This window comes from Rhamphochromis sp. 'chilingali' (genome assembly GCF_963969265.1).
Source record: "Rhamphochromis sp. 'chilingali' genome assembly, chromosome: 7".
Taxonomy (NCBI): domain Eukaryota; kingdom Metazoa; phylum Chordata; class Actinopteri; order Cichliformes; family Cichlidae; genus Rhamphochromis; species Rhamphochromis sp. 'chilingali'.
In genome coordinates, this window is record NC_137934.1 from 23,780,328 (window position 1) to 23,852,416 (window position 72,089).

General features: G+C 42.7%; 1 protein-coding gene across 1 annotated transcript; it reads right to left on the reverse strand.

Moving 5' to 3' along the window:
- Positions 1–25,841: 25,841 nt before the first annotated feature.
- On the reverse strand, positions 25,842–35,000 carry LOC308400336 (uncharacterized protein; the record flags this gene model as incomplete). Its single annotated transcript, XM_080887983.1, has 7 exons — positions 25,842–26,053; positions 26,435–26,612; positions 26,776–26,936; positions 27,049–27,137; positions 27,453–27,564; positions 27,662–27,730; positions 34,913–35,000. 7 exons carry the CDS (start codon positions 34,998–35,000, stop codon positions 25,917–25,919), a joined length of 834 nt encoding a protein of 277 aa, XP_080744109.1. The 3' UTR covers positions 25,842–25,916.
- Between the last annotated feature and the right edge of the window lie 37,089 nt (positions 35,001–72,089).

Below are 72,089 nucleotides of genomic sequence, written 5' to 3' on the forward strand. Positions count from 1 at the left end.
AAGAAAGAAAAGTATTTCTTTGTGCCCACCTTTCCCTGTTAATGCCCTACCTGCCCCCTGGCAAAACTTTGCTAGACCCGCCCCTGCACAGTTACCAGCTGTCAGCTACATAGAAAAGGATCCTGGTGTTATTTATCTCTCAGAAACAGTTGATAACTTCAACTCATTCATGTCACCTAAAAGGTAAACCTGTTTCTCCATCACCTGTTCAGCTCTGATGATTCAGTAAGGACATCTCCTGGTTTCATCTTCATGTTTCCCTCTCACCACATATCTAAACAGACATCATGACCAGCAGCTTTACAGCTGTGGCTCCAGCAAACATCAGCTGATACTAGAAATTAATATTAAATACATTCTAACAACAGCTGATCAAGCTTAAACGTGCTGCTGTTGTTTAGCGCAATATCCGCTGGTTTCCTCTTTCTGGCGCAAAGTGGGCGATAAACAAACAAGAGAGAAAAGCCGATCAGCTGATCATTGATCAGTTTCATGATTGAAGTAGCAACAGGAGAGGGAGGGGGAGAGAATGAGAGAAGAGGCAGCTGTGCAGCATAAAGACAGAATAAATCCAGCTTTGTGTCTTTTTTCCATTCTAGCTAAAGTCCGGGACAAACTGCGTCTCTTCTCAGCTCAATATGAAACGCGTAATATTTTCTCTGAATGAGGGACCATTCCATTTTTTAAGGAGCCGTTGGCAACTCTACTAACCTTATGAATAAAATAAAGTTCACTATCAGTAACATCATAGCACCCACCCAGCTGTATAAAAACTCCGTCAAACTGGCTAGAACGCAGTATGAGTTATTGCAACTGACAGTAAAAAGTAAGCAACATGAAAATAAACTCCACCTAAACTTGGTTTATATCTGACCCAGATAGACTGCAGGTCATAACTTCTTACCTGAAGTTCAGTTCACCTGACACTCGGACTGGCGGCTGCTTCGGGTCTCTCCTCCTGCCTCCCCTTCCCTCATCCACCTGTTGCCTCTGTGGAAGCCCCGTCATAGCCACCACCAAACAACGGAGTTATTTCTACACATCGACCTGCATCTGGCCGATCCACCACCTCTCATTGTTCATGCCATTACAAAAAAAATAAAAAATAAGTCACTGGGGATATGCCCGGTATGCCCGATGGCCAGTCCAGCTATGTTAACCTGCAACCAAATCTGCAGCTCCATACAGCAATGTTACGACTTAGATTATATCTTATAACTCATAACTCTTATGTTAGCTGCCCTCAGTAGCATACTGTCTGAAATATTCCACAGCTGCAATAATTCTTTAAGTGTTATTTTTTTCCTTGGTATTCTAATTTCACCGAAGTTTACTAAACTCAACAAACTTAATATTACTTACCGGGACATTTATTCTGTCCTCATTTTCTTTCACCGAAAAATTGTTTCCTGCAGTGCCGTCTTTCGCGCTTGGCTCTCCTACCTTTGCTAACGTGATGCGCATAGCGCAGAAGCGATGCTGCATTCACTTACACTCGGATATCTGAGCGTCACCGTGAAAACATAATCGGACATTTGATATTTGATTGAATTTTATTGTTTTGCCTTTGGGGTGGCACCTGGGGTGGCCAGTCTGGTTTGGGGGGTGGCCTGTGCCCCCCCAGGCCACCCCGCTGGACACGCCATTGGACGGGAGGCAGGCAACAAAGCCCAAGAGCTCATTAACTTATGCTTGTTACAACACTTAAGCACACAGCAGCCATATTATTGGTCACATAATGTCATTAAAAATACTCCAAAAGCCTCCAACAGCACAAACAAGAGGTCCAGTTCAGGGTCTCTGGACCATGTAGCTAGCAGCTACAGCTGCCTGTGTCACCATCCACATGGTGGAGTCAAAGAGGGCACACTCCTTATAATGCAAACAATTTCTGCTGCGTTGGACACAAACGCAGATGAAGCTCTCATTCTCTTAAGGTTTGCTTTTCAAACCTTCAAGGTTTATTTAGGACTCTGGAGTTCATCAAATTCTCACAATGAATGAAGGCCAGTGAAGCAGCAAAGCGATAAAAGAGCCTCAAAGCATCATGAGAATGATTCCGAAGCAAACTCTAACAGAGATGATTCACATTTAAAGCTAAGAAGAGTCTGAGTAAATAACCCAACCTGTGGGAGCCAAGTTAATATAGTTCATATATTTTAGTATTTATATTTCGCTGTTGTTAAACTTGTTTGTGCAATTAATAATTTAAGAAGTAAATGCATGTTTATGGTGGAACTTAAATTATTTTATTGCTGTGTTGGCTTGGTTACGTAGTACCATGAATACACGTGTCTTAAAGGCTTTTGTTTATAGTTAAATCCGGGCATCATGGATGTATGCAAATGAGCGCATGCGGTGCGGGAGCGGGGAGAGAGAGAAAAGGAGTTAATACGGCATAAGCAATACGTGGCAGCCGGGGAGAACAGAGCCACACGGTTTTCCTAGCGTAGTAGGGTTTTTTTTGTTGAGGATAAGTTAAACCTGACTAGGGATGGGTATCGAAAACCGGTTCTTGTTGAGAACCGGTTCCCACTGTTTCAATTCCTTGGAATCGTTTTCCACTTTTAAAAACGATTCCCTTATCGATTCCAGTCGCCCCGAATGACGTCATCACGTTGAGTAGCGTCTTTTACCCAGTAGGAAACACAGCGCCTGAGCGGCACAAACGCTCAAAAGTTTGGTTACACTTTATGAGAAAGGATGACAACAGGGCAACGTGCAATACTTGCAAAGTAGAGATTTCATCAAAGGGAGGAAACACTACGAATATGCAAAAGCATTTGCTCAAAAAACACGCGATTGCTTTCAACGTATGTCGTGTTTTTGATCCGCTCCGGACTAGCGAAGCTCAACCCAGCAGCAGCGGTAGCGTTTCAACGTCCTCTCCCGTTAATACTGCAGGTAACTAATCAATTAGCATTGCATATTATGTTAGCGCGATTTACCTTATTACAAAACCTACTATTACTGTGCGTTGCATTTAGATAACCATGATGAGAGAGACAGAGTCTGGCTGGCTCAGATGCTGGCAGTTCTCGCTGCAGTCTACCGGTAGCGTCTCCTTTCAGGCCAGGATAGACGAATGTCACCCAGCAGTGTCTAAGTTTGTGGTCAAAGGCTTGCACCCATTTGCCACAGCAGATGCCCCCGATTTCACTTTGGTAAGTGAATGTGTTTAATTGTAGGCAGGGACATTACTGGATATTCTTGTGTAATTGCTACAGAATAATTTATGTTATACTTTGTTATTGCTACAGAAGAATATTTATTTTATTATTTTACATATACATTTTTTTTCCTGGGGACCCTGTGACACCCCATTGAAGAGCCGTAGGCTCGATCTCTTAAGATCTCACTGTTGGGTTTGTAAGGCCATGTTACTCCTAAATTTCTATCTTGTTCAAAGAGAAGATATAAAACACAGTTCTAAGCTAATCGACTTTAGTGTTCTCCTTTTTAAAAAAAAAGAATTGATAAGAGAATCGATAAGGAATTGAATCGTTAAACAGAATCGAAAATGGAATCGGAATCGTTAAAATCTTATCAATACCCATCCCTAAACCTGACTGCTCCTGTAAGATGACCAGCAAACTGTGGAATTATTTTTTTGTTACATCTTTTCACATCGGAGTCCCGTGGAGTTCTTTTTCCTCTTCAAACTAACGTACATGAGTGAAGCACGGGAAAACTGGTCTCACGGCTATCCGATTGTTCAGTCTGACGTCACTAGCCGTGTCTGGACCTAAACTCCACTGCAGGTCCATATATCAAACGATCACTATGGCATTACTGAGAGTTGAAAAACTGTCTAAAGTCTTTCATCTTTAATAAAATTATCAGTGTTCTGCTCTACCAGGTGTAACAATTGAGTTTAACATCCAGGCATCCATGAAAACGGAATTTATGACATTTAACCGAGTTAGAAGTTAGCAGGAAGTTAGCTCGCTAGCTTCTATCTAAATACAATATAGCATGTGCTGACTGCGGGGTTTTGGAAACAAATTAAAACGTACAGCTCTGTTATCACCAGTGTTGGGACTAACGCGTTATTAAGTAACGCGTTACAGTAACTACGTTATTATTGTGGTAACGAGCACGGTAACTAGTTATTATGCCAAAATCAGGAACGCGTTAGTCGTTACTGGGATTTAGATAGGGTCGTTACTCGTTACTTCGTGTGGTGGCTATCGCGGAGCTTCCACAGATTCAGTAACATTAGCAAGTGGTGGAGGCCAGCAGGTGGATGAAGGAAAGGGGACGCAGAAGGAAAAGAGACCCGAGGCGGCCACCGGTCCAAGTGTGAACTGAACTTCAGGTAAGAAGTTATGACCTGCAGTCTCTCTGGGTCAGATATAAACCAAGTTTAGGTGGAGTTTATTTTCGTTATTCTGACTTTTTCCGTACTGCGTGCTAGCTAGCATGACGGAGTTTCTATACAGCTGGGTGGTGCTATGAAGTTAATGATGTTGAACTTTATTTTGTTCATAAGTTATTAGAGTTGCCAACCGTCCCGTCTGGTATTCAGAGAAAATATTACGCGTTTCTTATAGTATGGGCTCAAAATGTGGTCATAAATATTTTGTACTTGTAAAAAAGATTTGTATGTGTAAAAAAGATTTGTATGTGTAAAAAAGATTTGTGTGTGCGTAAAAAAGATTTGTATGTGTAAAAAGAATTTGTGTGTGCGTAAAAAAGATTTGTATGTGTAAAAAAGATTTGTGTGTGCGTAAAAAAGATTTGTGTGTGCGTAAAAAAGATTTGTATGTGTAAAATGAATTTGTGTGTGCGTAAAAAAGATTTGTATGTGTAAAAAAGATTTGTGTGTGCGTAAAAAAGATTTGTGTGTGCGTAAAAAAGATTTGTATGCGTAAAAAAGATTTGTGTGTGCGTAAAAAAGATTTGTATGTGTAAGAAGAATTTGTGTGTGCGTAAAAAAAATTGTATGTGTAAAAAAGATTTGTGTGTGTGTAAAAAAGATTTGTGTGTGGACTTAGAAAAAAAAACCCTGCAAGTTACAAGTACGGATTTTGACCTTATTTTTCTTCCTTTCATCTGATTGGTCAATGTCATGTCAATCACAAATGTAACAATCCAATCAGAGTACAGATGGGTTTGGCTGTCGAGGGGCGCTTTTTTTGAACTGCAGGTCTTTGAAGGGAATAAATGCCCTTTTACATGCCAACCCAGCGTTTTCATTCATCACCACGAAGGAAAACAGTCTGTGGTCGTCCGAGTTTGGTGATTTTTGTGTCACAGGTCTACGTGTTTAATACAGGGACTTCCACAGCCTTTTCAACAGCGCTGCGGACCGCGGGGTGGGGGCGGGCAGTGTTTTGGAAATGACAGTCTTCATTACAAAGCTTTCTTCGTTATGAATTAGCATACATGTTTTTATTGAACATTTGAAGAACCAGCAAAAAAACAAACTCTTGTAGAGGACATAAAGTCAGAGATAGAAAAGACAAGGAGCAGGTGCATCTAGTACAGGTAGAGCTGCTGCAAAAACCCACAGAGCCCAGCAGCCAGCGTAACAAATTCTGGATCCTTTGCTTTTAGTTAGCAGTTAGCATTAGCAGCACATCCTGCGTCCGATGTGAAAGGACTTTTATGCTGCGCACTGTGACTCACAGCAATGGTCCCGGGTCAGCCCTGACGTTGTGTTAAACTAATCCTAAAGTAATAATGGTATTTCTAACCACTGATATACCACAACTTTTTCCTTTCAACAGCTACTGAAAGTTAGGGGACCGAGCTGCTATCGGATATTTATATAGCGATCCTCCAGCTTCAAACTGTATCACCCTTCAAGGACCTTTTTACACATACAAATTTTTTTTACACATACAAATCTTTTTTACAAGTACAAAATATTTATGACCACATTTTGAGCCCATATTATTGAGGTGAAAAGGAACAGTTTGTGCCGTAATTCAGCTACAATGAAAAAGGCACAAAGCTGGAGTTATTCTGTGTCTTTGCTGCACAGCTGCCTTTTCTTCTTTCATTCTCCCCCCTCCCTCTCCCGTTTCTACTTCAGTCATGAAAACTGATCAATGATCAGCTGATCGGCTCTCTTGTTTGTTTATCGCTCACTTTGCGCCGAAAGAGGAAACCAGCGGATGTCGCGGTAAACAACAGCAGCACGTTTAAGCTTGATCAGCTGTTGTTAGAATTTATTTAATATTGTGTGACATTTCAGACACTGAGATTCATCCTATAGCTGTCAGCGATCATGCTCCTGTATTTTTAACACTAATGCACAAGAATAATACTACGCCAAGTAAAAACTGGAGATTTAATATATCACTACTTAAAGATGAAGACTTTATTAAATACTTTAAAAAGGAATGGACTTCATATTTAGACTTTAATGACACTCCCGGAATATCTGCTTCTGTTCTATGGGAAGCAGGGAAAGCTGTGATGAGAGGTAAAATAATTTCTTTCTCATCACACAAAAAGAAAGAAGAAAACAAAAATATTCAGGAATTAGAAAAAAACATCAAATCACTAGAAGAAGCCTACGCGTCCCACCAAGATCAGGAAACATTGAACAAAATATGCAAAACAAAACTAGAATTAAATGAAACTATTAATAAAAAAACACAATTCCTTATACAAAGACTTCGCTTGCAGAATTTTGAACACAGTAACAAATCAGGTCGATTTCTAGCTAACCAGCTAAAAATAAATAAAGAAAAAACAACTATATGTGCTGCTAAAGATTTATCGGGGAACACAATATATGATCCTGGAAGAATAAACAACATTTTTAGGGATTTCTATGAAACTTTATACTCACCACAAATAAACCCATCTAAAAATGAAATTGATCTGTTTCTTGACAACGTAACTCTTCCAAAATTACTAGACAGTCAAGCAATGGAATTGGATTCGCCACTGACGCCAAGTGAACTCCAGGAAGCCCTGATAAGTATGCCCAATAATAAGGCTCCAGGTCCAGACGGCTTCCCTGCAGAATTCTACAAAGAATTCTGGACAATTTTGGCACCAGTATTCCACAGCATGTTGCAGGAAATCGAGGAAAAGGGCAGACTACCACCAAATATGAATTCTGCCAACATTAGTCTCCTGCTAAAACCAGGCAAAGACCCTTTATTTCCCTCAAGCTATCGTCCAATTTCTCTTTTAAATGTAGACCTTAAAATAATCTGCAAAGCTCTCTCAAAGAGATTAGAGAAAATGACCCCCCTCTTAATTCATCCTGACCAAACTGGTTTCATAAAAGGTCGGCACTCCTCAACAAACACTCGTAGATTACTTAATTTAATAGACTACTCATACGATAAAAACATCGAAGCCATAATATTATCTCTAGATGCAGAAAAAGCATTTGACAGAGTTAATTGGAAATTTTTATTCGCAACTTTACACAAATTTGGTTTTGGAAACTCTTTCATAAACTGGATAAGAATATTATACAATTCCCCAACGGCTCGTATCAGAACAAATGACCAGACATCCTCCAGCTTCTGTCTCCTGAGGGGCACCAGACAGGGATGCCCACTCTCCCCCTCACTTTTTGCAATTTTTATCGAACCTCTAGCAGCAGCATTTAGACAGGCTACAACAATTAAGGGCATAAAATGTAAGAACATAGAACATAAAATCAGTCTCTATGCGGATGATGTGTTGCTTTTTCTGCAAAACACACAAACCAACCTCTCTGAGGTAATTACTTTAATAAACTGGTTTTCAAGAGTTTCAGATTATTCAATTAACTGGCCAAAATCTACAGTTCTCCCCATTAACTGCTCCTTCCATAATTCTTCCTCTGCCCCACTGCAATCCGGAAACATTAAATATTTAGGTATTAATATCTCTCCTAAGCTTTCAGACTTAACTAAACTAAACCACATCCCACTTCTAAAGAAAGTAGAAGGCGATCTGACTAGATGGAAATCTTTACCCATATCACTCATGGGAAGGGTCGCCACTATAAAAATGATGATCTTGCCAAAAATAAATTACTTATTTTTGATGATCCCTAACAAACCATCACAAGATTGGTTCAGATCTCTGGATTCATATATTTCCAAATTCCTTTGGAAAGATAAACCCCCGCGTATTAGCTTAAAAACGCTACAAAGAACCAAGGATAGAGGAGGATTAGATCTGCCTAATTTTCACCAATACTTCTTAGCCAATAGGCTTCAGTTCATCTCAGAATGGTTAAAACATACCTTCTTAGTTGAGCCCTGGCTAGATGTTGAACAGGCACTATGCAAGGATCTAGAGATTTCAGACCTACCATTTATTAGCTCAAACATCAAAAGACATGAATGCTTTAAAAGTATCAACATCAGCTTTTCTCTAACAGCATGGTGGGAGTTTCTAAAAATAACGGAGTCTTCATTAATCCCATGCAAACGTACACCTATCTGGAATAACCCTGACATATTACAAAACAATAATATGATTAATTTCCCAGAATGGAGTTGTAAAGGAATTAAATACTTAGAACATATATTAGAGGGAACAGAATTTATTCCATTTGACAGACTAGTTGAACAATATGGGATCAACAAGACAAGGTTTTTAGAATATCAACAAATTAAATCCATAGTAAAAAAGAAATTTAACCTCAGTCAAGTTGAATTACAAACACCACTAAGTGCGGCACATTTTCTTACTCTTAAATCCCCCAAATTATTATCTAAAATATACAGAACACTTTCTAAATTAGATGAATCAATATCCCTTCCTACTGCAAAGTGGGAAGCAGATTTATCAGTCAACCTAGACCAAAACTTCTGGTCTCAGATTTGCTTAAAAACTTTTAAATTAATTAAAAATCCCAGTCTGCAATTAATACAATACAAAATACTTCATAGAGTGCACTATACAGGTCATCGGATGTTCAAGATGGGCTTTACATCTTCCAACAACTGCTCACACTGTCAAGGCAATACACCAGACAATTCCATCCATGCTCTTTGGTTCTGTCCACCAGTGCAAAAGTTTTGGCGCGAGATATGTGAAGACTTATCAAAATGTCTGAAATGTAACATTCCAACCTCCCCCTTAGTGTGTTTGTTGGGCAGCTTAGATAATGTCACTTCAGAAAAGAATATCGCCCATATGATCTTCACTGCCCTATGCATAGCCAAGAAAACAGTCCTCATGAACTGGAAAAATAAAAATAATCTTAATTCCAACCAATATAGAAATTATCTATTAGATTACATTAGTCTTGACACAGCCTCTGCCACCACATCAGATCAATTGCTCTGGGCCCCTTTTATCAGCTCCATCACCTAGTGGGGGTGGGGGGTCATAGTTTGGTCCCGCCTTCACTGTTGTGATTGGTGAGGGGGTAGGGACAGGCTTAGGGCGTCGGGGGGTTCCCCGGAGGCATCTTCCTTGGGGGGCTCAACCCGGGGTAGCGGTCACGTCCGGTTGAGGGCTCTGTTGGCTCTCAGGTGACTGTTTCCTCGCGGCTGCGTGCAGCGGGGCTAGGGGAGGGTCTGTGCTGACGGACGTGGGTTACTGACCTGGCAACCTGGCTGCCCCTGGGTGGGTCCGGGATGGGCGTGAGGTTCTGGGGGTGCTCCGTCTCTGGGCGGGGGCCCGGGCCGGGCCTCGGGGGCTCGGGTCCTGGTTGGTGTGTTGCCGGGGTTGTGGGCGGGTGGGTGCATGGGGGCCCGGCCCTGGAGCAGGGTGCCGCCGGTGCATCGAGCCGCCTGGGGGGCTCTTCAACTGGTGGGGGGGATGGTCACATCTGGCAGGAGCTTTCTTCTCTCAGGAACTCTCTGCAGGAGGGGGAGATACAGGAGAGGTGGAGGAAGATCTCAGCCTGGGCGTTTACCGTCTTATGTAGTCTGGAAGATGTGTGGTTGGTGGGGTGGGTGCAGTTTTCTCTGTGGTGGGGTTGGGTGGACTGTCCAGGGCTCTGTGGAGCCGGGGGGCGCTACTGCACTGGGCCCCGGTCTGATGGGCCTGGGCCCCCCTTCCCTGGCGGGTCGCGGAGGGTGGGAGTGCCTACTGGGGTCAGCGGGGGAGCTGGCCCCAGGGAGGGGTTACCTGCCCCTCCCTTCCTTCCCTCCCCATCTCCAGCTGCCTCCCTCTTCCCGCTCCTCCACAACCACCCACACATGCAGGGCCTTGGAGTGGGGGTATGTCACCAGGGTGCAGAGGAGGCTACCCCCCCCCTGTCCCCTTCTGGCTGCCTCTGCCTCAATTTTATCCCACATCTTAGACATTCACATTATTCACACTCTCATTACACATACATATAGGATCTTGGGGGTGGGCACAATCACGGAGTCCAAATCACCATCAGGGTGTATACCTCACCCCTGACGTCGTTGCCCACCTCTCAATTTTAAATACACTTAGTCATTGAGGGTTAGCAGGAGGGACTATGCGCTTACCTGCTGCTCCTTGGCAGGTAGCTCCATGCCCTCCTGGGTTTTAATTGCACCTTAGAACACATATGCATCAACACTACAATGAGCGGGTGGAGGGAGGTTTGGAGTCTTCTCCCACCCCCATTCTCTGCGGCCTGCTGGAGCGGGAGGGCTAGTAGGAGGAGTTGGCCGTCCGACTGCGGTCTGGGGTGTGGGGCCTCCCTGCTGCTGCGGAGTCGGGGTGGTCTGCCTCTCCCCACCGCAGGGAAAAGGGTAACACCACCTGGGTCTGGGTGCAATTCCCCCCTCCAGGGGCAAGGGTACCTAGACCCGGATTGTAGAGTACGCTTGGGGAGTGTGATTGTGTGTACAGCGTCTCTTTATGTCTGTCTCCACGTTGGTTGAGTGTGGAGTGAGTGCATATGAGAGCATGAGGGTGGGAATGGATGTTTGTGTCTGTGTGTGCCTGTATGTCTGTGTCTATATGTCAGGTTGGGTATCAGACGCCACCTCTCTGGGGACACCTCAGGCCCTCCAAGGTTTGGAGGCCTATCTCCACCCACCACCACTTCCCCTGCCGGTGGCGGACTCCCTCAGGTGTCGGTGTGTTGGTGGTTCTTTGTGTCTGGGGGTGGGCGTCCGGGTACACACCGGCTCACTCCCTGGCGGCCGCTTGTCGGGGCCTGGGGCCTGGGGCCCGCTCGGGCCCCCTTTGGAGGTGGGGTGCCCCCGGCCTCTCGGCCTAGGGCTCGGTCACTCAGGCGCAGCTGGGGGCCGGCGGAGCTCACGGGCGCGTCACTGCAACCCCCCCTGGCTTCTGCTCCGCGGCTGCTGAGTGAGCCCTCATCTGGGACTCTCCTCAGCTCTTACTGGAACAGTGGCGCGGCTGCCCCTCTGTTGGTCTTCCATGGTCTTTTGTGTTCTGGGGGCCTCTGGATGTCTGGAGTTTTGATCTCCTCCATACCCGCTTCACACCCTGGAGGACGGGGCTGAGGCCCCCCCACACTCCCTAGCAGATCATTACATGGAGAAACCTTTGGAATGCAAGCATGCTGATCCACACAGGTATGCACACATGGGTATTCACAGACGCGGACTAAAGCTTTCTTGGCTGCTGCCTCAAAGCACACTGTGCGCTGTCTATCTTGCGTGCTGCACAATATTGTTTATTACTTAGTAAATACTGATATCTATGACTAGCTAGTTTATTGTGATGGTGCTTTGTTTTCTCTATTATTATGTTGCTCTTTGTTGTTTGCTGTCTCCTCTGTTTGTTTGTTTGTTTGTTTGTTTTTTTTTTTTCTCCATACAGGTGACCCAGGAGTTTTTTTTTTTTGTCTCTCTTCCCCCCCCTTCTCACCGTCTCTTCTCCCCTTTGGTTTTCTTTCTTTCTCTCCCCCTCTCTCTCTCATTCATTCCCCCTGTCCTATTTATTTAAAAAAAAAAAAAAAAAAAAAAAAAAATGACAAAGGATGAACTGAAGCTCTGCCATCACGTAATGTCGCATACTGCTGTTTCTGATGTCATTTAGAAAAAAAAAAAAAAAAAAAAAAAAAAAAAGAATTTATTTAATATTAATTTCTAGTATCAGCTGATGTTTGCTGGAGCCACAGCTGCAAAAAAGCTGCTGGTCATGATATGGTTTGGTTATCTGGTGAGAGGGAAACATGAAGATGAAACCAGGAGATGTCTTTACTGGATCATCAGAGTTGAACAGGTGATGGAGAAACAGGTTTACCTTTTAGGTGACATGAATGAGTTGAAGGGAAGTTATGAACTGTTTCTGAGAGACTAATAACACCGGGATCCTTTTCTAAGTAGCTGACAGCTGGTAACTGTGCAGGTGCGGATCTAGCAAAGTGTTGCCAGGGGGGCATGTAGGGCATTAACAGGGAATGGGGGGCACAAAGAAATACTTTTCTTTCTTATTCATTGACTGACTAACCAACACAAGCGCAAACACACTGACCTACACCACCAAACCATCGCACACACCAACCTGTAAATGCTCTTTTGCACAATATTATTACTAGATATATTATATATTATTATTTTTTTTGGCACTAACTTGTCTTGTAGCACCTTGGTTCCTGGAGGAACGTTGTTTCGCCTCACTGTGTATTTTAAAACTGTATATGGTTGAAGTGACAATAAAGTTGAACTTGAACTTGAACTTGAAAATGTCTAGCTTTTAAAAAAATAATTATCTGAATCTTACAACAAACGATTGATAGATTGATGCATATATACCATCAAAACAGTGTACATCACTGTCACAACAGCGTTTGTTTTCATTCAAAGGCTTTATGATTTTTCCTATAATGGTGGGCCAGTCTCTAGTCAAAATGCCCGGGCCAATTTTCTGTCCCAGTCCAGCCCTGTATGCAGCTCATCTGCAGTCTGGTGTTGCCTACATCTTCCTATTCAGAAGGCAGAATTTCTGAGTTCTGAGTACAATCGAAAGCACCACGACTGCAGTTGTTGTGTTGGATGTAAAAGGCGCACATGACTCTGTGACGTAGGCTAGAATCATGGCAGCAGTCAATGACGGTCCAGGCGTGGGATTTCTCTCGTGGAAATATGCACATTATCTTTTCCTTTCTATTGGTAGGTGGCACAGTGCACTTGTGGCAAGTAAGCAAGCTAGAAGACTGGCAAAGTAATGGAAGCAACACATTAACAAGAGAATTCTGAGTAAAACCAAAGTTACTTTTCCTAGTAACTAGTTACTTTGAAAGTAACGAGTAACTTGAAGTAACTGAGTTACTTTTGAGAGAAGTAACTAGTAATGCAACTAAGTTACTATTTTAAAGTAACTTACCCAACACTGGTTATCACTTCCAACATAAATGAAGACAGAAAACTAAACAGCAGTGACGTTTGTAGGGTTACTGAAGTTGGGCTAGCTGGTATATAATGATGTGCTACGTGACCGCTAGCGACACAGCTATGTTAGCATAATATAAACAAGCTAACTTTTTTTTTCACTCGATAAAAGTTAACGTGAGTGTTCTCGGTGGTCAGGAACAAATGTAATCGCATGGCAGGATGCTGTAAAAGAACCAAACTTCAGCCGGGAGAACAACTGAGATAATCCATCCACAATACGAGGTTAGTCATTCATATACTGCTGCATGGGATGGGCTGTAGCTACATCCTAAGGTTTTAAAAACTGAGCTTAAATAAATGATTAGCGGTAATAAAAGCCGAGGGAGGTCAACAGTGATCACTGACTGTTTTAGGAGCTTTTTGAGATCAAATAGAAGAAAATACATAACATTAAACATGTTAACAACACAAAAGTCATATTAAACGCAGACTACTTTAGGCCCGGAAGTAGGATTCGTCGCGTCATCACTGAACAACCGGATACACAACCAAAGAGGAGGAGGCCACACAGGCAGCGAACATAGTCCACACTGAGCAGTCTGAGCAGCAGTATTTGCTCAGGGATCATTGTTAATGAGTACATTATTGCAGTTTGATTGTATGTAGCTAGTTATAGAAGACTAGCTATATGTTTAACCTAGCACAAAAGCTACAAAAGTATATCCAATTACTGTTCAAGCTATATCTAGCTAGACATTATAGCAGTAAATATTTATTAGCTGTTGAATCTAGCCAACCCTGGGAGGTAATTATCACTGTAGTTATCCAGCTAGATGATGCCGATTGCAGTTTGCTAGATATATAATTATATGTAGATGAAGTGAGTGTAGCTGTATGTAGCAAGCTATTATTAGCTATCTCTAGGTGTTGAAGCACAGCAAAGTGTTTATCAGGCAATTAGCTTTAGCACAGTGAATGTTATCAGTATTATTAAGTTAAACTATATGTGTTGATGTAAGATATCAAATGGGGTTTTTTAGCTGTAGGTAATATGCTAGACCAGCTTACTGTAGCAACAAAATAGCTAATGTCCATATTAATCAAAGTACTATAGATTATTTAGGCACAGGGTTGATTTTAGCCCATTTTTGGGGGTGCTTCAGCTTTCTTACTTTTTTTGACTGTCATGATTCGGCTGTGTGGCAGGCAGGAAGTGGACCCAAACGCAAGCTTACAGAGGCAGGAATGAACTCAAAACAGAGCTTTATTGCTGGAGGCAAACGGCGAAACAAACTGAAAAGAAACTACACTAGGAAGCCATACACTAGCACACAGAGAAACACACGGCCATGAATGAGGGAGAATGCGACACTGAGAGAGGGAGACGCGGACATAAATACACAGATTTAACGAGGGAGGTGGGAGCACACGGCGAACACAGCTGACACAGATAATCGTAACTAGACAGGGCAGGAGCAACACAACATGACGCATACTGACGGGAGACTGTCAAAGTAAAACAGGAAGTACACAGTGGCGCAGACAGGAGGAGAGAGGGAGCACGGGGAGAGCACAGACATAACGGGCTGGGGAAAACATGGAATAAAACACAAGGGGAAACGAGGGCTCACAGATACACAGGGGGTAAAAGTCAGAAGGGGAAGTCAAATAAGGAACAAAATACAAAAATACATGAAACTAAGAATGCTGGGCCAACATGGCCCAGGATCATGACATTGACAATATTTGCTGTCTGTGTGACACACTACTAAAAGTATAAAAAGCATACAGTACTTGATTAAGACGTAACATTTTAACAACAAAAGTATAGAATTCCCCCACCCCACCCCCCACACTCCCCCAAAATGGTTTGTTCCAGCTCGCCTCTCCCCTACTCTGGCTCTAGCTCCGTTGCTGCTAGAGCGATGGTGGCTGAGACGCAGCGGAGCGGCGGTGCCTGGCTTAAAACAGGACATATTAGCTGCATTTAACCTTCAGTTACTCTTTATATTGTTAGGTAGGAGTCAGACCATGTTTCTTTTTAGCTGAAAAACATTACACCCAGGTAATCTGCAGTGTTAAAAAAGTGTTTCCCGACTATGTTTGCTACCCTACAATCCGTCCTGCTCTGTAGTAAAATCAGCAACATTTGACCGTCCTGTTGCTCCCATTGAAATTTATATAGCCTATTTAAAATCTAAAACTTAAAATCGTCCGTAGCCTACTGTTATTGTCCTGTTTAAAATGGAATGAGAGAAGCTGTTATTTTGTCATACGTGCATGTGCCGATATTGAATCCAAGGTACTAACTAGCTAACTGACTGGATGCCCATTAACCTCATAACCCTTGTGTGTGTGTGTGTGTGTGTGTGTGTGTGTGTGTGTGTGTGTGTGTGTGTGTGTGTGTGTGTGTGTGTGCAGAGAGACAGCCAGGTTCATAATAGATATGAGGAAGTTTTTTCAAAAAAAGGAGCCACATTCAGGTAAAAGTGTAAGAGCAAATGATCCATCAATAAAGGATGATGTTGGATCAGTGTATCAGTGGATCTTTTATTAGATGTTCATGTGGTTTGGTTATTTGCCTTTTGGTTGAAAGTACACTGAGAGAGGACTTTTTTTATTAGTGATCTTAATAATATTTTTTTTCATATTAATGTAAGTTTTTCATCTAATTGAATACAATCTATTTGTGTATGATTGTCAGTCCAAAGAGGGAGAGAGAAAGGGCAGGAGAAAGTACAAGGTCAGGAAGAAACAGGTAAGAAAACAGACAGGGAACAGCAGAAACTGTTAAACTGCTTGAGAGAGTTGACCATCAAAAGTGATTTGCCAAGGTGAGGCAACATAGGTTAAAATAAAAGAAAAAACTCTGCAGAGCCATAGTAGTATCTGCAGTAAAGATCTTTTCATACATAGTATACATTGTAACATAGGCAAAGCTGCCTCCATTTTTATAATTTTTTTATCGATATTTCAAGGACTCTATTTTTGGAGTGTATTTTTATATATCTGTATTGTATTATACATACAAATTAAAAGTGAATTTCTGTCCAAAAAGTGCACTGAGTTTATTTCTTACTCACTATGATCATCATTCATCATTTTCCCCCAGTAATTAAGGTTAGGATATGTATTTTTTTTCTATTCAAATCCATTCTTTGTTTGCAGCATTTAAATAACCATTATCTGATTTGATGGTTTTGTTACAGACTTGAAAAAAATGTTTTGCTTTTCTTTCACAAATGTGGGGATTAAATTGTGTTAAAATGTACAAAACAGTGATTTCATGTTTTGAGATGAGGACCCAGGCACAGAGAGACGTGATGAATTTAAGAATCTTATGATTTAATAAAGAAATTTGCAGACTTGTACAGAGATGGTAAAATTATGATGACTGATAATGGAGATGAATACAACAGACGATGAGGACAGAGAGGAACAGGGGTTTAAATGCACCAAGGAGACAGTCATAGAGAACTTGGGACAACTGGAGACATTTAAGGATGCAGGGACTGACAGAGACAGGGAAGAAGTCTCATCGTGACACGTTTATCTTGCCTGGCTGGGCAGCTCTCTGGGTGCTCAGCACCCCTAAAGGTCTGATCCTAGAATCGCCCCTGTTTAAGCACATCAAATATTTATCTAGGTGTGTGCAGCATACTCATATGGTAGCTGCTTGTAACGTACATGTTTTATTTAGCTTATTCCAGTCTACCTGAAATTGCTAGCTAATGTAGCCATAAACATTTTCAGTGTTAACTTTTAAGTGCTAAAGTTGATGTTAGCATTTTAAGTTTTCTTTTAGCTATACATAATTTGTTCATAGAATGGAAATGACTGAATGACTGAGGGAAGGTTAGCGTAAGGACTGGTAAGTGACAGAAGTGACGGACAAGGTAAGCGACTCATGTTGTAACTGACGTCAGACGCCGGAGATTTTGGTGGAAAATTAAAGCAAATGGTAGTTTAGATTTGAACAAATTCATTTAAGCTTCAGTATTACCAAATACACTTATCAATTGTCTTATAACTAACAACATTTGCTTAATCATCTCCAACACCCTGGAGAACAACGGGGAGAGTTTAGAGGCTCTCCAAGATTACATTGACCAGTGCTTCCAGGATCTCGTGATGAAGAAGGCCCAGAGTGCAGCTTCCCCGGCCAAATCTGAGACGCCGTCGTCGAAAAGACAACGCCCGGCAGATTCCCCCGGCTCAACATCGCCAGCTGGCAAAGATATTGTCGACATACTGGAGTCAATTGACAAACGATTGTCCAGTTTCGATGCAAGGCTGTCCTTGGTGGAGATTCTTCACCGGAAATTTAAATCCTTGCGAGAATCCCTGGAGTTCAGCCAGCAGCAGGTGGAAACGCTCGCTGCTGAAAATGCCACGCTAAGGGAGTCGGTGAAATCTCTCACAGACAATGTTACTCAGCTAAATAGAGAAAATAAAAAAATAAAAGAAACAGTTATTGATCTACAAGCTCATAGCATGCGTGATAATCTGGTATTTTCTGGTATTCCAGAAGCCGCTGGAGAGGACGCGGAGACTACAGTAAAAAGCTTCATCAAAACCCACCTGAAGCTGCCAGAGGACACGGTGAAGAACATCGTCTTTGATAGGGCACATCGCTTCGGCCCCATGCGGGCTGCGACCAGGAGACCACGTCCTATTGTGGCCAAATTCGGCCACTTCAAACAAAAGGAACATGTGAAAAGCCGCGGCAGGGAATTATAAGGAACGGACTTAAGCGTGAACGACCAGTTCCCCAAAGAGATCTTGGAACGACGCAGGGTCCTCTTCCCAATCCGACGCGGCTTCATCCAGAAGGGCTCCCGCGCTGTCATCGCTGTGGACCGGCTGTACGTGGACGGACAGCTCCACCGCGACCCCAACATCACTCCGTGGCTGTATTAACTTCATACCAGATAAGAATCAGCTACACCCTTTCACTATCCACTCACACTAACTTGCATTAACATCTGTTTAACTTATCGGTATCAAATCGCATCTTAAGTGTGATTTCCATACTACTCATGGTGTTAGAGACCATACTAACACCATGTTTTTGAAATTAAAAATATTGAAGTTTATGGATCTTATAAAATACAAAACGGCAAAAATTATGTATAAAGCTAGATATAATATGTTACCAGGAAATATACAGAGGATGTTCTATGACAGAGAAGGAGACTATGAACTAAGGGGTAAGTTAAATCTGAAGATCCTTAAAGCACGGTCAAATGTTAAAACTTTTTGTGTAACTATTTATGGAGTAAAACTGTGGAATAGCTTTACTGCAGAATTACAGCAATGCTCAGGAATTGGCAAGTTCATAAAGACACTTCGAAAATTACTTTTGGAAGGATATGATATTGAAAAAAACAATCACCCATTGTATGTATAAATATGTCAACTCGTATTGAAATTATAAATATCGTGCCAGCCTTGTTGATATAAGTTTCTTGTGTATTGTGTGGAATATGTGATGAGGAGAATTAGGTAAATATGTGGGATTAATAAGATGTTGAGCAGGGGTAGGAGTTAATAAGTATGTGTATACTTCTTCCTACTCCTTTTCAGACCAAACAATTGTTATTTCATGTTAGACGAATGTGTTTTATTTTATTATATTTCTTTTTTGCTTGTCTGTACAAATACGTGTGTGTGTATATCTACACATATATTCGTATCCGTAAACGAAAGTACATGTAGACGAGTATATATTGTTTTTTTTGTTTTTTGGTTGTTTGTTTTATTATGTCTGAAATAAATAAAGATACAATACAATACAATACATTTCATAGCAGAATTAACACCGCCATTCTCCGTCAGTGATTTAATTGGAATGTTTCCGGGTTTTTATTCTTCTCGTTTTTTTTTTCTCTTTTTCCCCCTCTTGTTTTTATGCTGCTCACCCTTGTCCTTGGTTCCTTTCTTTATTTCTTTCACTGCTTCAATCACCTGCTTCCACACTCATCCACAAACAACATCCTTTATTTCGACACATACGCACCGCACAATCACGCACAGTCATGCGCTCAACGGCAGCACATTTACATCAGTCAGACAACGCACACAATCGTATAGGATACACACACTTAAGCCAAGCCTACTCATATTAGTAAGTATGCACACACATAGTCAGACTCAGGGAGCATCTCACCACACATTTTTTCTCTCTCTCCTTCTCTTTATTTATGAACAAGTGATGTATTCTCTCCACCTGTCTAAGGCATACACAGCATACATCCCTAGTTATACACAAACATCTATGGGTACACTGAGGTTCATTACATGGAATATAAATGGAGCTGGCTCCAGAGACAAGAGGTTAAAAATATTTAACCAACTCAAAAAACTACAGGCAGATGTTGTCCTTTTACAAGAGATCCACAGACCTCTTATGCTGGGCAGACACTGTGCGATTTTTTCAGTCGCGCGATTCAGCTCCTGCTCAAACTGTACGGTTGACTCGCAGGGGTTAGAAGTTCATAGGTCACGATGCAGGGTCTCACACTATACGGCCCAATGCTCTGATGCGACCTGAGTGCTCACACTGTGCGTACATAAAATGAAGGTTATAACAGAAATTCTGTCGCTCGCTCTCCCTCTCTGTCTTTCACTCACACAGACACGCACACCACCACCATCAACTTTGCTAAATTGCTAATGAAAAACATTGATCAGGCAGCTGTGATTGAGCAGCAATGTAAATCCAACTATTTTCACGGTTGTTGTGGTCGTGATAATTTTGTGAGGCCACATCGAAAAGGCTCGGATGAGCTTTCCAAAGTTCTACAAGTTGTGCCTCCATCGCTTGTGTCCAGATCACACGCTGCAGTGCCGTGCTGTGCCGTCTTTTTCGCTGACATTTGTGTTTGCGCATGCGCAGTGTGAGAAACTGCAGTGACACCCTCACGACGGTCGCGAGGATTTCAAACTGGTTTGAAATCCTCACGACCAAGCGATTGATGATCGGGAGCTGGTCGTGAGGTGTTAATCGCTTCTCATTACCCCACGTATACTACACGATACACGACGCACGATGAAGGCCAAAATCGGGCCGATCGCCAAAACGGTCGCACGACTCAAAAATCGGCTCAAAATGGGGCCAAAAATTGCACAGTGTAAGCCCAGCATTAGAGGTTCGAATGAACTTAAAACACCTGAGTTTCCTAATGTGTTCTCAGCTTGTTATAATTCTAGACAAAGGGGAGTAGCAATTTTAATACATAAAAATATTAATTTCACAGTACTCGATACAGTCATAGATCCAGAGGGCAGATTCTTAATCATTAAACTATCTATACTTGATAAAAAGCTATGTATTGCAAGTGTATATGGTCCAAATGTTGATGATCCCTCATTCTTTCACGGTTTTTTCAGTGCACTCTCTGAACACTTAGATGGCACACTTGTTCTTGGAGGCGACCTCAACCTTGGACTAAATGAAGAAATGGATAGGCTCAATACAGCAGGAACTCAGCGTAATTGGCAGTCCACAAATATAATCAAACAGTATATTAGCGACTTTGGTCTTTGCAATGCATGGCGCTCCCTTCACCCCACCAGTAAGGAATATACTTTTTTCTCACATGTCCATCACTCCTACTCTCGTCTAGATTATTTTGTGGTCAGCAGCTCACTGCTGAGCGACATTTCAGACACTGAGATTCACCCTATAGCTGTCAGCGATCATGGTCCTGTATCTTTAACACTAATGCACAAGAATAATACTACACCAAGTAAAAACTGGAGATTTAATACATCACTACTTAAAGATGAAGACTTTATTAAATATTTTTAAAAAGAGTGGACTTCATATTTAGACTATAATGACACTCCCAGAACATCAGCTTCTGTTCTATGGGAAGCAGGGAAAGCTGTGATGAGAGGTAAAATAATTTCTTTCTCATCACATAAAAAGAAAACAAAAATATTCAGGAATTAGAAAAAACCATCAAATCACTAGAAGAAGCCTACGCGTCCCACCAAGATCAGGAAACATTGAACAAAATACGCAAAGCAAAACTAGAATTAAATGAGATAATTAATTAAAAAAACAAAATTCTTAGTACAAAGACTACGCTTACAAAATTATGAACATGGTAATAAATCCGGTCAATTTCAACCAATCAGCTAAAAATAAATAAAGAAAAAACAACTATATGTGCTGTTCAAGATCCATCTGGGAACACAATATATGAACCGAAACAAATAAACAACATTTTCAGGGATTTCTATAAAACGTTGTATTCACCACAAATAAACCCATCTAAAAAGGAAATTGATCAGTTTTTGGACAACATAACTCTTCCAAAATTATTAGACACTCAAGCAATAGCAATGGCACTGGATTCACCACTAACACCAGGTGAACTCCAGGAAGCCCTGATAAGTATGCCCAATAATAAGGCTCCAGGTCCAGACGGCTTTCCTGCAGAATTCTACAAAGAATTCTGGACGATTCTAGCACCAGTTTTCTACAGAACGGTGTTGGAAATCAAAGAAAAGGGCAGACTTCCATCAAATATGAATTCTGCAAACATTAATCTCCTGCTAAAACCAGGCAAAGACCCTGTATATCCCTCAAGCTATCGTCCAATATCCCTTATAAATGTAGACCTTAAAATAATCTGCAAAGCTCTCTCAAAGAGACTGGAGAAAATAACCCCCTTCTTAATTCATCCTGACCAAACTGGTTTCATAAAAGGTAAGCACTCATCAACAAATACACGTAGATTACTTAATTTGATAGACTACTTGTTATAATCTCAGGATAAAAATGCTCGGAAACTCAAGTGCCAGTTTTAGGACGTTTACTGACCACTTTTAGAAACAACCACAGCTAGTCGCACACATACAGGAAACTGTCCCACACATAACATTCCGGCAGGGAGAACCCTGAAAAACCTCTGAAGGTTCCGGGGTTCAACGCCCCCAAACATACATTAACAACAACACTGTCTATAACACTACTCATACAGTAAAAACCTAGAAACTACAATATTCTCTTTAGATGCAGAAAAAGGATTTGACAGAGTTAACTGGAAATTTCTATTTGCAACTTTACACAAATTTGGTTTTGGATTCTCTTTCATTAACTGGTTAAAAATATTATATAATTCCCCAACAGCTTGTGTCAGAACACATGACCAGACATCCTCCAGCTTCTGTCTCCTGAGGGGCACCAGGCAGGGATGCCCACTCTCCCCTTCACTGTTTGCAATTTTTATTGAACCACTAGCAGCAGCAATTAGACAGAATTCAGTAATTAAGGGCATAAAATGCAAGAATGTGGAACATAAAATCAGCCTTTATGCGGATGATGTGTTACTCTTTCTCCAAAATTCACAAACCAATATATCTGTGGTGATTGAATTGATAAACTCTTTTGCAAGAATATCAGATTACTCAATTAACTGGTCAAAATCTACAGTCCTTCCAATTAATTGCTCCTTCCATAATTCCTCTTCTACACCACTGCAATCGGGAAATATAAAATATTTAGGTATTAATGTTTCTCCCAAGCTTGCAGATCGAACTAAATTAAACCATATCCCACTTTTAAAGAAGGTAGAAGGCGATCTGGCTGGGTGGAAATGTCTACCCATATCACTCATGGGAAGGGTTGCCGCTATAAAAATGATGGTCTTACCAAAAATAAATTATTTATTCTCAATGATCCCAACTAAACCACCACAAGATTGGTTCAGATCTCTAGATTCATGTATGTCCAAATTCCTTGGAAAAAAAAACCCCCACGTATAAGCTTAAAAACACTACAAAAGACCAAGGATAAAGGAGGATTAGAACTACCTAACTTTCAGCACTACTTCTTAGCCAACAGGCTTCAGTTTATCTCAGGATGGCTAAAACATACCCTCTTAGATGAACCTTGGCTAGATATAGAACAAGCACTTTGCAATAATCTAGAGATTTCAGATCTACCATTTATCAGCTCAAACATCCAACGACATAAATGCTTTAAAAGCATCAACATCAGCTCTTCTCTGACAGCATGGTGGGAGTTTCTAAAATTGACGGAGTCTTCATTAATCCCATGCAAACGTACACCTATCTGGAACAACCCTGACATATTACAAAACAATAATATGATAAACTTTTCAGATTGGAGTGGTAAAGGAATCAAATATTTAGAACATATAGTAGAAGGAACAGAATTTATTTCATTTGACGGACTAGTTACACAATATGGGATCAACAAGAAAAGATCTTTAGAATATCAACAAATTAAATCCATAGTAAAAAAGAAATTTAAACCGGGTCAAGTTGAACTACAAACACCACCAAGTGTGGTTCAATTTCTTACTCTTAAAACCCCCAAATTACTATCCAAAATATACAGAATGCTTTCTAAAACAGATGAATCAATATCACTTCCTATTGCAAAATGGGAAGCGGATTTATCAGTTAACTTAGACCTAAACCTCTGGTCTCAGATTTGCTTAAAAACCTTTCATCTAATTAGAAATCCCAGTCTTCAATTAATTCAATACAAAATACTACATAGAGTGCACTATACAGGTCATCGGATGTTCAAGATGGGCTTTACGTCTACCAACAACTGCTCACACTGTCAAACTAATTCACCAGACAATTATATCCACGCTCTTTGGTTCTGTCCACCAGTTCAGAAGTTTTGGCGCGAGATATGTGAAGACTTATCAAAGTGTCTGAAATGTAACATTCCAACTTCCCCTTTAGTGTGTTTGTTGGGCAGCTTAGATAATATCACTACAGATAAGAATATAGCCCATATGGTTTTCACTGCCCTATGCATAGCCAAGAAAACAGTCCTCGTGAACTGGAAAAATAAAAATAATCTTAATTCTAACCAATATAGAAATTATCTATTAGATTACATTAGTCTCGATACAGCCTCTGCCACCACATCAGATCAATTGCTCTGGGCTCCTTTGATTAGCTCCATCACCTAGTGGGGATGAGGGGTCATAGTTTGGTCCCACCTTCGCTGTTGTGATTGGTGTGGGGGTAGGGACAGGCTTAGGGCGTCGGGGCATCTTCCTTGGGGGGCTCAACCCGGGGTAGCGGTCATGGCCCATTAGGGGCTCTGTTGGCTCTTAGGTGACGGTTTCCTCGTGGCTGCGTGCAGCGGGGCTAGGGGAGGGTCTGTGCTGACGGACGTGGGTTACTGACCTGGTAGCCTGGCTGCCCCTGGGTGGGTCCGGGACGGGCGTGAGGTTCTGGGGGTGCTCCGTCTCTGGACTGGGGCCCTGGCTGGGCCTCAGGGGCTTGGGTCCTGGTTGGTATGTTGCTGGGGTTGTGGGCAGGTGGGTGTATGGGGGTGCCGCCACTGCATCGAGCCACCTGGTGGGGGGGGGTTGTTACACCTTGCATGAGCTCTCCTCTCTTCAGGAACTCACTCTGCAGGAGGGGGAGATACAGGAGAGGTGGAGGAAGATCTCAGCCTGGGCATCTATTGTCTTGTGTAGTCTGGAAGATGAGTGGATGACGAGGTGGGTGCAGTTTTCTCTATGGTGGGGTCGGGTGGGCTGTCCCGGGCTCTGTGGGGCCGGCCGGCGCTGCCTTTCTGGGCCCCGGTCCGGATGGGCCTGGGCCCCCTTTCCCTGGCGGGGAACCCCTCGGGTTGTGGAGTATGGGGGTGCCTACTGGGGTCAGCGGGGGAGCTGGCCCCAGGGAGGGGTCACTTGCCCCTCCCTTCCTTTCCTCCCCATCTCCAGCTGCCTCCCTCTTCCCGCTCCACCACAATCACCCACACATGCAGGGCCTTGGGGTAAAGGTGTGTCACCAGGGTGCAGGGAGGCATCCCCCCTTCTGTCCCCTTCTGGCTTCTTGTGCCTCAATTTTATCTCACAACTTAGACATTCACATTACTCACACTCTCATAACACATACATATAGGATCTTGGGGGTGGGCACGGTACACGGACTCCAAAAGACCATCAGGGTGTACACCACACCCCTGGCGTCGTTGCCCACCTCTCAATTTTAAATACACGTAGACATTGAGGGCTATCAGGAGGGGTGCTTACCTGCTGCTCTCTGGCAGGTAGCTCCATGCCCTCCTGGGTTTTAAATGCACCTTAGAACACATCCCAGATAGCAAGGAAACATTGAAACACTGTTGAGTCAATATCAGGCTGTGTCATTGAATCAACGTTGAAGTGTGACGTTGACCTAACGTCACTCTTGCACCCTTTTTTAACGTTGAAACAACGTCAGGTTTTGATGTTGAATCAATGTTGAAACCTGACATTGATTCAACGTTGTATTTTCTAATACTGTTGACATTGAAACAATGTCAGATTCTGATATTGAAACACTGTTGAGCTATGGTGTTGATTTTCCACCTCTTTCGCACAGTTGCTTTTTATTAAAACAACAGTTAAATCATGACTGGAAATCTACCTTTCTTTATAGGTATTTTAACCAATACTAAACTACTGCATGTTTCCATCAATACTTAAACCACCTAAACACATAATTGTACTTATTCCTTAAATTGGACACCCTTTATAAAAAAAAAAACCAAATGTCTCACAATGTATCATGTCAATATTAATATCCTAAAATAAGAAAGCATTGCATGTGATGTAACAGAGAAAAAAAAAAAGGTCAATAGTCATGTTTCGTTTGCTAAATACTTTATTAAAAGACAGTTTCCTATTTACATTTATATGTTTCACAGAAGTTTGTAATTTTTTACTCTGGGATGGGGATGCATGATGTGCGTCCTGCACCACCCAAACGATCTGGGGCGTATCGGAGCCATTTCTGCACTGCTTGCGCAAAGACAAACTCGGACATAGAGTTTGCCCCTAACTGCTGCGTCAGGCCATCTAGGACAAAAATACACACACACACACACACAAACAAAAAAAGTGAATTAGAGCACGTGAATAAGCTCTTGTTAACTGTCTTCAGCGGGGAGAAAGTATGTAAACTCCTAGGCTGATAAACATGAAAGTCACCAGGCGTAAATCTGCAAACTGCCGCATTTGATTCCCAAAGAGCTATGAGCGGAAAAAGTGATAAGTCTTAGCATGGTGTGCCGTGTATCCTTTAAAACAAAATAAACATGGGGTCCTCAGGCTGTACAAACTACAACCCGAGGACTAAACAAGCCAAAGACCAAAGACTCCATCTCCAGATTAACCGGACATGAAAGTCTTGTTATTAAGAAAGACAAAGTAATATAGCAAAAAAACAGTAAAACTTACCAAATATGCATTTGCAGAGCGCTGTATCTTTAAATGCCATTTTTTGCTTTGTCTGGTCCTTGGTTTTTTTCCCTGCCCAGTTTAGTACCGAGGCCAGCTCGTTTGTAATGGCATAAGCCATTACACGGCGGACTCGCACCTCCAGTGTGGTCCTTCCAATCAAGGCAAAGCGTCTCACCTATAGACACATTTTAAGAGATGGAATTAGCGTGTCTCATGTCTTAAATGTGTATGCAAGTGCTTGTGTGTTTAATCAACAAGCCGTTGTTATGTATTTAAATCACATCTGACAGCTATTACACTTTATAGTTACAAAGTGTATATAACCTTTATATACTTACCATTGCCTTATTTGCCTCTTGTGATTGAAGAGCTGGCTCTGCATTGTTTAGCTCCTCAATGTTGTGCAAGGGCAAATCCAGAGGCAGTACCCCAGCATCTACCGATTCATTGCGGATGGCTCTGACCTCCTCACGGAGTTCATTAACAGCTCTCGTCAGGTCTGACAGAAAAAGATAAATTTTTTTAAGTATTTAAGAATACAGACAACTTGTCAAAAGTTTCCTTGTGTCACACACAGATATGTACAAAGACACTAGACAGTATTTTATTACCTGGTATTTTCACTCGAGGGGCCTGGGGAAACCATTTCTTTGTGGGCTGCTCATCCTCTGAGTCACTATATGTGTACAGGGGATTTGGTCTAAAGAAAAAAAGTTGAAAACGGTCATAAGTAATTACAAATGTGCTTTTGGAACATTTTTTCCTAAAGTTACAGTTTAATTTATAACAACACACACAGGAAACGGAGATGTGCAAGAAGGTACAGTATACAAGGAATTTTTGAAGTGCACAAGTGTACACGGCTTTGCATTTATAAAAAGTTTACAAGCTTCCACTTTTTGGACTATATTATGTGGTGATATTGCAGTATGCAAGCACCACAGATATGTACAAAAGACAAGATCATAAATTCTTAGCAATCAAAGATATGTTTGTGAAATAAAAAAAGTTTTACTTGTGCTTTCTTTTATGACTGGTCTGAGTTTCAGCTTCGAACTGAAGGTCAGACGTATCACAGTGTTCACTTAGATATTTCTGAAGACTGCGTTCTGCTTTGTGAAATGTGTCTGGAAGTACAAACACAATGTATGGCCAGACATAAATTAGGACATGAAAAACTTGTTATTGTTACATTTATACAACACCAATCCAGATGATACCCACCATGGCTTATTAGAAGTCGGACTGGTGCATAGGTGAGCCATGTTGAACCAGGATGAACTCTCCTCTTTACTGCATCGTGGATCCTGAATGTGTCTCACGGAGGATATGGAGGCCATGACAATTTCTCCCCATTTATCCATGAACTAGGGACTATTTCTGTACCACCAGTGCTGAACAATGCACCAGTCTTTCATTTTTATCTTTTTTTTAATTTGGAGTCCTTTTTTGCCCTGTCTAGGATAAACAGGAAACAGATAATTACAATATATTTCATAGTCACTACAAAACTTGATCTATTGATTGAACTAAATAATAAATAATAGCTTAAAATGTATATAGGCAACAATTACAAGCAAACCCGTATATGTAAGCATTTAAACACTGAAGATAATAACATTAACAGTATTTTGTCTAAGTCTGCCATTGTAGGAATTCATGGCACCGAGACAAAAACTTGGCGCACAGTGTGGCGTCAAAATAGGCGCACACCTTTGACGCTGCGTTTTCTCCGTCTTCCTCGTCCACACGTAAATGCTAAATGCAGTTTACGTGTGGACAAAAGGTGCAAACGCAAGTTAGGTGAGCGTGCAGCGTAAAGTTTGAATTGAGTGCGAATCGAAGCGGGTGCTCTCCAATCATTAAAAGTAACAAAGTCATTGAACACATTTATACAGTTACCTTTACGTTTATCAATCATATATCACAGATTTAAAATTTTTTGTAGTACTACGCTAAAAAGCAACTACAGAGCGAAAGTCTGGGTCAAGCGCCGAGGCGACGGCAAGAACAAAGGAACCCTCGAAGCGTTAAAGCTAGCTTTGTAAGGAAATATAACGGAAAAGTATGAAAATGTTTTCTTTGTTGATAGACTTTGTTTGCAGTGCAATTTATTTGTTGCCGGATTGTAAGAAGAGAAAGACACAATTTCGGGCTCCCACATTTTATCTGAAACTTTACATTAACAAGTTTGTTTTGTTTTTTTTACTGTTATTCAAATGCAACCGTGGAAATAACGAATAGAACAAAAGTCATTCATTCTTACCTTATACTAATCGTGGTGCAGGCCAGTGCAGTGCATGAACTTATACCTTCTCCGGTCAATTCCGCTGAGAGTAAATCTAATGTCCCGCTCTACTGTACAAGACAATGGTTACCTGGAGGGATGTACCAATGTGATAGGGGTGCTGCGGAATAGTCCAAGTGGTAGCAGCTTTAATTTCCCGCTCAACCATAAATCGATGGTTTTTCAACGTGATTGTTGTCACCTTGTCAACTATACATAGATCAACAATCAACGATGACAGAACAACAGTGAATCAATGTTATTTCAATGTCAGTGTCAGGTTTCATCAGTATTTCAATGTTGTTTCAACATTGGTTTTGTGTTGACATTTCAATCCTGACGATTCTGATGGTTCAGATGGAAAATCAACATCTGTTCAATGTCTCCTTGCTATCTGGGATATGCATCAACACTACATATGAGCAGGCGGAGGGAGGTTTTGGAGTCTTCTCACACCCCCGTTCTCTGCGACCTGCTGGAGCGGGGGGCCGGGAGGAGGAGTTGGCCGTTCGACTGGGGTCTGGAGTGTGGGGCCTCCCTGCTGCTGCGGAGTCGGGGTACTTAGAGTACGCTTGGGGAGTGTGATTGTGTGTACAGTGTCTCTCTATGTCTGTCTCCACGTTGGTTGAGTGTTGAGTAATTGCATATGAGAGCATGAGGGTGGGAATGGATGTTTGTATCTGTGTGTGCCTGTATGTCTGTGTCTATATGTCAGGTTGGGTATCAGATGCCACCTCTCTGGGGACATCTCAGGCCCTCTAAGGTATGGAGGCCTATCTCCCCCCACCACTTCCCCTGCCAGTGGCATACGCCCTCAGACATCGGTGCGTTGGTGGTTCTTTGTGTCCGGGGGCGCCCAGGTACACACCGGCTCACTCCTTGGTGGCTGCTTATCGGGGCCTGGAGCCTGGGGCTCGCTCGGGCCACTTCGGGGGTGGGGTGCCCTCGGCCTGGGGCTCGGTCACTCTGGCGCAGCTGGCTGCCGGCGGAGCTCACGGGCACGTCACTGCAACCTCCCCTGGCTTCTGCTCCGCGGCTGCTGAGTGACCCTTCATCTGGGACTCTCCTCAGCTCCTTCTGGGACAGTGGCGTGGCTGCCCCTCTGTTGGTCTTCCTTGGTCTCTTGTGTTCTGGGGGCCTCTGGATGTCTGGAGTCTTGATCTCCTCCATACCTGCTTCATGCCCTGGAGGACGGGGCTGTGGCTCCCCACACCCTCTAGCAGATCATTACATGAAGGAACCTTTTAAAAACAAACGTGTCCATGCTCACAGGTGTACACACGGGTGCTCACACACACAAACTACACCCTTTTTGGCTCCTACCTCAAAGCACACTGTGCGCTGTCGATCTTACGTGCTGCACAATAATGTTTAATATTTAGTATTTACTGTTATATTCCCATATATCATCGTGATGTTGTTTATTGTATTGCTCTCGTTTTCTTCTGCTTGTTTTCTTTTTTCTTTCTCAACAGGTGATCCAGGTGATTGATATATGTATTTTTTTTTTGTCTGCTTATTTAGTTGGTTTTTGGTTTTTTTGCCCTTTATCCCTGTCCCTCTTCTCCACTGTTTTTTCCCCCTCTTCCTTTCTCCCTTTTCTTTTCCTCATTCAAGTCTGTCCCGTATCTAGCAAGTGAAAATAAAAAATAAATAAATAAAATAAACAATAAAAGGTGAATCAAATAGACCATTACGGCAAGGCTGGGATGGACAATAATTCTGATGGCAATCAGAATCAGACTACTTTATTGATCCCTGGGGGAAATTATTTTTTTGTTACAGTGCTCCATTATAAACCAACATAAACCAACATTAACAAGACAGGCAATACGCTAACTAAGAATAGTACAACATATACATATATATATATACATAAGTCACTCATTAATAAATAGCTGGAAAAGAAACATGTTTAGTTGTTGCGGTAACCAGTGTGTTAAGTGGATGCGTTGTAAAGGGAGATGGCCACAGGCAGGAATGATTTCCTGTGTCATTCAGTGGTGCTTTTCGGTAATCTCAGTCTCTCACTGAACGTGCTCCTGTGACTGACCAGCATGTCATGGAGTGGGTGGGAGGTGTTATCCAACATTGTCTTTATCTTGGACATCATCTGCCTCTCCGACACCACCTTGAGGGAGTCCAGCTCCATCCCCACAACATTACTGGCCTTACGGATTAGTTTATTGAGTCTGTTGGCATCTGCGACCCTCAGCCTGCTCCCCCAGCATGCAACAGCATAGAGGATTGCACTGGCCACAACAGACTCATAGAAAATCCTGAGCATTTTCTGGCAGATGTTGAAGGACCTCAGTCGCCTCAAAAAATAGAGATGACTCTGGCCCTTCCTGTAAAGTGCTGTGGTGTTTTTAGCCCAGTCCAGTTTATTGTCAATGTGTACTCCAAGGTATTTATAGTCCTCCACAATGTCAACACTGACCCCCTGGATTGAAACAGGGGTCAAGTGTTTCCTGGTCTTCCTGAAGTCCACGATCAGTTCCTTAGTCTTTGCCACATTGAGCTGCAGATGATTCTGCTCACACCACGTGACAAAGGAGTCGACCACTGCCCGGTACTCTGTCTCATCATCCCTGCTGATGCATCCAACCACCGCAGAGTCATCAGAAAACTTCTGAAGATGGCAGGTCTCTGTGCAGTGGCTGAAGTCTGTGGTGTAGAGGGTGAAGAGGAAGGGGGAGAGGACAGTCCCCTGTGGTGCCCCTGTGTTGCTGATTACCTTGTCAGACACACACTGTGGGAGACGTACATATTGTGGTCTTCCTGTCAGGTAATCAACAATCCAGGACACCAGAGAAGCATCCACCTGCATCGCTGCTAACTTATCACCCAGGAGGGTCGGCCTGATGGTATTGAAAGCACTAGAAAAGTCAAAAAACATGACCCTCACAGTGCTCACCGGTTGGTCCAGATGGGTGTAGACACGATTGATCAGGTAGATGATGGCGTCCTCAGTTCCGAGACGAGGCTGATAAGCGAACTGAAGGGGATCCAGATGTGGTCTTACTATGGGTCGCAGCTGGTCCAGGATGAGCCTTTCCAGGGTCTTCATGATGTGGGAGGTCAGTGCCATGGGCCTGTAATCCTGGGGGCCACTGGGACGTGGCGTCTTTGGTACAGGGACGAGGCATGATGTCTTCCACATCACTGGGACCCTCTGCAGACTCAGACTCAGCATAAACAGTTTATGAAAGACTCCACACAGCTGGGGGGCACAGGTCTTGAGGACGAGGGGACTCACTCCGTCTGGTCCAGCAGACTTGCCTGAGTGAAGTCTCCTCATTTGCATCTCAACCTGGTATTGAGTGAAGGTGATGGGTGGGGGAGGGGTGTCAGGAATCTCACAGGAGGCAACAGCGCCATGTGAAGAGAGAGGCTGGCACAGTGGTGTGGCTCTGGATTCCAGGCTGACTACAGGTGAGGTTGTGGGGGTGTGAGCAGACACTGTGGTGTCGAATCTATTGAAAAACAGATTCAACTCGTTAGCTCTATTTTCACCTCCCTCAGCTCCCCTGCTGTTGGTTGGCCTGAATCCAGTGATGGTCTTCATGCCCCTCCACACCTCTCTCATGCTGTTCTGCTGGAGTTTCCACTCCAGCTTCCTCCTGTAATTGTCCTTAGCCTCTCTGATCTTGTCCTTTAGTAACACCTGGACCTTCCTCACCTCCTCTTTATTGCCCACTCTGAAAGCCCTCTTCTTGTTGTTGAGGAGGGCTTTGATGTCCTTAGTCACCCACGGCTTGTTATTTGGGTAACAATGAACAGTCTGAGCTGGAACAATGGAGTCGGTGCAGAAAGTTATGTAATCTGTGATACACTCAGTAAGCCCATTGATGTCCTCGGCGTGAGGCTCACAGAGTGTTTCCCAGTTGGTCACCTCGAAACAGCCCTGTAGTTCCACTATTGCCTCCTCTGACCACCTCCTAACAGTCCTCGTGGTCACAGGTTCCCTCCTCACAATTGGCACATAGCGGGGGGTGAGGTGAATCAGGTTATGATCTGACAGTAAGTGGGGGGAGGGAGGAGGAGCTGTATGCATCCTTGACATTAGCATACAGTAGGTCTAGAATTTTTTCTCCCCTGGTGGGACAGTCCACATATTGTCTGAATGTTGGTAGTGTATTGTCCAGTGATACATGGTTGAAGTCACCCGAGATCACAATAAAGGCACTCGGGTGCTGAGTCTGTAGCCGAGCTATGGCAGAGTGGATAGTGTCACATGCAGCTGTGGGGTTAGCAGAGGGAGGAACATAAACAGCCACCAAGATGACGTGAGAGAATTCCCTGGGTAAATAATATGGCCTGAGTCCAACAGCACACAGTTCAATGTCCGGGCAACAAATCCTTTCTTTGATTGTTATGTTGGCAGGGTTACACCACCGGTTGTTAACTAAAACAGCAAGCCCACCTCCTTTCCGCTTACCGCTAGCGATGCTGTCCCTGTCCGCCCGAACAGTGTGGAAGCCTTCCACGGAAGCATTCTCATTGGGAATGTCCTGGTGCATCCATGATTCGGTGCTGAGAGCTCGTCGATTTTATTCGATAACGATCGCACATTTCCCATTACGATAGACGGCAGACACGGTTTATACCTCCTCGCTTCGAACCTCTGCTGTCTCACCGTCTCCTTCTTTCTTCTCTTCTGTCCTTGACCTCTGCATCCCCGATGTGTTTTCCTCCAAATTTCAGCTGGTACTTCTGCGGGCCTGGCCAGCGAGCCGGCCGGCATCAGGGCGATCAGCTGATCTCTGGAGTAAACAGTCCGTGAGTGTAGGAGATGTGCCGCAGTCCCGCTCCTTGATAAAAGTAACAGTTCCACGGCCACCAGAAGAACAAAAACTCTCTCAATCCACATGATTGAGTAAAAGATAAACGGATGAAAATACAAGTCAGAAAAAAAGCATACGTAAGAAAAAAGAGCTAAACTAAGAGAAAAAGCAGGAACAGGCTGCACGCTGGTTGGCGCATGCGCACATTGTTCGAAAAGAACCAAACGGGACAGGCAAAAAAAAAAAAAAGGAAATGTGTTTTATATAAGCAGTTATCCTTAAACCACAAAACAGCAAGCATAATCAATATTAATCTATAAGGATATCAGATAGTTTAGTTGTGAATAACATACTTATTGTGGAAACTAATAGTTTTGCTGATGTGTTAACACTTGATAACACGCTGATGTGTCACTTGTTTTCCTTTCAGCTTGTTCTGGGTGTCCTTGGCCCCTCAGTAAAATATTTATGGATTATATAAATATCAAGCACACCATAGTTTGTCTTCCCGCTGTTGGATCCATCAGAGGCAGCATACAAATTTACGCCGCCGCATACACATCGGTAAATTACGTCTCCCAGCAGGCCGAGCAGCCAGGGTGCACATGTAGGCTTAATTACAGAGAGAACCCTTGGAAGAAACTAATCCTTCCCTATTTTGGAGAGCTTTGAGCTCCAGAGGAGGCTTCTTGACTCATCAGCCTGTAAATCAGCACTTCGTTGGCGCGGGCTCCACTTCCTACCCCTACGGCAGGCCTCGCACTCTCTGAATCACTGTGAACCCAGAGGACTGGAGCTGCAGGGAGGCCAGGTATATTTGCTTATCTTGCACTGTTGGACATGCTGGAATCTGTGCAAAGAGTTTTAGATGGATACTCTGAGTTTTTTGAAATTCAGAACTGTACAAACTTCCAGTCCCACTCGGACAGTGAAGACGCCGACTGGGGGATTTTTCTCTCCGTGCGCGTAACATGTGGCCTCTCAGACTGTTTGAAGTCTTTTCCTTAACATTTAGAGCTGACAGAGATGATTACTTACAACATGAAGAACACTAATCAGAGAGACATTTCCCTTTTTTGTTTTAAGTTAGTGGAAAGAATAAAAACCGACTGTTGGCCTTGTTCCCGTAGCAGGAATTAATTCAGCAGATGGGATTTGGACAGTAAATATGTGCAGCCATGAAAGGATTACTGAAGCTCTGAAGAGACTGTAAACATTTACTGCTTGAAGGTTAATCAACTGACAGCAGAGAGACACAAAACCCTACAAAAACACAAACTTTTCCAACACAATCAGGCCTTTCTTCCCTCCATCAGCAGTGAAAACAAACTCACTGCAGCTTCACCTGAGCAGGTAATAATCACCTTTGATTCATTCATTTCAGTTTCCATGAAGACACACCTTGAATCAGACTCTGCATGTAATTGCTGAGCTGTTGGGTGAGGTCTTTGATGTTGGGGGGAGCATTTGTTTCGCTGATCGTCGTCATTGTTGGGCGCTGAGCTGCCGAGCGCGACATAATAACAGGGAGGCCGACACATCCTGCAGGCAGCGCTCACTGTTTATGATGTTTAAGGCAATTAGAGCTCATCATCCAATCAGACTCCAGTCAGTGAAAGCATTGTTCAGGTGGTGTTTGATGGATTTCAGCATAGGTAATGTACTGAAATCTGTTTACAGTGCAGAACCGCCAAAGACTGCTGATGACTCCTGAGGGACGAGTTACGGGAAACTGTAAGCAGTGATTTAGATTTTTATTCAGGCTAACCTTATTAACCATTTCCAGGTTCTACATAAACTCTTCTCAGTAGAGACAAATGCCATCATACGACAGGAAGAAATGATGATGGCAATAAAATGCAAATGATGACTTAATTTAGTCAAGGGAAAGAGCTATCTAAAAAGTAATTGCCTCCTAATTACTGGTTGTGCCACGCTTGGCAGCAAGAACAAGCATTTGTGATAACTGAGAGTCTTTAACATCACTGTGGAGTAGTTTTGGTCCACTTTTCTTTGCAGAATTCAGTGACATTGGAAGGTTTTCTCATGCCAAAGCACTTGATTTAAGTCCAGATTTGGGCTAGGCCACTCCAAAACCTTTATTTTGTTTGTATCATCCATTCAGAGGTGGGTTGCTGGTGTGTTTTAGATCATTGTCCAGCAAGTATCATTACATCACTGAGCATCATTACAGCAAGTCATCAAAGCAACAAAGCAACCTGAGACCATCACACTACCACCATGTTTGACTATTGGTACAACATTTCTTTTAATGAAATGATGCACTAGTTTTAAGTCCAATGTAACAGGACACAAAGCTTCCCAAAGTTCAGCTTTTGTCTCATCAGTCTACAGAATATTTTACAGGTAGATGTGAGACGAGTGTTTGTGACCTTTTTGGAGGCCATTTTTACCCAGTCTGTTTCTTATTGTTCTTGGAGTAATTTTGGTAGGCTGGTCACTCCTGACATCAGGCTTCCTGGTCACAGTATATATATATATAATATATATATATATATATAATATGACATGTCAGGATGTCATATTAATGTAATCATATAGTTAATTCTTGAAATCATCATTAATAAATGACATTTTGTATTTGCTCTGGTTTTCTTTGTCCCATGCTAAAATTAGTTTGATGATCTGACAAATATGCAAAAAAATAGGAAAGGAAGAAAATACTTTTTAAGGGCACTGAGAGTTTTTAAAAACTGAGCATATTGACATAGTGACTCTGGTTGATGTTTGTAATAAACTTTTTCACTTGTATTTTCCAAACTGTGGGGTTGTGGCTTATTTTTTTCCTTATTAAACAAATATTTAGTTTAACCTGCAACTTCAACAGGTCAACAACTTGAGTGACGCTTCAGGTCCTTATGTTTCTAGAACTCTGACTTTCTTCATCTCATTTCTGTTTTTAACACAGAAACTGCAGATTGACTTGAGTCCTTTTCCACATGATAGTGAAGAAGCAGGTCTACTCTGAGTGTCAGGCTTCTCCAACGTCAGCTCTGAGTTTGAGCACATTTACGTTTCGGTTTCCTGCCATAAAAATCCATTTGCGGAGTTTATGTCAAGTATTTCTCCGACTGTCGCTCCATAAGTGATGAAATATGGAGGATAAGTGGAGGAAGACAGTGACTGACCACAGGCACACCGCCGCAGACCAAAATGACAGAGGTCATAAAAAGCATGGATGTCAGGAAATAAAAGCAGCGTTTAAAGGACGTGCGCACGCACACACGCTTGGTAAATTACTGAGCTCTTTATGTGTTTTTCCAGCTCCAGCAGAACTTTGCTGTGGTCTCCCAAAATTTTCCTGCTGTCACTTTTAATGCAGAGGAACAATAGAGGAGCTCGTGGACCTGAGTGACATCACAGAGGCCTGACGGCAAGACCTGCTGACACAGAGGTGAGTCAGCAGGTAGACGTCAGCATGGATGACAACACATCGCAGGGATGATGCACAGCTGTAAATCAGTCCTAGGATGATGGGAAGACATGACACCCCAGGGATGGGTTACAAAAAAGACTGCAGAGCCCAGAAGTCAGAGGAGCCAGAAGCTCTTTTTGAAGAGGGTTGATGTGATTGTCACATAAACAGAGCACTCATGGGCTTGGAAATCCTGGAAAAGGCATGGAATCTGAATGTTTTCCAGGCCTGGAGACAAATGAGTAAAACTTATATTATTAAATCCTGAATTTAAACAAGACTTGTGTATAAAGCAGACACAAAGACACATGGCAGATGATCTCACATTAGCTGAAACATAAATAAAATTTAGTTTGTTCTTGCCAAACATTTTTCCAGATATTAGTATTTTTATTTCATATTGGTTTTTATTTGTTTATTTATTAATCTTAATAATTGCCATTATTATTATTATATTTATTTTTCCTCTTTTTCATTTTTTTATTTTAGTTTGTATTAAATTGGGTTTTTTTATATTTTAATATTATCATTTTATTTTAGATTTTGGTACTTTATTTTTGTTATTGTAGTTACTTTTCTATATTTATTCTTTTTTTAAATGTTATGATATGTTTATATATATACGCTTTATGTATATATAAATTTATTGGGGATTTTGGGGGGAGGGGGGTGACTGATGTCGCGTGTGGTTAAATCTGGCTGGTTGCGTTCGGTCGGCTCCTCTTGGCTGTTTTACGTCTCCTGTGATGGAGGTTTATGGAGAAAATCCTTTGACTTGTTTAGAAAAACATAAGCTAAATGTTAAAAACAGCTGGACTCAGATCGGCACAGCGACACCACACCGCCTCTGTTGTCTGCTGCTTGGTATAAATGGCGGCGAGGCGTGGATCTGTCCCCACTCTCTGTTGTGAAACAAACAATTGTTTGATCTTGTCGAGTCACCGCACTCTCATCCCCAGACACCCAAAACATGCATTATAACATGCAGGGGGAATTCTGTGCAGGGATTGGCTGGCGGGGGTGGACAGGTATACACTCGGTGATGTGTTCAGACCACACAGAGCCGGCGTGCTCGCGCTGCAGGTCGCTGCAGTTTCCTCTTGTAAATATTTGGCGCTGTGGGGAGCTGAGGCCTCGGGTGAGCTTTAATTACAGCACAGGACTCTTTCATGTGGTGCATACCTGAGTACAGGTATTTCTGCGGGGGAGGGGGTGTTTATGAGCCTTCTTTGGTTTCACAGCAACAGCCGCGGCGCGAGCCCCTAAGGTTTCACTGACGGTGAATCCGTCTGATCCTCCAACAAACACAGACTGTTGCTGCAGGATGATGCTGTGATGTCACCACTGAATAATCGTTCCCACACCACCGAGCTCGGGTGCTCTGTCAGAGCTGCAGGAGAGGCTCACAAGGTGTCCTCTGCATTACAGGAGGGGTTAACGTGGGCAGGAACGACCTATATCTTCTCGACTATAGGACATTTCAAGTTTCGTGCACGATGACTTCCCGTTCCTTGAGCTGACCCAAAAAAAAAAAAAAAGACAAAATTTAATTTTGTCATTTTCACCCCACAATCAAAGATTCCTGGTTTTCCATCTCTTTAATTTTTTTGTGCAGGTGGGAAAATAAAGCACCAAAACCTGCAGTTCCTTGACTGCCCACTAGAAGTGCCAACAGTGAGTAAAACTTTTCAGTAGAAATAAATATGTTTACAGCCTGATACACAAAGTGCTTGGTCTCTGTAGACCAGGGGTCACCAACCTTTTTGAAAGTGAGAGCTACTTCTTGGGTACCGATTAATGTGAAGGGCTACCAGTTTGACACACACTTCTCAAATAACAAATTTCCTCAGTTTAACTTAATTATGTGTTATCATTAATAATTAATGATATTCATCTATGTACGGACACTAATTATGTTAATTATTTTTCACCATAATTATAAAGAATGCAATTAGGAAACAAGGTAGGAAACATAAATATCAATATGCAACGCTTTATTTCTATATATCTCTGCAAGTATTTACATTTTGAAGTGATCACTTCTACAACATTTTCACTTACCACTAACAAATTTTAACAAATCATGCACTGTTACATACATTATTTTTGTATGTATGTAACATACAAAAAATCAACTTTCAAATTTTACAGAACTTTTCACCAAATTGGCAGCATTTTAAAGCAAATTGTCACATGTTACACTTAACAAACACATTTGTTTTTCAATAATTAAATTCAACTTTGACATGACACTGTAATGTTGCCACTGAGAACATCTAATATGGCTTTCTTTGTCTGTTAGTGGGAAACCTGGCATTGCATGCTGTTCACCAGTGTGTTGTAATCTGGGGTATAACTTGACACTGCAACTCTGAGTGAGTCTTGCAGATGTGCATCGGAGAGGCGTGTTCTGTGTTTGTTCTTGATGAAGTTCATGTCAGAAAAGGCTGATTCACAAAGATAGGTTGAACCAAACAGGCTGGCAACCTTCATAGCTGCTGTGCACACACCACTGTACTTTTCTGTGTCAACAAGGCACCAAAAGTTTGGTGCACCCAGATAGGCTTTGAGGTGGACGTCATTTTGCAATGTTACAATTTCGATTTCCACCTGTCCAGCATCCAAGCTGAACATTGAACTTAGTTGCTCAGCAATGCATGTTGTGTCCACATTCATGAAAGGATTGGAAACAAATGAGACACATGGCTCAAGCTGATCAAGGTCACAAAACCTGTTCTCAAACTCTTGACCAAGTCGGTTTATGACTTGAGTGTACTTTTCTGCAACTTTGTCAAAAGTCTCAGATGCAGAAGCATTGTCTTTCAGCACCATCTGCACAGAGGGAAAGTGCAGCACCTTTTTTCTCTGTAAATGCACAGAGAAAATGTTCATCTGGGCTTTAAATCCATTTAAAGCACTTATGTCAGCAACAGTCTTACCTTTGCCTTGCAGCTCACAGTTCAAATGGTTCAGTTTCCCAGTAATGTCTGTTAAAAACGCAAGGTCAAGTGTCCACTCAGTGTCCTCCAGCAGAGATGTGTCTTCCCCTTTGGATTGCATGAACTCCTTGATTTCACCCAAAAGTGACAAAAAACGAAGCAAAATCCGTCCCCTGCTGAGCCATCGGATTTCCGTATGTAGTAGCAGGTCACCATATTCAGCTGACAGCTCCTCCAATAGCACCTTGAATGTTCTGTGCTGTTTAGCTCTGGAGCGGATGCTGTTTATGATCTTCACGACGGGAGTCATGACGTGCTCGAAGCTGATCACCTTTGCGCATAACGCCTGCTGGTGAATGATGCAGTGGTAATGCATGAAGTTTGGGAACTCTGTGTCACCTTTACAGTGAGCGATGAATCCCGTATGTCGGCCGATCATAGCAGGAGCCCCGTCGGTAGTCACTGATACCAGCTTTTCCAACGGTACCTTTTTCTTCGCGAAAAACTCCTTCACCGCGTTATAGATGTCAACTCCCTTCGTTGTTGTCTTTAGCGGCAGTAGTGTCAGAAGTTCTTCTTTTGTGGAGAAACCATCAAATACCATCCGGATAAAGACCATCAGCTGTGCTGTACTGCTGCTGTCGACGGACTCGTCACACTGGATGCTAAACCAACTGCACTTTGCTAGATCCTGATCCAACTGATCGGCCAAGTTCCCGGACATAGCCGACACTCTTCTAACAATTGTAGTTGCCCCCAGCTGGACATCAGAGAGAGTGGAGATTACATCGTTTCCATATTTCTCGTCTTTAAGCACAGTTTTTGCAATTATCATCATTGCTTCTTTGAAATACTCCCTGTCTAAAAATGCCTTCTTTTTCTTAATCATGAAATGTGTAGCTCTAAATGAGGCTTCGGTTGCTTTTTGAGAGTTTTTCACCGGTCTCGTGAAAAAAGACTGCTGTTTGCTCAAACCTGCCTTTAATTCGCGGGCCTTTTCCACTCGCAGTGTGCTGCCCTTTGGGTAGTTAGCATGGTAGCTTGTGTGACACGTTCGGAAATGTCTCTCCACGTTGTGCCGCTTTGCCGTTGCCACAGTTGCCCCGCAAATGAGACACACGCATGAATCTTTCACAGTGGTAAAAAAGAACTCTTCCTCCCATTCACTGTGAAAATTATATGTTTTCTTCCTTTTTTCCGCCATGTTTTCCTCATCTCCTCACCTTTGCCTTTGCTGGTCTTCACGGCAACTGTTTCCGTGGAGACCAGCTAGCACTAAATATTAGATCATGATCTAATATTTAATAATAAAAAATTTTTTATATATTATCTCTAACAAATTAACGCCAATGCAATTGTGATTAAAAAAAAATAGCAAGGAAAAAATAAAAATAGATGCAGCTTACTGGTAAGTTGTTATGGTGAGCTATTTTTAGAACAGGCCCGCGGGCAACTCATGTGGTCCTTGCGGGCGACCTGGTGCCCGCGGGCACCGTGTTGGTGACCCCTGCTGTAGACCATTTAAAGTTTGCATTATCAGGGGTGTGGCCTCTCTGACAGGTGGATGGTGACACCGGCAGCTGTAGCTGCTAGCTTCACCTGACCTGGACCTCTGGGCTGTGTATGTGCTGTCGGAGCCTTTTTGAGCATTTTCAATGACATCATCTGACCAATAACATAGCTGCTGTGAGGTTACTGTACTAACAGACCATCTATGAAATGTGTGTCCATCTTTGATCTACAGTCTGTGTTTCAGTCACATATGAAAGTATAACTTTGATTCAAATCTGTCTCTATTGTCTGTCTGTTTATATGAAAGCTTAGATGTTTATCTGCTCCTAACTTTAACATTTGCCACGCTTCAGTAAAACTCTGCTTCCTCATACGTTCAGCACAGTTTGGTCTTCAGTTGCCGAAGTCTGTTACATGTTTTATGAGCTATAAAGTGAAGGCAAGCGCCCACCTGACTTATATGCACTCTTTTGGTTAATTTCAGAGGATGAACTCAGCACAGAGAAGGTGGATTTTATTCTGGATCTCGCAGATCTTTTTATCTCTGAGAAATTAAAAACACAGCACCTCCTCTCCTCCTATTGAGGGCGTCTTAAAATAACTGCATGCTGAGGGAGAGGCAATTAATTTTTCCACACCAACACTGAACAAAACTTTCCAGGAATTATGTAATTTCATGTGAAGGCCAGAAAGCTTGGCCTCACCTTTGCACACCGCCCCCTGATGGAGGGAGACTCACACAGCAGATGGCTGAGAAATGAAGCTCACTGATCTGTTTTGTATAAATGACAAACACGTGCAGGCTGTGCACTAACACGACTGTAACACATGAACAAATCTGCCCACTCACGTCGTCCTCTTTCGCTTTCTCCTTGGCATCTGTTTCCTGAGTTGATTTTGGGAAATAAACTCTTGTGTTTTCAGTTGCTTGCTCATGCTTTGACTCGGGTTGAGTTGACCTGACACCGGTTTATTTTAATTATTTTAATTACGCAGATTAGACCAGAAGCTGCTCTCAGCTCAACCCTCACACAGCTTAAGTCTCCAGAAAATTCCAGCTGAGTGTTTCCTTCATGAGGTCAGGAGAGAAAACAGGACTGATGGGAAACCAGCCATCGCTCACAGGGACGGTGAGTAATCCGCTTCACCAGAGGATGAATCGACACTGACGTTAGAGGAACTGCAGCTTTTGGTTCTTTGTTTTGTGTTTTCAGAGAGCAGCAGTCAGTAAGATGAGATCAGGAGACATCATCATGTCTCCTGATCATGTGCCTCCTGACAGGCCTCCACCTCTGTGACCGACCTCTTCATGCCTTGTGTTGTTTTGACCTTTCTGTTTTTTCCTGCCCCTTCATCTTCATCTTCAGGAGTCTGAATAAGTCTGAGTAATGTGGACAATAATCACTCCTGTCAGACCTAAAAATGTTTATTTGTGTTTAAGAAGGTTTTTCTGCAGGATTTGTTGAAAATCTGGCTTCATTTTGTCATTTTAAATTAAATATGCCCAACTCTGAATTTATTATGACTTAAAAAACTGTAAATTCTAGAAGCTGAGATGCTGGAGACATCAGAGCTTTTAAAAAGTGACTCAGCTCTCTATAAAAATATTATTGAGGTCAAATAATCGATCAATCGGCTTATTTATGTTTAGATTGATATAATAGGGCAAATCCAATATGTGGAAAAATATAAGAGAAGTGTTAGTTTAGTTTCATATTTAGGAAATTCTTTAAATAATTTATTAGTGTCATATATATATATATATATATATATATATATATATATATATATATATATATATATATATATATATATATATATATATATATATATATATATTTGGGGTGCAACGATACAAAAAATTCACGGTTCGGTTCGGTTCGAAACTTTGGTGTCACGGTTCGATATTTTTCCGATACAAAAAAAATGTTCATGCCTTTTTCATTTGTCATTTATTAAAATTATAAATATATATTTTAACTCAAAAGTACAGTTTTTAAATTTAACCCTAACCCTTGTGCGTGTTTTTTATTTTGACAGCGAATGCGCACCTGCAGACCACTTATGTGCAGCCCTGGTTATTTAGCTCGTCATATTGCAGCCACAGAAATTATTTTATCCATGAAACCATAAAGCTGCACTTTCTTTTTGCCTTATAGTCTGATTTGTCATAACTTCTCCGTTTTGTGGTAAGCTTTTCTTTGGCTGTCACTTCTTCACCCTGACCTGTCTTATTTGGCTCAGCAGAACTAAAATATATATATCCTGCTGCTTTTACACAGGCACACACATAAGCTCAGCGATTCTCTGCGCGATCAACCTCTCACATGTTTAAGCTTGCTGCGGGAGATTTCACTTGTCATGTTTGCATAGTAAGCTAACAATTAATAAGACGATGTCAGAGGAATTGGTGCACAAATTATCATCACTCACAGATCAGTGCTGTCGCTCTCTATACACAGTTCACGCGATTGCAAAGTGAAAGCAAAAAAACAAGCGCAAATTCAAACGCGATTTCAATATGTCACATATTGACAGTGGCTCACCGATGCCAATGACATAATTACCCAGCTACATTTCCGAAAGAATGCAAAAGCATTGACATATATTTTTCCTTCCTACAATAGCCCGACGGGCAGGGAAGAGATAGATTTTGGTAGCCCGACTGAAAAAATCGCTAGCCCCGGGACGTCGGGCTAGCGATATTGCGAGCCCTGTATCTGATTGAGGAATCACTCATCTTTGGAAAAGAGAGTTTATTACAGAGAAATGTCTCTTTCCAAAATAAAAGCTATACTATCCGCTTCTTCTGGGCTATATTCTCAGCAGCATAAGGAGAATCATGTGCTAACAGCTGTCTAAATGACTCGGCTAAAGTTAGTAGCATGCTTGTTGTTTTTGTCTTTGCACTAGGATGATGTCGGCGTAAATGTGCAGTCATATTCGTTGTGTTCCCACTAGTGCTTTCAGGTTAATCTCGTTGAAATGACCTTAACGCCACAACACGGCAAATCTCCGTTAACGAGCTACCGCCGATTGCCCCGTGCATGGGGCTAGACGGCCAACACGTTAACAAGCTAACTGCGCTAACACACTAGTTCCCACCCATGTAATTGAGCATTGCATGGCACATTCAACATACTGTTTTACTTTAGTCCATGACTTGCTTACCTTCAGGGTCATACGTCACATGAAAACCAAAATAATTCCAAACGCCAGATCTGAATGAGGTTGGGGGAGGTCCATGTTGCAACTTCTGTCTTGCTAGCTTGCCCTGCGCTCTTCCTTCTGACTATGCTGTCTGTGTTGAGCGCTCAGTGGATCTGCGCTCGACAGTGCAGCCTAGGCGGAGTAGTCGAACGCAGATTCACTGAGCGCTCAACACAGACAGCATCGTCAGAAGGAAAGTTGATAAAATAAATTACAAATGTTGTATTGTTCGATACATATGCGTACCGAACCGAAAGCACTGTATCGAACGGTTCAATATCGATACGAATATCGTTGCACCCCTAATATATATATATATATATATATATATATATATATATATCTCAATATATCAAGAATACATTGGGAAGATGGCCCCAACTGACCGAGTGCTCAGTGAATACCTCAGGCAGCAGAAACCCAAGAAAGAGGAGGGAGACGAGGAACCATCATGGAAGGACAGGCCCCTGCACGGTATGTACCACCGGCAGATAGAGGAGGTGGCTGATATCCAGAAATCCTACCAGTGGCTGGACAAAGCTGGACTGAAAGACAGCACAGAGGCACTAATCATGGCAGCACAAGAACAAGCTCTGAGTACAAGATCCATAGAGGCTGGGGTCTATCACACCAGGCAAGACCCCAGGTGCAGGCTGTGTAAAGATGCCCCAGAGACAATCCAGCACATAACAGCAGGGTGCAAGATGCTAGCAGGCAAGGCATACATGGAACGCCATAACCAAGTGGCCGGCATAGTGTACAGGAACATCTGTGCCGAGTATAACCTAGAAGTCCCGAGGTCAAAATGGGAGATGCCCCCAAGGGTGGTGGAGAATGACCGAGCTAAGATCCTGTGGGACTTCCAGATACAGACGGACAAAATGGTGGTGGCTAACCAACCGGACATAGTGGTGGTAGACAAACAGAAGAAGACGGCCGTAGTGATCGATGTAGCGGTTCCGAATGACAGCAATATCAGGAAGAAGGAACACGAGAAGCTGGAGAAATACCAAGGGCTCAGAGAAGAGCTCGAGAGGATGTGGAGGGTGAAGGTAACGGTGGTCCCCGTGGTAATCGGAGCACTAGGTGCGGTGACTCCCAAGCTAGGCGAGTGGCTCCAGCAGATCCCGGGAATAACATCGGAGATCTCTGTCCAGAAGAGCGCAGTCCTGGGAACAGCTAAGATACTGCGCAGGACCCTCAAGCTCCCAGGCCTCTGGTAGAGGACCCAAGCTTGAAGGATAAACCGCCCGCAGGGGCGTGCTGGGTGTTATATATATGTGTGTGTGTGTGTGTGTGTGTGTGTGTGTGTGTATATATATATACATTAGTGTTATATGTAACAGCGTATATTACATTTAATACGTTAATGTGCGCATTTGTTTTCTCTTTAGTTTTTTTAATTTTTAAATGAAATTTCTAAACATCTATGCAAAAATCAACATCAACAGATTTGTCTTAGTTTGATTATTTTTTTAAAAAATATTTCTTCATCCATTTGCCCTGTCACATTTTATATGACTGATGCTGTTTCAAGGGGAGGATTATATTGTTTTTACTTGTTCTTATTATGCAGTATATATTATATCCATGATAAAGATTTTTTTAAAAAGATTAAATCAAGTCACTTTAACCCTATCTGGGTTCCTGGGTCGGTAATCAGGAACCCAGTTTTCAGTTTGGACTCTTGTCAGTGTTTAGTTTCTAAGTGCTTCCTGTTTTATTGCGTTAGCCTTTTGTCTGTGTGCATTATGTTCAGTTCTTCTTACCATGTCTCATTGGTCAGATCCAATTCAGCTGTGTTCTTACCTGATCATCCACTGTATTTAAGCCCTCAGTTTTTCTCATTTCGTCATCGTCTATTCAGTGAGTGCGTTTCCAGTTCAGTTACATTCAGACCAGTCGTTCATGTTCATTTCTCTCAGTTCTGTTAATAAACACTGTATTCATCTTCAACCAGCCTGCAAGACCTGTGTTTGGGTCCTTTCTTCCCTTTCTCCTCGTCCACGCAGTGACCATGACAAACCCCTTTAAGATCTTTTATCCTTATTGTCATTTCAAAACTTTGAAACAGCATCATCCTCTAATACAGTATTTCCCAACCTTTTGGAGCCACAGCACATATTTCACATTAGAGAAATCACACGGCACACCACCAAACAAAATCGTCACAAAAAGCATACTGATCATTTTTCCCCGCACACCAGGTATACTGTTTTACTGGCAGTTGGCAACCCATTTAATTAGAGCAGGTAGTTGTACTGCCCTCTAGTGGAAGAGAATAGTTGTTCTGCCCGTTACTCAAGCCAGTCACTCAGTATCAGGTGGAACCAGATAATCTTCCATGGCACACCTGATCGGCAAGCCTGTGTGCCGCTGCACAGTGGTTGGGAAACACTGCTCTCATATGACCTAAAATGATTTTTTTTTAAACAATAAAGGTTTGAACTGTATTGCACATTGTTCTGTTTCCTCATAGTGAGTGTTGTTAAAACCTAAAAACTCTACAGATAAACGTTGAGCTCAGGCTGAGAAAAACTTTATTCTCCCTCAGTGTGAACATCACGTTAATCTAATGAACAAACTGGAAACTGTGGCCCCTCAGAGTTAAAGCGTAAAGGATGTTTTCAGCAGCTGCTGGTCCTGAGAGGCCGTGGTTAAACAAACAGGTGTGTGAGGTGAAGACATTTCTTTAAATAGAAAACAGGATCTGCTCGAGTCTGTTTGGACTTGATGGGAAACACATCTGGGCAGTGGTGGTGACCCTTTACCTCGAATGTCCCACGAGGTTAAAACCCCTAAAAATAGACAGTCTGTGTTTGTGTCCTGCTGTCGGTGAGGAGGGTTTAATGAAGCGAGGTCAGTTACAGGAACCTGCCGACGGACAAAAAGGTTCAAGGGAACAAAAAGCATCCGAGACATTCCCATAAACCAGAGACGGGCCAGACACTGCCTGGCTCATTTCCTTTCAGAGTAACACTGGCCTTAAGGGTCACGGAGTGAACTGAAAAACTAATGATGAACTGATGGGAAGGAAATAAAAGGGTAAAAAAGTAACAGGTAAAGTATATAATTAATAATAATAAAAGGTTAATATTAATTAAAGGTGCTGAGGGATGTGGAAGGTAAAAATACAAAAACTAAAAATGAGGACGGTGATGCAAAACACCAAGGAAAGGGACAATAAGTCACAGGTGAACCAGGATCTAACAACACAGACAACTACACAAGGGGATACCTTTCAAAATAAAACAGGAAGAAACAGAGAGGCATAACAAAAAAGGAACAAAAAAACAAAACAATAAAAACGCCAAAAAAAGACAGCAGAAACAAGAACAGAAAGTGGTTCACAACATGGTCACTCATGTCATCTAACAGTGGCTAACAGCAGCTAACAACTACAAAAACAGCAGTGCTTACTGAGAGAAAGGTTCAGGATGCCCTCAACAACCCACCTCAGTATTGCTGTCATTAGACAACAGTCACTGAGTCACGGACTCATGGACAGTAAGTAAAGGTACTCACTACAGATTTTAAGGTGACTCTGGTAAAAGCATAAAATACTGTAAAGTATTTAATTAACCATATGTGCTTTTTTTCTTGATTTATTGCTAAGTGTTGATGTTATTAAAATATCTTAAAATTCAGTGAGTACAGTCTAAATGTTTCTGACCTATTGGCTGACTAAAACATGTTTGTCCTACAGCACTCGCCGTAGCATCACACAGGCGGGAGAACACGGTGCAACTTTTCCACAATGGAACAGCAGTGTACTTGATGACATGATGACATCACAGCTCAGCTCCACATGTTTTTACTGCCCTGACCCTACCTCCCTATCCCCGCCCCTACCTGCAATTTCATTAATAATATTTACAATGGAAATTTCACATGATACACATAATTGTGAGTTTTAGTTTTAGAAAGGTTGCAGTAATGACTGGACTGCTGTGTTCATTATATATCATATATAGGTGTGCCATATAAACTGATTATTCTATTAATCTGGTTTTTAAGATCTAAAGAACACTTCCCTGCCTTTATCTTACCAGTTTCATTGGGTTTAATGATTTTCATACAGTAACATGACTGAAACACAAACTTCATCTCTCTAAATAAAGATATTGTACATGTATGCACAGCTCACGCTGCTCACTGAATAGCAACAAATGATGTGAGAGTGAGTTATATTTTTGTTTTAGTATACAACCCAAACTTAGAAGAGACGGCTGATGTTTGGAAGAGAATTGAATACGCCTGTGTAGCACTTATATAACCATATGTCTGTGGAAAGGTTTCCTTTACCTGATTCGTGCTTCCTTCAGCGGTGACAGAAGCAATCTGAAGTTCGTGTCGCTGTCGGGCTGTTGCCACAGAAGGCCAACGGTTGCCAAGAGCAAATGTTCAAGATGTTTCTGTCTGCAGTGACGTGAGGCAAAAGGTCATTATGTCACTGATTTCTCCAAACCCACACAGGAAAACATCAGCACAGCGTCCAGCCCCAAGACCTCCACAAGGAACGATGAAGACTGAGGACAGATACAGTAAATCTACATTTCAGTCATTCATATGAAACCAGCAGGTTTTAAACAATAAACACATTTCTCATCATGGATTTTCTTGGTGGAATGTGTCAGGTGTTTGATATTTAACATTCGAAGCTCTGATTTTGTGATAATTAGCAGGTTTTTATCCCATTAAAAACATTAAAAGCATCTCATTGTGAGTCAGTGAAATCTTCCACATCTGTAATCCAGATGTTTGATCAGACTGAGATGAATCCACTGTTTATCAAGTATCACACAGTCACCAGTACATCAGCATGTTTCAACGAAGCAAAGGAAACTTTGGTTGTGAAATGATGAATGATGAGCTTTTTCTAAAGATGAATACTAATAAAGGTCAGGTCATACAAAGGGACCACAAACAGCTGAGAGGACTTAAGCTGACCAATCAGGACTTCTGATGTTCTGACAGAGTAGATTTGAGATTAACATCTACTCCAGCATCATGCTAAAAGAAGCGCTGATGCACCTTTCCTAGGTGTGAAAGAGAAACTAGCTGCTCTGATCACGGCTCGGTCCACTGACCTCAGGCTCACACTAGAGTGAAGTTCAGGTGAGACGTAGGTCAGGGTGTAGCTCAGGGTGTAGGGCAGGGCTTGGAATTTAAGCCGGTGTCCTGTCTGTGAATCTGTGTTTATGTGTGTGTGTTCTGGGTGGTATAATAAACACTGACACATCTTCCCGAGAGTCTGGGGGCTTTGAAGAGGCTGTTTTTGACCTTAAATAGACCTCCATCCATGCCTCCGTCTGGACTCGGAGGGTGCAGGTATCCCAATGCAGCCTGGATCCACATTTAGATTTACAATCACTGGCCTTTGTTTGTACTTGCACTTCCTGATGAGCCTTTTTCCAAATAAATGGATTCTGTGGAAAGCAGCTCAGAACGCCTGCACCAACTGGAAAATTCCTCAGAGCAGAGGCCAATTTTGGTGCTTTGTTTGTCAGTTTTTTAGCAGATGTAGAAGGAGGTGAAGATACTGCACTGTGGTTTATTTACCGGCTTTTCTGAGGGAAAAGGGAGAATCTACAATCTCTGAGTAAAAGATAACAAGTGTAAACAGGTTGCATGAGCTCAAGTTTACAAAGTCAAAGGAGTGTTCAAAGGAAACCTGACAGGAACTCCTGATTTGGGATTGTAGGAATAAAAGAAGGTCACACAGGTGCAAAAAGAGCTGTTCTGCATGTTTTTGACAGGTTTTAACCATAAATGTGTTCAGTTTTAGACCAACGTTCCCACAAATAACACATTCAACCTTTTTCACTCATCTATAAATGTATAGTTTAGGGAAGATTTTTAGGAATCAAACTCATATAAAGTGCTTAACAACTCGAGTCTGTGTAATCATGTTCAGAGAAATTCAGCCAGATCTGGGTGGATGGGGTTTTTTACATTTATTTCTTAGAGTTCATTCCAAAGACCCAGTTATGGATGTTGGTTACTGTGGCTTTGCCAGATTTGCAAAATTTTAGCTTTCCGTAGTAAAAAAAACAATAGGAATTGGGAGTAAGAAGGTTTGAAATACAATAGCCATCTTGGGGGGGGGGGGAAACAAAACACCAAAACACTTAATTTGCAATTTCTGATCTTAAAAAAAAAAAGAAGTAAAAACAAAACAGATCTTTCAAACAGGAGATAAGTTACAGACATCAACCATGGAGTTTCTTCGGGTAGACCGCAAAGTCAAACTCAAACCCAGGCCACATCAGCCCATGGGTCAGATAATTAACCTCTGCTTTAAGCTACGTTAGCCTCTCAGCTGCAGCCCCTGCAGGCCACTTTGCAACCCCCCCTCCTCACACTGTCCCAGGGTCGTATCTGCTCTCCTTGATGGGTTCCATGTATGAAAGTGGACGGGCTGGTTTGCAGTGCAGGTGTAAATAGAGTAAATTGAAAAAACAGGAAAGTGAAGTGTTGTTCCTCCATATGTTATCCATCTTAAAGCCTCCTGGGAGACTCGAGTGGCGACCCTGAGAGCGGTGAGATGAGCATAAATCTCATGGCTGAGCCGAGGATTTTGGTGACACTCGTGAGCTTCGTGCAGCAGCCAGGCTTGTGCTTTAAAGCTTCTATTCCAGCTGCTTGGAGGAACGTTCTCACGCGTCACCAACAGCTGGATGGGAATCAGGAAAAACAAACAGTCATTGCCAACGAGATTTGCTATCTTTCCTGTCCTCTGACAGGTGGAGCATTGACATCTAACTCCATCTTTCTGAAGGCCTGTTTGGCTTTTCTCGAAGCTGCTCTGTTTTGTTTTCCAGAGGAAAGTTCACACTGGCTCAGAGTCGGCCATGTGCAGATGGAGCTGTGAGAACAGACCCTGCAAACAAAAAACTGAAATCTGCCTCATTATTTCACTGCTGATCAGCAGTGTCTCTAGTTTTGGTTCTCAAAGAGACAAAAACACATCAGTCTTCACTGGACCAACGTAATAAACCTCTGGGGATATTTCAGAATATTTTGTGGGTCACCTTTTAGAAAATATTTTGTTATTACAGGACATAAAAGGTCTAAATCAGCGGGGCAGATGGTTAAATGATCTTTGACCCTCCTAACTTGAAATTCTGTGTGACATCTGAGGTCAGCATGTGAAGGTGAATTCACAGCAAGCTAAACATAGACTGTACATAAATGATAGAAGCGGCCACAGTGAAGTCACTCATTAGTTTCTAGATATTTGAAGCTTCAGCCTCAGCAGTAAGTGCCCATATTTAGATGAAAATCTCTAAAATAGTTTTGACTTATTGCAGTTTTTTCTCATGTTTGCTTCCATCAGATTTCCTCCATTTATCTTTGGCTGATTTTGTGTTTTTGACATGGTCTGGGTGAGTGGCTGGAAATTTCCAACAGGTTCCTGAGCTTCCTTGGTCCTGCCCATGTGGCCCCTCTCTCACCTGGAGCTGATTGAGGCAATTAGGCTGGGAGATTTAAGCTCCATGTTGATGTCCATTCCTCGCCAGTTTGTCAACAACTCTATGTTGGTAAGCAGGCCTCATGTTTCATATCTTCTATTACTTACGTTGTTGTCTTGTAAGTAATCCATTTAAAGACTCCTTTGACCCAAAGGTTACGAGTGATTCATATATGAAATGTTAAGAAAACCACTTTTGTACTTATTTTTACAGACTATTTATTAAACTGTGATTTTGTACGAAATAAAGAAATGAATGTGGCTATGTCTTGTTTTGGGAGGGAGGGGGGGTTGTCCCAGAACCTCCACGGCTCAGAGCTCCTCATCTCTTGGAATCTGGCTCACCTACCCGCTCTCTGGAAATCTCTCACCTGCCTGTCATCCCACTATCTCGGAACCAACAGAACTCAGGTCAGCCATTTCACACCATCAAACTCCCTCAGACCTACACCGCCTCTCCCTCAATGCATCTATCACTCTTCCAGCAAAGTAAACTGGGAAAAACTATTATACTCACCTTTTCTGGAACTCACCGCTAGCTGCATTCTAATTCCATTCCCTTCTCTCCCCAGTGCGACCATAAGTACCAGTCACACTCCCACTGCCTTCCCGGTCTGGTTTCCCTGTTTTGCCACAGCCACGTTACCAAGCCACTGTATATTTTGTCACTGCCAAGTTTTAGTTGTGTTAGTTAAATAAACATTGTTAAATCATTACATCTGCCTCTGCTCTGGGTTTCTGCACTTGAGTCCAGTTCAGTTACCTGCCTCTGGCCTTTTGACAGTTTTTTTTTTTTCTCACTGCAGTACGTTTTTATCTCTCATATTTTTCTTCTTTTTGAAGTTATGTCCATTTATTTTTCATCAGTTCATGCCTTGTGTACTCTTGTGATGGAGAGTCCCTTTAAACAGGTTCAGGGCCAGAAGGTCAGAGGTCAGCTCAGTAACCTCCTGCATGTTTCTGTATTTGTTTGTGTGTTGTGTTTTTGTCTTTATCCTTGACAATTTGTTCAAACTGCTGAATAAACTCCTTCAGAGCTGCTGCAGATTGAGGTCAGGATGGCCCCTCACTGCAGCTTTTCTTCACCTCCTTCTAAACACTGTGAGATGACTCACTGATGAATATCAGAAGTATAAGCTGCTGTTGAAAGCTTCAGACGTCTGTCCATCTCCAGCTTCAGGAATAAAAGCGAGCAGAGATGGCTGCTTTGATATGATGTGTGTTATAACACTGCTTATCTGCTCGAGCTCCCCGCCCTGCGCTGATACATCAATAAGGGAACGCCCTGTGGGTAAACACCCGGCCCTGTGGCCTTCGGGGGCCCAAGTCCTTCAACCTGACCCATGCTCCGTGAAGGTGAGCCTGTGGTGTTTGGCACTGCTGACGGAAATCAAACCCTTCCATTTATTAGTTCTCAGAGCTGGTGTTGTTGTAAGGATCAGAGATGAAGAAAGAGTCTGGATTAATGCGGTGAGAAGACAAACAGCCATCGGGCCGTGGAAGATGTTAATGCACCACTGAGTATTATTTCCAGTCTTCAAAGGCAGCAGCTGATACCTGCCGATGAACTCTTTTGTCCCTGATCTCAAACCTGTTTTATGACTTCAGACCCTTAAAGAACCAATGTTATAATGTCAGAGGGCGTTTGAGTTTTCGCGTGTACTTTTTCCTTTACTTAAAGACAGATATCATTGAATGTTGTAAAATTATTAATTACAGTTTGTAGTCTTTTTTTTTGCAAGAAAGAAACTCACAAACACAAATTGCTAAAAACATTAGTTATTAACAGCAAGCGAGAGAAAATGTGTTGTATGGCTCATTCAGTGACTCAGAAATGAAAACTTTAATAGCTGTATTACTGATACAGCTGTTTTTACTCTTTTTTTGAATTGTGAAGCTGGGGTTGATGGCGCCTTGGACTTGAGGGGACAGTCTATCTGCAAATCTGATGGGAACTTGGGATTTCTGACTTCCTGCTTCAAATCAAATGCAGTGCAAATAACCAGAAGGAGGGAAGCATAATAAGAAAGAGGTGAACACGATCAGACACCAACAAAGGCAGGAAAAGAACAAAGGAAGGAAGTAAAAACTGAGAAAATAAACCTAACCTCCAAAATAAAACAGGAAGTAAACTAAGAGAGGGACTGGGACCAAAACCATACAGAACAAGGAATCATCCACTTAGCAAGTGAAACGTGGCCCAGAGTTCCTGTTCATCAGTGAAGGAAGACCAGAAGACAGACAGACATATTTCCAGTAGTCCAGACACTATAAAGGAAAGCTGTGGATTCAATCTACTTTCCTACCCTAACCCATGAGCGCAAGCTTCAGGAAGTAACTGAAAGAAAAACAATCGAAATGAGTTTCCTTTGAAGGATGTCTTCCTTAAAGAGAACTTGAGGACATCCAGAGGAGCCTGTTATGTGGTTTCAGGATACCTCTTGGACTGGTTTGGGTACACTTAAGTGTCCGGTGAGAAGAAGGGAGGAGGTGGTGGGAAGAGGGAAGTCTGAGCAGCTGCTGTTACCTAGACCCTGACAACCGTCAGGCGATGGATGGATGGAAAATTATGGGATTTTCTTAACTTTGTAAGATGTTTTAATTTAAAAAAAAAAATCTATTTCTGTTTTCACATAAAGAAGGGAATTATTTGAAATTTTTAAAGGCTAATTGGAAATAGCTGTGCCGTGCATTTGAGTTCATTAATTAAACTAGGTTGAACATGATCCATAAACTGAAACGAGTTTGGTACCCCAGGTATTTTTTTATTAAAAAACTAAAACATTTTTAAAGTGATCTCTGTGTAGTCAAAAAACATACATCAGTAAAAAGCTCTGAAATAAAATAGCCATTGTGGGGGAAAAAGAAAAACAGTATATTTGCTGCTTCTGATCTGCTTTTGAGAGTTTTTTACAGTAATCTGCTGCTTTAAAAAGAAAATGTGTGCTGTTTGTGTGTTTGTATAAAGGTTTAGAACTAAGGTCAAGGAAGAAAAGTGGATTTAGAACAGAAGGAAGAAACTCCTCAAAAACAGTCAAGGTGAGACTTTCTTCTGTTATTATCACTGCAATAACACACGGCTTTTGGCCTACAAAAACCTTCTTTCCAATCTGAGCTCAGCATTAAAATCAAAGCACAGCAGCAGCTCCTCGGCCGGCTGTGCCAGCAGGCTCTGTTGGTATGTAATGGCCTACACACCCAGTCTAAATAAACCCAGGTTACCCACAACGCCACTGCAGCGCCTTCACCTCTCACACCTCTTCAGTTTGTGATTTCCAAGAATGTCCATTTTCCGTCCACCTGAAATTTTCCCCTGAGCTGTGATCGGATGTTCAGGTGGAGGAAAAATATTCAGCCAGGTCACATCTGCTTCAAAGATGAGGCATTAAAGGACCAAAACACATTTCCGAGTGCTCTTTCTTACTGACGGTGTGATGCTGTCAGACTGGAGCGACAGAATACCGTTCAGACGGATACCAAAAGCTTTTATTTAGGAGAACAACCTGCACTTTTTAAAGTCATTTTTAAAATGTACAAGAAAATGATAAGCAGACAGGTTGTATGGTATCATTCACAGAGTTTACCTGGAATTTTAAGTAAAATCTTTTGAATTCAGTTTAAGGTTTACTTTCCAGTGCCTAAAACTTACCACTAGATTCAGTAGAATAAAGAGTAGAGATTATAGGATTTTGAGGAAATAAAAAAAAAAGGAATAAAACCTCTCCAGATCAGATTTTACCTCCTAAATAAGAAAAATGAGCCTAACTGAGCATAAACTTGCCCATCAGTGGTGCAGCAGCACCCACAATGGTTTCTGGTCTACAGTCTTTAAGTCAGGTTTAGCATGTTTTGTTTTGTTTTTTTCAATAATTTCTGGATCAAAGGCTCCTTGACTAAAAGGTCTTTTTGGGGTTTTTTAAAATAGATTTTGTATAACAACTATTCTTAAGGGATATACACCAGAATATTATTTACATGAAAGTGGTGGGAAATAATGCTAGGGGACCTCAATATAAATGAGGACCCAGGATAGAACCCTGAGGTGCACCACATTGAATTAAATAATGTTACTACTACAAGCTGTATACCAACAAGTAAATTACCAATAGTGCATCCCACTGGTTTTCAACTGTCAATGGCAGCATATTGAAGGAGACTTTTTGCCACAATATGCACCACAACTCCTCCTTTCTACATACCTCCGGGGGCGGGCATCCTTATTCGTTATTTAAGGTATGGTGCTGTGTTTTCTGGAAATAAGTTGAGTATTTTAACACCATGAATAAAAACCTGTGAGTTTTTATCAGCTCAAAAAATGTGTGGAAAGTCTGACCATTGTCCCTGTAAACCAGCTGGAGGTGCAGAAAGTTGATGTTCATCCAGTCGATGACTCGAAGCAAAGGTGATGAGTCCCAGTCTGACTTTTCACCAGCATGATGTCGCCCTTAGAAAATGGACCACACAGGCTGAGAAGAAGAAGAATGTCAGACATCTTTCATCCACTGGTGGAAAATCATGAGGAGCATGAATGAGTGGATGTATGTGTGTTTTTACTTAATAGTCAGGATGTCCCTCAGCCAATCGGGAGGTGGAAAGAAGATTTTCTGCTTCTTTAGCTGATGAAAATCCCCCCAAACTGGAGGCTGGAGCGCCATATGTAGTTCATACATACCTCCCTGATTTAACAGCATTAAGAAAAAAAAGTTTTTAAAAATAGGCCAGCTTTTGATGAGTAAATATGCACTGGATACATTTTTTAGTATATTGGACTTTTTTAATTGCCAGTTTCTCAGCAGACTATAACTTAAAAATGTCTGCTTTCTATGTCAAGCCTTAGTAAGGAAGTAAGGTTTATGCTCTGAGTTCCTTGCTGCAACTCTTTTGCTCACAGCATCAACAGTAAGCAGCATTAGCTAAAATTAGCTCAGAAAATCTTTAACTTCACCAAACAACCCCAACACAAACTGCACATAAGTACAAAGGTAAACACTGGTGAGGCATAATGGAGGATTTCAATAGAAAGAGAGCCTGAGTGTCACAGTTCTGGGTCCGTTGGACCCAGTATTTTGAGTTTATTATGTTTTGGTTTATTTTTGCATTATGGATTGTTTTCTGATGTTCTGGTGCTTTGTTTATTATTATCATTATAGATCTGTTTCTGTTATTCTTGGTGAGGGATCAGTTCTTAGGTTTTGGGTTCTCATGTGTATTGCAATTCTGTTCAGTGTCTGTCTCTCAGTGTCATGTCTGCGTCTTGTTTAGTAATTCTTGTTTCCAGTCTTATTGTGAAAGTCTTTGTCTTATGTTAGTGTGTGCAGCTTAGCTCCCCTGTCTCGTCAGTTCTGATTTCCCCCAGCTGTGCTCTCCTTCTATGTCTCATTCCCCTCGTTACTTTCCCAGTGTATTTAAACCCTGTGTTTCTCTGAGTCAGTGTTGCATTTTGGGTCCAACTCCTGCCTGCCGCACAACGATCCATGACACTGAGAGAGTAAGCTAAACTAGGCTAATTCATTTAAAAATGATGAATTTGTTTTAGATGTTTACTCAGATGCAGGCCGTAACTCCGTCGGATTCATTCTTTGTGCTCCGCGCGGACGGAACGGCAGAGTCGAACAAAACCAAAGGTGGAGGAGTGTGTTTCATGGTAAACAGAAAGTGGTGTGATGCCAGGAGCATTTCTACTCTCTCCAGCGGCTGCTCGCCACATCTGGAGTTCCTGAGCATTAAGTGCCGCCCTTTCTATCTGCCCCGTGAGTTCACCTCAGTCATCGCCACGGTGGTCTACATCCCACCCCAAGCGGACACAGGTATGGCTTTGTCCGAATTACATGATGTGCTGAGCTCGCTTCAAAACAAGGACCCGGGCGAAGCCCTCATTGTAGCAGGAGACTTTAACAAAGCGAACCTCAGACAAGTCATGCCAAACTTTTACCAGCATGTCTCGTGTCCAACGAGAGGGGATCGGATTTTGGATCACTGCTACACGCCATACAAGCAGGGCTACAAAGCTGTCTCACACCCGGCTTTTGGGAAGTCTGACCACAACGCCATCTTCCTCATTCCCCAGTATAAACAAAGCATACGGAGGGAAGACGTGACCACGAGGGAAGTAAAACGGTGGACTGCCCAATCAGAAGCTACGCTACAGGACGCACTCAACGACGTAGACCGGGACATGTTCAGAGCATGCGCAGTCGACATCAACGAGTTTACGGAAGTAGCAGTATGCTTCGTCAATATGCTAGCGGAGGAGATTATCCCCACTGCGAGAGTCACCACATTCCCAAACCAGAAACCATGGATGGACAGATCGATCCGCACTGCAGTAAACGCCAGGACCGCCTCCTACAACGCGGGTCTCGCCGCTGGCGATATGAGCGCCTACAAAGCGGCCTCATACGGCGCGCGGCGCGCGGTGAGAGATGCCAAACGCCGGTACCGGGAACGTGTGGAGTCCCGCTTCCACCAGGGCGACACACGGAGTATGTGGCACGGACTACGCACCATTACGGACTACAAAGCCAGGGACACTGCGCCGATCAACGCCAACTCTGCATTCACCAACGAGCTGAATCGGTTCTACGCCCGTTTCGAGGTTAGCCAGGCGGCTAATGCTATCTACCGCCTGACTACCGAGGACAGTGACGTCATCAGCGAGAGACCGGTGACCAGCATCACGGAGCATGACGTCCGAGCGGCACTGAGGAGAGTGAACGCAAGGAAAGCGGCGGGGCCAGACGGCATCACCGGCCGTCTGCTGCGCTGCTGTGCTGACCAGCTAGCAGGTGTGTTCACTTACATCTTCAACGAGTCCCTGGCGAAGTCTGTGGTCCCCACATGCTTCAAAAGATCCACCATCATCCCTGTGCCCAAGAACAGCAAACCCTCATCCCTGAACGATTACCGGCCAGTTGCACTGACCTCGGTAGTAATGAAGGTGTTTGAGAGGCTGCTGAAGAACATCATCTCCTCCTCCATCCCAGACACCACAGATCCGCTGCAGTTTGCCTACAGATCCAACAAATCAAAATCAAATCAAATCAAATCACTTTTATTGTCACATCACATGTGCAGGCACACTGGCACAGCACATGCGAGTGAAATTCTTGTGTGCGAGCCCCACAAGCAACAGAGATGTGCAAACACAACAACACAAACGAGCAAAATACAAGAATGGCCAACCTGAAACTAATAAATATATGTACAATATATAATAGTGTATGGAGTCCTTGATGATCCTCCCCGCTTTCCTCAGGCAGCGCTTCCTGTAGATGTCTTGGAGGGAGGGAAGCTCACCTCCAATTATCCGTTCAGAGCACCGCACTACTCGCTGGAGAGCTTTGCAGTTGTAGGCGGTGCTGTTGCCATACCAGGTGGTGATGCATCCAGTGAGGATGCTCTCAATGGCACAGTGATAGAAGGTCCTGAGGATGCGGGGGCTCATGCCGAATCTTTTCAGTCTCCTGAGAAAGAAGAGGCGCTGCTGCGCCTTCTTCACTGTTTTGTTTGTGTGTACTGACCACGTAAGATCCTCAGCCAGATGTACTCCAAGGAACCGGAAGCTGCTCACTCTCTCCACAGCAGCGCCGTTGATGGTGATGGGGGTGTGTACTTCTCTGCACCTCCGGAAGTCCACTATCAACTCCTTTGTCTTTGCGACGTTGAGGGTGAGATGGTTGTCTTGACACCAGTGGGTCAGGGCGCTGACCTCCTCCCTGTAGGCCGTCTCATCACCGTTGGTGATAAGACCCACCACTGTAGTGTCGTCCGCAAACTTCACAATGATGTTGGAGCTGTTAGTGGCTGTGCAGTCGTAGGTGTAGAGTGAGTACAGGAGAGGGCTCAGTACACACCCCTGTGGAGCACCAGTGTTCAGTGTGATGCTGACCACCTGGCGTCTGTCAGACAGGAAGCTAAGGATCCAGCTGCAGAGGGAGCTGCTCAGTCCTAGATCCTGCAGTTTCCTGTCCAGCTTCGAGGGAACGATGGTATTGAATGCTGAGCTGTAATCTACAAACAGCATTCTCACATACGTGTCTCTCTTCTCCAGGTGTGACAGGGCAGTATGTAGTGTCAGGGCTATGGCATCATCAGTGGACCTGTTGTGGCGGTATGCGAACTGTAGAGGGTCCAGTGAGTCGGGTAGTGCAGAGCAGATGAAGTCCCTGACCAGCTTCTCGAAGCATTTGCTTACGATGGGGGTCAGGGCTACAGGTCGCCAGTTGTTCAATGAGGAGATGGTGGAGGATTTGGGTACAGGGACGATGGTGGCAATTTTGAAGCAGGCTGGGACTACAGATAGAGAGAGGGAAAGGTTGAAGATGTGTGTGAACACTCCAGCCAGCTGAGCCGCGCATGACTTGAGGACGCGGCCGGGAATCCCGTCCGGACCAGTAGCTTTGCGCGCGTTCACCTTCCTGAAGCACTTCCGCACATCCTCCTCAGACACAGTGTGCGCACTGACGTCATCCGCGGTGCGCACACTGTCCGGTCTCATGGTGTTCGCTGCGTCGAATCTAGCGTAGAATACGTTTAGATCCTCACACAGAGAGGCCGTGGTCTGCGGTGATCCACAGAGGATGCCATCGCCCACGTCCTACACACCACTCTCAGCCACGTGGACAAGAAACAGGGTAACTATGTGCGAATGCTGTTTGTTGATTACAGTTCAGCGTTTAACACAATAGTGCCCTGCAGACTGTTCACAAAGCTCAGGGATCTGGGACTTAACAGCCGTCTGTGTGCATGGGTGTTGGACTTCCTCACTGGCAGAACTCAGGTGGTGAGGGTGGGCAGGTGCTTCTCCAACAGCATCACCATCAACACAGGAGCACCTCAGGGATGTGTCCTCTCGCCACTGCTCTACTCCCTCTACACTTCAGACTGTGTGGCCACCCATGGCTCCAACACCATTGTGAAGTTTGCTGACGACACAGTGGTGTTGGGTGCCATCTCCAACAACGATGAGGCGGCCTACATGGATGAAGTGAAGAATCTGGCATCGTGGTGCCAGGACAACCACCTCCAGCTGAACGTCAGCAAGACCAAGGAGCTGGTGGTGGACTTCAGAAGGGGTCAGCACAGAGACTACAAGCCCATTATCATCAATGGAGCTCCAGTGGAGAGGGTGCAGTCCTTCAAGTATCTTGGTGTCCACATCTCCTCAGACCTGACATGGGCTGCCCACATTCAGGTCCAGACCAAAAAGGCTAGGCAGCGCCTGCATCACCTACGACAACTGAGGAAGTTCAGGGTCTCTCCAAAGATCCTCAGGATTTTCTATACAGGCGCTGTGGAGAGCATCCTCACACAGAACATGACATCGTGGTTTGGGAACAGCTGTGTGAAGGACCAAAAAGCTCTCCAGAGAGTGATCCGTACAGCAGAACGCTGCTGCAGGATTGCTCTCCCCCCGCTTCAGGACACCTGCACCAGGAGATGCCGGACTAGAGCAGCGCAGATACTGAAGGACCCGTCCCATCCTGGCAACAAACTGTTCCAACTTCTGCAATCTGGTAGAAGGTTCCGCATCCTCCGGGCAAGGACAGAGAGACTCAAGAGGAGCTTCTATCCCCAAGCCATCCGTGCCCTAAACACACACACCCGCCCGCTCACATCATCTATAATTGACTGAGACAGGACTCTTCCAGACACTCTAAACCAAGGCACAATGTACATTTCAAATTCCTTTAATTTTAAATATGTTTATATTGTCTATCCTGTAAAATAGTCAGATGTATATTCATATTAATGTACAGAATTCACCTGCTTGCTGCTACTACTGCACATTCACCCAGTGTATATACTATATGTATATATATATATATATATATATATATATATATATATAATTTTTGCACATGTCGAGGAGCGTGTCAGGCTACATTTCACTGTGTGTTATACTTGTATAACTATGCACGTGACAAATAAAGAACCTTGAACCTTGAACCTTCTATACATTATTGAAGTTATCTATATATTTAATACTCTTTATCAAATTATAATTTCATGTCATTCATCCTTTATACAGGACAGTAAGTACAGCTTAGACTACACTTACACTTTCCACAGTAACAGCAAACATGGGAGGGTTAGCCAGCTACCTTAACTTAGCTATACACCATATATCTGATACTGGTATCTTCATAACGTCCAAGGAACTTTGCTGTCATCGTACTGATACTCAGAGAGAGCAAATATGCTCCCCTCTCAGATGCTGGACAGCATACATGACATACATAATATGCAGTAAGGGAACATGACAGAGCAGGACAGTTGCTGACCCTGCCATTCATATGCTCAATGCGGGCTAATGTGAGCAACAGACTGATGAGTAAAGCTGACTTAACAGCAGCAGGTGTGATTAATGATGTTTTTCCTGAGGTTAGGCTGAGTGCCTTCAAATACAGATCTACAGACTGGAAGCTTTAGTTTTTCTCAATACTGAAGATTCTTTACGAGTTTTTCATTCCTCTTTGAGTTTCTAACATCAAGCTAATTGTTCTTCTTCTCTCTGCAAGAATTTTTAATGTTGGCTGCCAGGACCCAGGACCCACAAAGTGAATGAAAACACAATAGCGTGCCCTTCATCTCAAGGCCCTCTGCAGGCTGCCGTTGTCGTGGTGATGATGTGTGGACACGGCAGGGTGAAGTGAAGAATCGTGTGGAAAAAGGAGGTAAGATGCTGGAGGGGGAGAAGCATGAATACACTTTTGAGAGGTTTTCATAATGGCTGCAGTGATTCAGAGCTAAATTAAGCTCAGGGAAGCCAGCCCCAGCTTCAGGGCGGGGCTTGCATTCTCATAAGTGGTATTATTTACCAAGTGATGTCAGTAAATTGGCGAGTCGCTGGTGGCCTCGCTTGTTCCAAATTGACATAGGAGAACAGTAAATACATTGATGCATGGAGTCTCAGAGAGAGTCTCTTAGTGAGCCAAGAGCTGTAGTCCTGATCTCTGAATCACATCCCGAAACATTTCCCCACTTTACTCCTTCAGCTCTACAGCATCTCCTGTCCACAGAAACCACAGCTCATTCAGCCTCCTGTTAAATTGCCTCATAGGTCTGCACACAGCCACACTTTTTCACATAACAGCTTAAGCTTCTTTTGTGGATAAATGGAATTAATGTAAATATAATCCAGCACCAACTTCACTTTCTATTATTAAAGGAATGTGGGCCTATTTTAGGTTTATGTATTTTCAGTCACATAGATACTTTTTCATATTAAATACCACCAATACAGTCATCAGCTAACAGTAAAATTGGAATAAAATATTTTTTCTTCTTCTCCAAAGTGAAATGGATGGGATAATGGTAAAGCATAAAGAACAAGTCCATTATTTTAGTATTTAAACAGTGTATCTATGAGTATGGGTCTAGATAAGTTTAACATTTTTGAAAGACTATAATATAATAATATTAATAATAACAACTAGATTGTGTAATTTCTGTATTAGTTGCAACAGGATTGTTGCTACTACCAGAACTGGGCTGTTGCTTGCTTGTAGGTTGACAGGTTACATTGTACAAGTTAGAAAACATAAATAGGCTTTTATTTTGTAAATCTGGCATGTTAAATCAGTGGTTCTCAAACTTTTTATGATACTCCTGAGTTAATGTCCCCTCATCCTGCATTTTTATAAGCAATAAACATAAAAAAGAACCCCAGTTTAATTTTACTCATGCTTAGCATAATTTGATTGGAAAACTAATTAGAGAGGAAGAGAGGAAATAATGTCAGCATTACAAACTGTTAATTTGGATATGAGACTAAAATGTATTATTACTATTATTGTTGTTGTTGTTATTATTATTAGCTTATTATGCCACTAACGTTGGCGTATTACCATTTTACTTCAAAAAAGAAGACCTATAGTTACTGATACATAAAATTCATACTGACATTACTGAAATACATTTATACCAAGTACTTTGGTAGCTATATGGTAATTTTGTAATTGTTACCTTTTTTTTGTTTCACCTCACCATTACAATGGTATTACTGTTCTAATATGTTCTAATATGCAGTGCCTATTATCCATAGGACTGATAGTGACTTTTATTTATTGTAGTTTTATTGAGCGTAAGCCTGGTCGGCTTTGATTTAACTTCACTGAAGCAGAGGTAAAGTGACGACAGAGGTTTCAATGAAAACCGCTGTCCAGCTGTTTCTCACAGAGGTCAGGTAAGTAAAAAGGTTCACTGTTTGTATTTCTTTGGTTGATTTAGCACCCAGCGGTTGGTCCGTCAGTCGCAGTTCGCAGGTGGACAAAGTTTCTCTCAGCACATTTCTTTGTTTGGTTGGCTCCCAATACCTCTCATACATTTCCCCAGCCTCAGATAAGCTAGTGCCAGGGAAAATGTAAAAGTAGGTCATATGTAGAAGCCCAACACTGTCAGAGTTGGTTTCATTATTTGTATTTCTTGCCGTGTAAACAGGCACCCAGCCGTGATCAGTGGGACATCAGGATGAGGATCTCACAAAGAGATCAAGCCGGACGCATGCCAAAAGGTTAAGGGTCACCTGTCATGGTTGGCTGTGTGGCAGGCGTGCAAGCAGGAGTGGTGGATCCAAAATGCAGGACTCAGACACAGAAGTTCAACTTAAAGCGCAGCTTTATTGCTGGAAACCCTCTTACTAACTAAAGGCATCAAAAGACAAACAAAAACACTGGTGGACTAAAACACTGAAGCAGAAAACACTGAACTGGAACTGGAAACAAAACACTGGTAACACGGAGGCAAAACACACACAGCCTGTTGAGGGTACGACGCAACACTGACTCAGAGAAACACAGGGACTAAATACACTGGGAAGTAACGAGGAGAATGAGATACAGAAGGAGGGCACAGCTGGGGGAAATTAGAACTGACGAGACAAGCAAAGCAGGACACATTCACATAAGACACGGACCTACAAAGTAAAACAGCAAGGATCACACAGAGACGCGAACTTGACACAGTGGAGACAGCAACTAAGAAACACAGAGACATAAACCATAAGGCAGAGGACTCTAAGAACCGAGAGACACAGAGGGGAACTCAAACATGCAGACACAGACTTACACAGAACAGAGGGGACACAGAGAAACATGAAGGGCAAGGGATCGAAACTAGAAACCATAGAAACTCACACCAAGTACAATAATACAAAAATCACAATGAACTAAAACGCTGGGTCAGGAGACCCAGGACCCTGACATCACCAGAGATATGATATACTTCAGTCAATGAGAGGAGCCATATGAAGACAGTGTTTGAGTTAGACTGTGGTCATTTCGATGTCTTTATCACTAATTAGGCTGTAAGGATGATAGCTTTTTGCATGCAATGTGTTTACACAGCCTTTCCTGATTTTACTTAAAATCCTTCCAATGTGAGGGAGCAGCAGCTCTATTCTGAACAACTTCTCTAAGGCTGAGCCCAGACGCCTTCAAAGGAAGTTCATTTCAATCTCATTCTTACCCACAGCTTGTGGCTGTAGGTGAGGATTGGAACCCAGATCAGCAATTAATTAATTTGCTGAGTTCTGTTCATAATGACAGACTGCTGCATCAGTCCATCTGCCAATCTCCTGATCGATTTTTTTTCCTCTGCTCGTAAACAAGAGCCTAAGTGGACACGTCTCACCCTTCAAGCATCGTATCAGACTTTCATATGTTTATTCTCATTGCTACCACTTTACACTTGACTGTAAAGCGGTCTAATATAATCTGGAAATAAAAGAAACACATCCAGCCCTGCGACAGACTGGCGACCTGTCCAGGGTGTACCCCACCTTTCGCCCTATGACAGCTGGGATAGGCTCCAGCGCCCCCCGCGACCCTGAAAAGGATAAGCGGAAGCGAATGGATGGATGGATGGATGGACCACACATCCTTAAAATACTAAAGACATGAAGCCAGAAAGCTGCAAAACCTTCCACCCCTTGGCTACCCTAGAAAGTTTGTCTATTGAAGTTATGAACAGAATCAGTGACAGTGGGCAGGCCAACATTGAGAACCAATTCTCCATTATTGTCTGCAATAGAGAGTAGATTCAGAGATGGAAGGCTCCAAAGTACTCCCAACAGGACACCTCAAGGAATGCCATCAGATCATCTACTGAATTCACAAATGGTAAATGGCCTGTATTTATATAGCGCTTTTCTAGTCCCTAAGGACCCCAAAGCGCTTTACACATCCAGTCATCCACCCATTCACACACACATTCACACACTGGTGATGGCAAGCTACATTGTAGCCACAGCTGCTATGGGGCGCACTGACAGAGGCGAGGCTGCCGGACACTGGCGCCACCGGTCCCTCTGACCACCACCAGTAGGCAACGGGTGAAGTGTCTTGCCCAAGGACACAACGATCGAGACTGTCAGAGCCGGGCCTCGAACGGGCAACCTTCCGATTACAAGGCGAACTCCCAACTCTTGAGCCACGATCGCCGCGTGCACAAGCAACCTGGTTGGGCAACTTTCCAAGGACCCTCAAGTAGTCATGAGAGGATAAAGAGCTACCCACCCTAATAAATCATCATAATTGATATTTCTAAAATTACTATTCTTGCTTTTTAACCTCTAAACATCCATTCCAGGGTGGGTTACTGTCCATCCCTTTTCTTTTTTATCTTTTTTTTTTTTTAGTTTTTTCTATTTGTCATGGGAAACATGGGAAAACCTTTAGCAGAAAAACTATAATGACAAAATTTATTTAAACTCTTTAAAGTTTATGAAATGTGGCCAAAAAAAACCCTAACCAGTCGCTGGTGCCCCGGTAGATGTTGAGAGGTTGAGTGTAAAAGAAGGGGGGAAAAGGTCAGGTAAGATGTACTTAAATGTCTTTTCCTTTGTGGTAGAGTGTATTTTCCTGTTTAAATTCCCTCCAGTGAATTTTAACCTGCCATATCTTTCAAATAATAAAAGTACATGAGGATGAATGTTTGGAGAATTAGTGCTGCAGAGGGAAAACTCACTCTTGGCCGACGTGCACATGAACATGAAATTGGATTATAGTGGAATACCTTCAGCCAATATTTTTCCTTTCTACTAAATTACCCTCAGCCGCTGCACAGTTCAACAACCAGATCTCAGATAAGGCCAAAGAGTGATGCTGCACAACGCTTTTTGGGAATTTGAGGCACCAGGTTTCTGATTTTTGCACAAATGTGTCTTTGAGTCCAAAGTGCATGGGAACCATTACAGAGAAACATATACAGAGCAAACATACAGAGCAGGGTGTAAATTGTCAGCTGGCTGCAGCTCTAAGTAATCAGACGGGAACTCTGGAGCCGGCGTGATCCGATACCTGAGTAATTTCGCTCTTCTCTATGTGTAATAATCCATTTCACGGTTTATGTTTTAAGTGGAGAATTAAGTAATTCTTTGCTTTCTCGCTGTTTGTTCAGCAGTTCTGGGGTCAGCGCTGCTGCGTGTGGTCATTTTCTCCACAGTTTATAATACTCCCCGTATAAATCGCCTCCTTTGAAGCCTCCTTTTCCTTCCACAGAGGAACATTTCTCTGCATCCGGTTTATGAAGCAGCTTTTGAACAAACTCTCATGTTTTTTCAGAGCAGGATTGGAGCGAGATCTCTGCTTGTGTCATGTAAACTTGGACCTTCGCTGGGAGGTTGTCAAAGGAGGAAGAGGGAGTCAGCTTTTTCCTCGAGGGCCAAGGCAAACATTTCCTTTATTGAGGAACAGTATCTGCTGATGTGAGTCCTGTTAGTTGCTCTCCTATAAAGAGCCACTGTTTCAATAAAAGAGGTATTGATGCGGGAACCTAAACCACCAACTTGGAGGGTTTCAGTCTTTTGTGGTACTCATAATTAATCATTGAAATGCATTAAAAAAAATGTAAAACAGGGAAACCACCCAAAATTCGTCCTCGACAGGGTTTACAGCTGAAGAAAAATGCTGTTTGTGTTCACGTCCAAGCCTCCACATTCTAAAGCGAAGGGACTGTCAGTCTTTTAATAGTCTGGAGCTTATTTTGTAGTTCTGTCCTTTATTCCTATTGGTTGTGCTTGCATTGCACTCATCAACTTTAGAGCTAAGATCTTAAGTTGGTAATGTGATTTACTTTCTCAGAAGTCTCCAAGATGGAGCGCTTAACAACTCCCACAACTCCCACTGACTAAGACTGGATGTAAATGGGATATTATTGCTAAATGCAAACGCAATCATTTTGGTTTTACAGTTAAATTTAGCCTAGAAAGGTTTCTGTTTTAAATCTAAGCCTCACATTTCATTTTCCAAGCCAGAGCTCAGTTCAGGTTGTCAGCTACTGACAGGTGTTTACTGGCTATCCACCCTCAGGTTAGTGATTTATATACTGTAAACCTCAGTAATGACAACAAAACTGACTTGGACATGATCATCACATACAGTGCTGTGCAAAGGTCTATACTGGTTACAGGGAGATAGACTTGTATTTTAAGTAAGTCCTTTTGAGGGACAGTTCATCAGCAGGTTTTTCAATTTTTTTTCTTTGGACATTGGCTACTTTTTCACTAATTTTCAGTCCAGTCCTTGAACCTGACAATTTTCTGAGAAATTATTTTGTTTGTTAAGCCCCCTGAAGCAGTCAGCCTGAAAACCTAGTATGTCTCAGCATGATGTACAGCTTGTCCTTAAAAAATCTGAGGAAACTGGACACTTGGAGGGCAAGTATATGGTATAAGTATATGGCCTAAAAATCTACCTACAGCATATGAACAGTATACGAAAGTCATGTCTTTAAGAAAGAGGAAGAAATCCAGCAAATACCTGACACAAAACCTGATAGATGCATCTGCTGCTCACTGAAGCCTCATCAGAAATGGCCTCAGTTGAATGGAAGCTATCGAGAAGCCATTTTTAAAGAAGGGAAACATGGAGGAGACGTCCAACAGTGAGAGTCTAGTCATCTGTGAAACATGGTAGAGGCTCTGTCATGGATTGGGCTGCCTTTCAGCCAGTGGTGTTGGAGATCTTTGCCAAAGTTGATGAATCATGAACTCAGAAAAGCACCATCAGAGTTTAAGCCAGCATACAGTCAAAGGGTCTAAGTGGCTTTATTTTCCAGCATGACAATGATCAAAAGGCAGAAACATCTAAAGAAGAGCTTTGAATGTCCTCCAAGAAGAAATTACAAGAAAGTTCCCTCAGAGAGTTCAGCCTGTGCTGAACGTGTTGCTGGTTTAAGGTCTGAATCAGTAAAACGTGATATTTAGTTTGCAGATTATGGTCCCGTTGGAGTTCCAGAGAACGTGTTCACTGGACATTAATGTGCAGTAACAAATGCACCTTTACTTGTTGTCTGACTGGTTAAAATCTACACTGTCAGAAAAACAACACAATTATGGACCTTAGAGAAGATGCAAATTACCGGTATTAAAGTATGAAGGCATTTTTTATTTTGTCGACTCCGCAGCTCTCGCTGGACCTCGAGGAGTAAATTAAACAAATGTAAAGGATAAACGAGAGAGAGCGGCAGCTTCTTAAAATCCTTCCCTCCTTAAAGCGTTAGTGGGATCTCAGCTGTATCATCACTTTCTGCTAAAGCTCCTCTGCTCCCTCCTTCTCTCAGCTCAGCTCCGTTTCACCGTCAGAGTCGATCGAAGCACCTGGAGCCGCTTCAAGGACTCCGGGGTGGTTCTCCAAAACCAACAAACAGCCCAGCTCTTAGGTGAGCAGTCCAAGTGTTCATCAGTCTGATAGGTTAAGGACATCTTACACCATGGCCCATACCCAGATCTTCTTTGAGCGGCTTTCCTTTGGACAGCAGATTCTCCCTATCTTGTCCAAATTGGCTGCTTTTAAACTGCAGAGAGTGAGGGAGACATCACTACCCACTTCACAAACCTGTTGGCAAGTGTAATGTTGGAAAATTAAACTTTATTAAACAAATTATCAGAATTTCTGAGAATTTGTGTTCAGGAAAAGGACATTTTCAGTGTAGGGAGCCTCCTGTTTTTACTGAGGCACTGAATCATCCTCATCTCTATCTGACCTGGTGTTAGCTGACACCAGAAAACCTTCTTCTTGATTATCAGGCTGTCCTGTTGACTAACAGTCAATAAGGATGATCACAGAAATATCTGTTAATCATGACATCCTATTAATGTCATGCTGCTGCTCAGTAAGATGATTGTTGTCCAACATAGGCAACAGATCTAAAACCTGCAGGGACACCGGTCCTCGTGGACTGGGATTGAGGACCCCTGCTGTAGAGAGTAGTTGACCTAACCCACTGCTTTTGAAGTCTCGTTATTAGCATTTAGTTTTTTGGACCATATTTGGAGGCCCCAACTAAAATCCAAGAAGTTCACTCAGCAAAACTGGATTTCAGACTTCATGGACAATTACTAGTACAGTAACATCACAGCAGTCAATTTATGGGTCAGATATTTGCATTAAAAATGTTTCAAAAGACTCCAACAGCAAAAGACTCCAACAACCTTAGCTAATTGGAGCACAGCAGGGCTCCAATTAGCTAAGGTGAAGCCAAGCTGACAGCTAGCAGCTACAGACACCTGTCAGTCAAAGAGGCCACATCTTTAATGATTCAATTTCCAATTCAATTCAATTTTATTTATACAGCGCCAAATCAAAATTGTCACCTCAAGGTGCTTTATATTGTAAGGTAGACCCTACAATAATACAGACAGAGAAAAACCCAACAATCATATGACCCTCTATGAGCAAGCGCTTTGGCAAAAGTGGGAAGGAAAAACTCCCTTTTAACAGTAAGAAACCAGCAAAACCAAGCTCAGGTAGGGGCTGCCATCTGCTGAGACCAGTTGGGGTGAGAGAAGGAAGACAGATTTGAAAACTGAAGGCTCTGCCTCCCATTCTACTTTTAAATACTCTAGGAACAACAACTAAGCCTGCAGTGTGAGAGCAAAGAGCTCTAATGGGGTGATATGGTACTATGAGGTCATTAAGATAAGATGGGGCCTGGTTATTCAAGACCTTGTATGTGAGGAGCAGGATTTTGAATCCAATTCTTTAACAAGGAGCCAATATAGGAAAAATATGCTCTCTCTTTCTAGTCCCTGTCAGTACTCTTGCTGCAGCATTTTGAACTAACTAAAGGCTTTTTGTGGAGTTTTTAGGACATCCATACAGTTCTTATGAAAGAGGAAAGTATCTTTAGAGACCAAGACAGTTTCTATACCAGGCTGTAAATATTTATTTTTGCTATAAAGTTGGCCATTTTAACATGGGAGTCTATGGGGACTGACTCAGTGCTGAAGCCTCTGCAGGAAGTTAGAGGAACTCCAGTTGTGTTCAATAATCACCCTAAACTGTAAATGATTTAATTCTCAGCCACCTCTGACCCTCCTGCTGCTGTTGCCTTTGTGTGGAGGGATTGAGTCAGGCTGGAAATGTATTGGATACTATGTGCCTTGGTATGGCTCAGTCCTCAAATCATTACCTCTTCTTTGTGATTGAGCATCTGTTTCTGGATAAACTGCTTGTGGCTTCAGTACAATGATGAGGGGCATCTGCCAGTCAGCTGGCTGCTCACTTATGCAAATCTGAGAAGCTGACGGGCATTCCTGAGCATCGAATACCCCGAAACCTAACTCTGCCCGGTCACAGAGTGATGGGGCAGTTAATAACCGTGCAGCGTTTTTACAGCATGAGGAGGGGGAAGTCTGGGAGATGGACTGTGGCGGCACAGACACTCCGTGGTTTGGGGTAGAAAATCATTTTATATTGCTGGTTAACCACAGCATGAACACGAAACATGTACAATCTACTGAGGGTAAACACAACTGAGTGTATTCCTGACAAGAAAGTAACCGCCGGGTGAATTACAGAAGGCAGCACAACTCAGTGTGACCGATGATGACGGTGTCAAAGCACTAACACTCAGTTAGCTGCAGGTCTGTAATGAGCTGTGGACGGATGGGGAAACAGGTGGTTTAGGTCGGCGGGGGTCTGGGTCTAAATCTGAATGGCCACAAGGCGTTTAAACACCCCGCCACATGTTTTAGGCATGAAAAACACTCAGCTTTGAATAATA